The sequence below is a fragment of the Phycodurus eques genome, chromosome 14 (genome assembly GCF_024500275.1).
Source record: "Phycodurus eques isolate BA_2022a chromosome 14, UOR_Pequ_1.1, whole genome shotgun sequence".
NCBI lineage: Eukaryota > Metazoa > Chordata > Actinopteri > Syngnathiformes > Syngnathidae > Phycodurus > Phycodurus eques.
The window spans coordinates 8,696,864-8,768,952 of record NC_084538.1 but is presented as its reverse complement, the minus strand read 5'-3'; the positions used below and the strand labels follow the sequence as shown (position 1 = coordinate 8,768,952).

Below are 72,089 nucleotides of genomic sequence, written 5' to 3'. Positions count from 1 at the left end.
TGACATTCTGACATTCCTTCCACTTCTTTCATTATGGAGTAAAAAAACATTTAAGGACACCAGTTTCTTGATCTTTAAAGTCATTCTGCAACAGATCGCAGGCTGAAGGTGCAAAGTACCTAAAACCCCTTCTCCCAATTTCTGCCCGAGCTTTTGGAACAGAGAGCATTAAAGAGGTCCTGAAAATGCAATAAATTCTGTCCGGCATTTTTTTGGCTGATAAAAACACACAGATATGGTGGAAGCAGACCAAGAATTGCCTTATAAATAAAATGTGTACAAGTGAGTGAGCCTGCGGGTCCCCAACACAGGCCATCCAACCTGAGAGTACAACTCACATCAGTGAGACCTGACTTTACAATTCGTAATGAACCTCAAAGATGAATGGCAGACAGTCTCAACCAGCTGGAGACACTGTGCAGAGGCATATATGTACAACAAATCACCATAATCTAAAACAGGTGAAAACATAAAAAACATTTTTAGCCTCAGTCTTTTCACAAGGCACAGTACATGTATGTGATTTAAATGTAGGGAGTCATCAATCAGTATGCCCAGGTAATTGTAACAGTGTACAACCTCAATCTCCTTTCCATCGAGAGTAGAAAGCACAGGAACATTTTGTCTGGTCTTTGATCTGATGATAAACATAAGCTTGGTCTTAACTGCGTTTAAAACAAGTTTGAGCTCATGCAGTGTATTTTGAATGATCACAAAGGCATTTTGAAAATGTCAGTAGCTTTGTGCAAGAAGTGTAGCACAAAAGTACACAATGGCATCATATGCATAAAGATGGAGTTTTGCCATTTGACACATTTTGACCAAGATTATTCACATAAATTGTAATGGTAAATAAAATGGACCTAACACAGAACCCTGTTGCACACCCTTCTGAACAGATATCTGAGCCATCATATCGAATCCACTGTGAACAATTGCTAAGATAATTACAAAACCACAGCTTCTTCTGAGAGCCCAGAGCTCAGAAGTCTAAGTCAATTCTTCTTCTTCTAAAACATGGTCTACTGTGTCGATTAGTTTTATGGTTGTGTAATGAAGTGTGGCTTTGAAAGAAAATGTAAAATATGTATTGAAGGTATTGTGTATGTATATATAGACTGAGACAATCAAATATTAGGTGCATTACATTTAATTATATAAGCAACATCTCACATACTGACAATTTAACACTGGCAAGGTTCAACTGTTTCCATCCATTAGCTTCACTCCCTCCTGAGCCATGAGGTTTGATGATTTTGTGCTTTTATTATGTGCAAAGGGTTGCCATTTTTCTTTGCGTATCGCTGTGTGATTTGAGGCCATCCATGGGAAGGATGGACCTTTTTTTTTTGCAGTCTTTTGCATTGGTTTTAAAAATATCTTTCACATCGCCACATTCTCAACTGTAATTGCTGGAGCCAAAGCTGTTATTTTTTTTATAGGTCGAAGATGTTGACGACTAAAGCATTATTTTTTATTTTTTTTTACACTGCTCACAACCACACGTGAAAGGCAAACAGGCCCCTTGTGTGGCGTTGCGGTCGGGTGCATTCATAAATGCATCCACTGAGTGTAAAATAGTTGTGGTTATATAAATCACTGGTGGTCTGTATGTTAAGTGGATGCGATCTGTAACCTCACCCGTTATGACGTTTGCCTGGTTATTAACCAGCCATCCATCCATTTTCTGAGCCGCTTATCCTCACAAGGAGCCTATCCCAGCTATCATCGGGCAGGAGGCGGGGTACACCCTGAACTGGTTGCCAGCCAATCGCAGGGCGCATATAAACAAACAACCATTCGCACTCACATTCACACGTACGGGCAATTTAGTGTCGTCAATTAACCTACCACGCATGTCTTTGGAATATGGGAGGAAATCGAAGTGCCCGGAGAAAACCCACGCAGGCACGGGGAGAACATGCAAACTCCACACAGGAGGGCCCGGGGATTGAATCCCGGACCTCAGAACTGTGAGGCATACGCTCTAACCACTCGTTCACCCTGCCGACGGTTATTAACCACATTAAGCTAAACAAGAACATAGTATTTTCACTGTGTGATTATGAACGTCACATTTGTCATTCATATGGTTGTTTTCATGTTACAGTACTGTATAAGTCAGGTCTACTCGTCCAGGTAGTCAAGCACACTGTAAAACCATAATCTCCTTCTTAAAAGAGCAAAATTATATATATAAAAATAAAAATTCAATGGAGCTCCGCTTGAAAGATGTCAGACCTTTGTTTTGTGCTGCACTAAAATTAGCCATTCTGCATTTCTGGGGTGTGGCTTGGATAAAGGTCAGTTGTCATGTACCTGCATAAACAAGTTATACACGGACCTGTTAATTGTAAAAACAATAAAGCATGTAGCAAACATTACCTTTTGTTGAGTACCACTTACAGCGATAAGTTCCTTATTTTATTTTTAGTGGTGTCATTACCATTTTCACCGTATGATTTATCACTGATAGCCTTGTAAAAGTGTAAATAGACAAAAGCTAAAGAAAATACATAACTATCAAAAATATAGAATGAGAGCGAGGGACATCAGCTGTTGGTGAGGTTATGTGAATTGTCTACGCTGGCCTCGACCTGTTTTTAAAAAATTTTTTTATAGACGTTTGGACGTTATTTTCCTTGGAGATGTTTACAGTAGTTATTGGACCACCGAACCTTTTGCGTCCTGAAGGTCTTCTGGAATCTTAAAAAAATATCCACAAGACCAAGTGTGAAGTTGATTGTCTCTATATTGAAGCATCCACAACAGCTCTACATTCGCTATTCTTGGTATAGATGTTCACACACTGCAAAATTTTTAGGTTGCTTTAAAAATATGAGATTGAAATGATGTATGCAACAATATCTTCACCAGCTCACGATGCTGAGATTTAATTTTCATGATGACTAACCGAAGAACAACAACATTCGAGCAACATTCTGATAATCCTAATCATTTAATGACCTTCAAACCTCTGCTTGAGTATGAAATGAATATCCCATCCGTGTGATGTAATTCTGCCCAAAAAGCATCCGATCAGTTTATTTGCTGGTTGATCACCGTTAGAATAACAACGATGAAGCAGAATTGTTTTAAAACTTCTAACACATTGTTGTTGTTTTTTTTAATGATAATTTTTTTTCTTTTTATGGGCGCTTATCAAAATTAGACCCATTCTCCCATCTGGCTGACTGGAAGTTTGCATGCTGTAGTGCACCATCTTTGATCAACTGGCAACTACAGCCAATATTTTTAAAAACTTAAACTCAACAAATATAACTCATAAATGAATGTATAAGCCAAATGTCTCATTTTATACTCTATTGCTTGATCACTTTGCTCTCGTTCATAAGTATTTTCATTCTTTTTCCTCATTGCCTCCATTTACTACTTTGCATATTTCCATTACATCTGAATCTGATATCCAATTGGATTTAGGGTACAGAATAGGTCATCCAAAATTTAAAGAATGGTGCTCAAAGTCTTCATTATGTGTGACATCCAAGGCATGTGTACACTGTGAAAGAAAGATGTGTTGTCGTGCTGCAGAATTCAAATTAAGATCACAGCAGAAAAGCTACATCTTAGTGCAATGGAACCATCAGCAGAACAGCAGGGGTATTGGACCGACATTCACTCTAATTATAAATCAGCCTCTTGCTGCTCAGTCTGCTTAGAGTACGCTCTCGCTCTCGCTCTCTCTCTTTCTCTCTCGCTCTGTCTGTCTCTGTGTCTCTCGCCCATATCTACCCACAGCCAAATACTTTGGTTCATCCAAGGTAAATCTTCACTGGGCAAAAAAAAAATAATTCACCACCATGGGGGATCCAAGATTCCGAAAAGTTCCTTGGAACGTACAGCAGTTCTGTCGAACGAAAGACTCATTATCTACTATTTAATTACACCCTTCAGAAAGCTCTTATTGCTGTTGAATAGTTAATTTTTCCCGATTATACAGTAAATCTAATGCTTATCAGCACCTCAGACAGCAAAACAGAACAAAAGAAGGTACCCAACCTTTTTACAGCACATAAGAAAATGTGAGAGTCTGCACAGCCACTGTATGGTTTGAATTGGTTAATCCTGACCGACTAGTATTTCTTCCACAGGTTCTATAGACAGGAGCTATATAAAGAGTGACATCATAGCAGTGTGACAGTGTGTAACTTGCCAGGGAATTAAAGATAAAGCTACACTGCCAACTATACATTCAGGATACATACAAAGCTGCTTCTGTTGCGATACAATTCATTCCAAGTAGACAGACCACACCGGGAGTGCTTAAGTAGTTTGGGCTGCTGGTGAACTTTCCATAGTCTTGTGAACATTGCCTTTCTTGTTGAATCCAAAATTTAACCAAACTTAGTGCAGCTCTTCGAGATGTGGGTCTCTATTTCGGCCACGAAGGGATCTGTGCACAATAGTGAGCGATTTGGCCAAGATTTACAATTTGACTTGGCAACGGGAGATTAAACAATCATAGATAAAATAAGGGTGAACTCATACACCAAGGGCTTCTTCAGTCCCTTTGGATGGAACTGCTACTCACCAAACATTTTTGAAGAAAACATCCCATGTCATTCTCCTACCAAAGATATATTTTCCTTTTGTCAGACTCTCCATCACATCACTGATGGTGTAGTGCAAGTGCAGTGATCTTCAAAGAAAATTCGGAGGGCTCTGTTTGCTAAGGTTTTCCCAGGGAAAATGTTTCATATTCACATTGTTGTCACACTGTCTTTTTTAAACATTTTATTTATTTATTTATTTATTTATTTTATAAATAACCTGTCTGGTTCAGCTGGATGGACTTGCAGAATGGTGGATCTGTATGCCTTTGTGCTGGAACAGTTTTGCAGGGCAACAGGGGAGTTTGAAATACTCCCTCTGTTTATTTTAAAATTTTTAATTATTCGGATGTTTCTTGAAAATGCAGCCGGAGAGAAAAGGGTTTTTTGGAGGGGTGGGGCCAGACAGAGGGATAGAGTGGACAGGGGGACTAGGTGTGAAATCCACAGCAGAACAATAGTGAGACAGTCTTGATATTTGAACATAAATAACATTACAACAGTTATTTGTAGATTGGGTGGCACCCAGTGAAGTAATAATAATAATGCAATAACTAACCAAGAGAACCAGATGAGAGGACAGAGAAGGACAGGATGTGGGAAAATGAGCAAGGTAGTGTTACTGGCGAGTGAAACGGTAGGATTCTTTTTTAGTGTCTAAACACCTGTAACAACGTGTGAGTTGGTATAACCTGTGGACCGCCCTGGGTCCCTCGGTGTGGGACGTGTCCCGTCCGCCGGGCTGCTCTCGGGTGGACCCCTGGGCCTGATCCCGCCCCTCGATAGATTGGGTGGGGTCCTCAGCCTCCGCGGTGTGGGCACAGTAATTACAGGACGCTTCTGTCAGTCTTTGTGCATGTAAAACGGTATCAATTCACTTGCATGCATCCGCAGACACACACCCCTAGGACTCTTTCAGTGGGTGTGGGGTCACGCACTTACTGCGACAAATAACTCATGAATATGCAAATCGCTTGTGTGTCCCCTCACTTATATACTCTCGTCCAGTAGACTTGAATAATTTACATAATTAATGCCACCACACTTCAGTTGTACAGTCGGGTTCACGACCCTTGTCCTGCATGCTTCTTCTCCTGTCCTTGTCCTGTTCTATCTTGTCCTGTCTTTCCCTCACAGAGTGTAGCACTACCAGCCACATGCAACACTCATATTTAATGTTTCATTGTTGTAGATAATGTAATGATTTACTTCTCTCGTCCTGTTTACAATTAGTGCTTTGTCTTTTGTCTTTTGTCTTTTGTTTCTCTCTCCCTTCGAGAAACTTTGTTCTATTTGACTGATCAAGTCTGATTCTCAATAAACCTCAATTATAATACCACAGCGGAAGCTTAAAAACTCCACTGTGACACAGTAAAACTGTTCCGGCATAAAAGGGATACAGATTTTCCATTCTGCTTAACCTAACAGCCAAACAGGACCAAAAAAAAGGTTGTTATTAGTGATCCTAGCACAAGTAATTAAAGTCTATAGTTTCTGTCTGTTAGTCAATTGGTGTAGGGAGTTGGAGGAAGGATGGGGTTGGCTCGTTATGGTCACGTGATCACAACAAGGTGTACTGGACTACGAAGATAGCGGCCCTTTACTAGAAAACAAGAATTGAACATAGCAAAAATCAAGGAAATGTTGGTTTGCGTTAAATCCTCCTCCGCTGCCTTCTGGGTTGTCCACACCACACCCTGAGGTGAAATGAGTCCAGAGGAGTATGGTGGCTTGGCATTGTGGTGGTTGGGCTTAGAAAGGATTTAAACACTACTACTTAACAGCTCTTAACCTCAATGACCCCCTCTGGAACTAACACAAATCCTGTTGTGCTAGAGAATTACATTAAGCCCTTGATTTGAAACCCAGTCCTGGGAAGCACATGGGCCACAGTAGTTCTGATGGATTTCTTTTTTTTTCCCCCTCAATTTTTTTAATTTTTTTTTTATTTTTTATTTTTTGCATCTGTCAGTCCAACAAGTTAGAAATGAGATTAGCGTCCGATACTAATGTTTGGAATAAAGTGATGGAAATGGACTACATTTTGGATGTCGTCGTGATAATTTAGGCATTTAGACGGCTTTTAAAAGACATTCAACCTAAACTAAACTCTACAGAGGGGGCACGGTGGCGACTGGTTAGAGCGTCGGCCTTACAGTTCTGAGGAGCCGGGTTCAATCCCGACCCTGCCTGTGTGGAGTTTGCATTTTCTCCCTGTGCCTGCGTGGGTTTTCTCCGGGCACTCCGGTTTCCTCCCACATCCCAAAAACATGCATAAATTGGAGACTCTAAATTGCCCGTAGGTGTGACTGTGAGTGCGAATGGTTGTCTGTTTGTATGTGCCCTGCGATTGGATGGCAACCAGTTCAGGGTGTACCCCGCCTCCTGCCCGTTGACAGCTGGGATAGGCTCCAGCACGCCCGCGACCCTAGTGAGGATAAGCGGCTCAGAAAATGGATGGATGGATGGACAAAAGTATAACAAAATCCCCAAACTGCACATAGTTTTTTTAATATTTACTTTTCTTCTACTACTTTTACATCCCAACCTTTCCAGCAGTTTCACTGAACCACTTAAATCATTTTTAATCACAGACAGATGACTTATATATAAATAAACCCATACAAATGGTACCTTCTTTGCCTTGCAATTAACGCATTAATAACAATATATATATTTTTCTAATGTTATGAAAGGTTCTGCAAAATGACAACATAAAAAAGTATAATTAAATTAACCATTACACTTACATCAAATTACTCATTTTAACATGCCCAATAAGGATTAGAAGGAAGAACACCATTCTGAAAATACGACTAGGAGGCAACATCTTTTACGAGTGGAGACACTAACAGAATATTTTAAGAACTTTCAAATGGACAGTTTTATCCAAGCTGGAAACATGCAAACATGTAATCACCTTGTAATAGTCTTCCATGAATGTCTTGTTGATTTTGTTTGGTCTGGAAAAGAAAAAGGTCATCATCCTTGGTGCCAATCAATTTCAAGGGTGCACATTGGATCAGCCCTCATTTGTTGGCGTGACAGGAGACTTCTGGAGAATGGATGTAATTGCGAGACACAATAAATAGATAACTTGAAGCGCAATGAAGAAATGAAAAGCAGCCTCATGCGTTAACAAAACAAAGCAAATCAGAACCACTTGAGCTGAACTGAGGTGAGTCATCATGCTGTCTAGCGTTCTTCCAGTAAAAGTCCCAAGGGTTTCTAGGAAATACTTCCTTTCTTATTGTTGCTGGCTTCAGCAAATCACAAAAACATGCCCCTACTCCCTTTTTCAACAAAACCTCTCTGTTGCTGGGCAATTTTTATATCACAGTAGAAGTGATTAGTCATCAATTATCCTTTCATGTTTAATTTACTGTGAGCCATTCAGGAGCACAGCAATGCGACCTTCAGTGTGAAAGAAGGATGTCCACAAAAAGCCAGTGACAACAAATGCCTCCTTAAACTCTCCTATCAAGTAGGTCAGCTGTTGCAAATGAATTAGCATACTTCTTTATTTCTTCTTCCTCTCATTTGATGTTTGATTTTGTGTGAGAGGCTACCGTAGTTTATCGCTCACAAAACAACACTTCAACTGATTAGACCGAGGGCATGCAGTCAGGCTGATATTCAAAAGAGAGAGGGGGAAGAAAGCTGTTTTAGGTTAGCAACCCCCCAATTTCCATAAAGAGGCTGATACAGTAGGTTATAGAAAGTTTAAGGAAACCCCAGGGATTTCAGAAAGCAAGCAAACAATTAAGGGTGCCCGGTCCTATGCAGAGCACGCATGAGCCCCCTACATACGTCCTGCTTCTCATTACATGCCTCCCATTATGTTCGGGGCCACCTCTCCCCTGGGCCTGTAGCCTTTAGCCATTTAAGTGTCAAGACAATTACCACGGAAGAGCTGCCATGTCTCTGATGAACTCCTTCTCTCAGTGATTTTCTTTGCCTCTGATGTGTTACTCCAGACTGGATCCCCCATCAGCCCTAAAATCTTCCCCTTATGGTTCCTCCATATCCATGGTAAACTGTGAGAACATCCCACCAGTGGTGTAGTATTCAAAATTGGTCTTTGTCTCAATACCAGTATCAGACCACTTTTGTGGGGTCTTGATGTTGGAATCATTCATATTTTAACTAGGTCTTGGCTGGGACTGTGGATTTATTCAAATCTACTGGGTTACCAGTGCTTCACCTACGCATTTGGTTTTGTGAATATAAGGGTGAAGACTGGGACTAATTATCAAAATGTATTATATATCCAAGTCGGGGATAAGATTCTGCCCCAATTGAAGGAGTTCAAGTATTTTGGGGTGTTGTACACTAGTGAGGGAAGAATGGAGTGGGAGATCAACAGGCTGGTGTAGCGTCTGCAGTGATTCGGATCAGTGGTGTACAAAGGTGTGTTGCTGCCCCGGGCACACAAGGCTTTTGTGATGGGGGGGTCGAGCGTTTTGATGGCCACCCAAACCTGTTAGGATGCCTCCCCAGGTGGATGCCCGGGGCCACCGCCCCATCCACCCCCTTGATGTAGCCTCTGTACTGGTCTGTCGTGGTGAAGAATGAGATGACCCAAAAGATGAAGCTCTCAATTTACTGCTCAACATTCACTCCCACCTTCACCTCTGGTCATGAGCTGTGGGTCGTGACTGAAAGAACAAGATCGCGGATAAAAGCGGCTGAAATGAGTTTCCTCTGCACAGTTTCTTGGCTCTCCCCTAGAGAGAAACCGATAACATCTGGGAGGGGCTCAGAGTGGAGCTGCTGCTGCTCCGCATCAAGAGGAGAGAGATGAGATGGCTCATGCATCCGGTAAAATTGCCTCCTGGATGCTTTCGTGGTGAGATGTTCTGGGCACATCCCACCAGGAGGAGGCCCGGGAGACGACATAGGATATACTGGAGAGACTATGTCTCTTGGCTAGCCTGGGAACGTCTCGGTATCCCCCCACAAGAGCTGGACAAAGTGGCTGGGGAGAGAGAAGTCTGGGCTTCCCTGCTTAAACTGCTGCCCCCATAACCCCACCCCGGATACGCAAAAGAAAATGGGTAGATTGATGGTATTATCTCTGTTACCATACAGTAACGATCTCTCAACTACTCCAGCATCTTGTATCAATATTGCTGCTCTCTAATCCCATCGGGAATGTTTAGGTCACCGAATGCTGCATTCTCATATTTCTGAATTGCTAACTAAAACGCCTTTAAGGCTTCTTAAAACAAACTCTTATGTGAGTACTTTGCTAGTGTGGTTTATATGGTCAAGTGCTAATGCTGTCATCTCAAGCCAGGTGTTCACTAAACAATCTGGTACAGTTCTACGCCAACGCTACATAACTCAAGTGTGAACTCCGGAGGGACCAAAGACACAGACTAGGGTTAAAACGATAACAGTAATTCTGAGCATATAAAAGAATTTATCAGTTTGTGACTTTGGTTTAATTTAAATAAACATGGTTGCGTTTGCTCTGCTTGTGTAGTTACTTTGATCAAGTGTCAGTGCTACAAACTTTGGTGCATTCCAAACAAGCAAATGGAGACTGCTTGGAGAGGTTCTCTTAAGTGTGAACACTGCATGGACCAAAGACGTGGGCCAGTATTAAAATGAAAAGTGTCTATTAACAGTCCAGTCAGGTTGTGCCTATTTTCGCACTTGTCAGGTTTGGTTAAAAAAAACTTTGGTGAAATTGCTCTGTTAGTGCTTTTCAGTTGGTCAAGTGTGAACTCCTGGTGTGCTCCAGACAAACAAACAGAGACCCGTTCACGAGATAGTTTCTTTGAACTCTGGTGCAGTGCAGTCCACCTCACTTAAATTGACTGAACAAACTGCTTTCATGTTATTAGCTCAATTAATCCATGCATGCAAATGTATTTATTGCCTCAGTCTTTGTCTTGACTTGGTTTATGTGGTTGTTAGATATATTGTAGAAGTTATCATTTATTTGCTTAGCTTGCATTAGTATTATGGACAATGTTTAGAAAGAAAGATGTCTCGCCTTCAAGAAGATGACTCAGCAGGAATCATCTGAGAGAAGGACGTGGCCGGGACGTGGCAGGTGCCATGTTTTCACCTTGAAACCCTACCCTTAGTGTGTTGTGTCTTGTAGCTTAGTACGTTATGTCTTGTAAACTTAGAAACCTCCCTATTTTCAAATAAATGCAGGAGCGACGGGAGAGATTGTTTAGAGCGTGTTGAGAGGCTGTAACCTGAACAATCTCCCATGCGCCCTCCTCATGAGTAAAATGACCAACGTCTTCATTCCTTTTGTGTTTATTCATTATAATGTTTGGTGAGATAAATCCAACAGTGGTCTTAACTACGACACTGCAGCCCGTCTCAGTGGTTTATCCTGACTGAGAAATAGCAGAACTTGTTTCTGATGGGGTGCAGTTTTTTTTTATGACTGAAATGCACCCTTTTTTTCCTTGTCTGCTGCCTTCCAAAATGAGTGTGGCTCATCCCGAGGCAGTGAGTGTGAGAGCGTGTCCTCATCTGAACTTTGGCTAGAGATGAAACGGCGAATACGCAGCTGCCTCCCCTCTGTATTGTTCTGCTCAGCATTAGCTTGCTTTGCTCCATTGCAGCCCCCTCCCAGTCCCCTGCTTGCTCAGAATGTCAACAAGTTAGGACCGGTGACATTGATCAGTTGGACTCGAAATGTGTGAGCGGAATTCCCTTCCGGAATCCACAGCAGAGACATACAAATATGTGGATGCAGATTCGCAAAGCTGCAAAAAGCTGGTCATTTCCTTGCTAATGAAATCCGCACTGATGATAGCAACGTAGGAGGAAAAAAAGGAGCCTTTGGCTGGGAGAGCATAAGGAGCAAGAAACCCAAAAATACTGCATTGCGTCACAGCGATAAATACCATTGACTCTGGAAGGACGTGGCTACATCACATCTTGACACGAGTACTCCTAAATTCAATCCAAAATAAGGATGTGGGTGATGACACCGATGATCATCCCCCATATAAGCCACAAGCATAATCTAATTACTCGCTTCATCACAGGATGTTGACATGGTGATTTGCTAAATGTTGCCGAATAATTCTTCAAGAGACTGTGGTCCAGATTTTCTTCATGAGTGACATCTGAGGGCATGAATAATGTGTCTCCACCATCGGCCCAATTTCACTCTAAAGATGCATCGACAAATGTATAAAATCAAACAAATGGCAGGGGACAACCACAAGGTCGTCTTATGTGGAATTGTTCTAAAAAAGGGAAATGTTGTTTGGTTGGATGAATGATAGTTGAGGAGAGTTATCCAGCGTGCGATGGCAGGGCAGATACCAGTGAATGGAAATGAATATCACAGGATGAACTTATTGAAGTGATGATGCAGAGAAGGTGATGCATTTTAGCATTCTTTTCAAATTTTACAGTGTAGATGAGGCTGCACAACCGCTAACCAAACAAAGCATGTGAGCTTGTTTGAATATACAGAACTGTTTTTGAATATTAGTTGCCTTCTTCTCTTAACGCCCCTTGTTGAGGCTGCTCGTTCTTTTGGAATAAGTGGTACAAAAAAAGCCAAATAAAAAGCAAAATGTGCTCAGTTTATCCTTTTAATGCTGGCAGAACTGAGGTCTTGTGTGACAAGAGGCATATTTTCCTAAGATTGTTCATCAAATTCTATGACCTCATGGACATTTCATATTTTTTCACTGTTAAAATTCACAAATACAAGCAATTAAATACAAAATAAATACTGTGTTCTCTTTATGCTTCGCCATTGATCAAACCATTTTGCACAATCACTGACTGGTTTAGAATCGCACAACTTCTACTTTGACTTGATGAATGACCTAAAACTTGACTATAAGCACTATACAGTACGTATTAGATGACACAATCTCCCAGTAACAGACAGAACTGTCTGTTACTGGGAGGTTACTGGTTACTGGGGGTACCGTCATTTTGGTGCAGGTCAGTTGCATTATTTTGTTTTTGAAAAAAATATTTTGGACCACAAAAATAAACCAATATCCTGAGTTTCATTCATTAACATGGATTTTTACATCACTTTTTTCAGTTTCAAGTTATTTGAGTGACTATAGCCAACAATTTTCCCATCAGTGTACTATGCGCATGCATACAATGCAACGCAATGTCACATACAATGTCCCATCAAAACTGAGAAAAGGTTGACTGAAAACCAAACTACAACTTCCTGTGTCCTTTGAGTTTCATTTTGAGTCGGCCAAATTGGCTTTTATCACAGATTGTTCATCCGTCAACACCCAAAGCCCAATGTTTGACAGTTTGTTTGCAGTTTAGAACTTCTACTCCTCATGGTTCCTTATAGCTCTCTTTTTTAAAATTTCCTCACAGAAAGCTCCAACACATTGGCTGCTATGTAGGTAGGCGTGAACTCCATTAAAAACAAAAACAACTGTCACCTCCTCCACAATCACGGAAATATAGACCAGCAATTCGAAAGTAGACTTGTGTGCACTTGTTATGCAACCAGACCATCAGCATGCTGTGATCTCCACGAGACGTTTCTGGCTGCAGTGTATGTAGGATGCTGAGGAGATCGACAACTGCTTTTAGCAGAGTGAAATTCAAGCTTGCAGGTATTATCTTTTTTTTTTTTTTTTTTCTTGAAAGACACATCGTGAGACGCATTGGGAGATTTTCCTAACCGAGGTTATTGTTGGCCAATAGGTCATTGTTGGTCTGTTTGTTCCCTCTGCCAAGGGAAATTATCTTACTGAAGTCCAAGCGAAGGAAAGATATGTTGCTTTATCTGTCTGTTTGTTGTTTATCTCGTTTTCTCATTGTCATAAAGCAGCACAGGCACACTTGATAGTCGCCAACTACAGTATGTAGGTTCTCATGACGACTAAATATCTCCCTCAAATGCCTAATGTTCCCATTTAGAAGAAAAATTAATAAAACCCAAAACCATCCAAGTTTATAGATCCTGTTGATAACCAAAACAGCAGCACCTCCAAAGCCCCTAAGGGTCCCTATCACCGTGGAGTGCCTTTGATGTCCTCATCAGAATTACTGTCATCATTAAATTGTAACAGAATAAGGAAACTCTGAGGTAGTGGCAAATAATTTGCACACACTGCATTGATAATGCTCTTAAAATGCATTTCCTTCATTTTATACCTTTTTTTCATTGAAAGTACATGACTTTGGCATACCCCATACACTCCTCTGCTAACTACAATGTGGTTAAATGTGAATTTAAAAAAAAAACAACAACAACAAAGTTTTATGGTCCACAAGTTAGTTGATAGTCATTTTGATCATATATTCTTTATTTTCATGATCTTATGGAACATTTTTCATGTCTTCCTGAAATTGCTGCCCACCCTGTCAATATGGGGTCACTGCCCCTTAACCTTACTACCAGCATTTTGTCTCCCCTCAATAGAGGATAAAACAGTCTAGTTCCACAGTAATTATGTACATTTATGTTTCGTAGTTTTCATCATATGTGTGTCATTGGATGTTGTTAAGCTTAACATATCATTTGATATCAAAACCTTCCAGAATTTGGAAATATATGTGTTTAGTACTCCACAGTCAGCTTGCTTGAATCATGTTGCTAAGTAAAGGTCAATTTCTTCTTTTCCTTTCGGCTTGTCCACGGCGTGTCATCCTTTTCCATGTTAGCCTATCTCCTGCATCTTCCTCTCTAACACCAACTGTCCTCATGTCTTCCCTCACTACAGCCATCAACCTTCTCTTTGATCTTCCTCTAGCTCTCTTGGCAAGAGTGAAGGTCCACTATGTGCTTATTAATTGCTGACATTAGCCAAAAATGTCCACCCTGTCTTTGTCCACTCTGTCAGCAAGCTCACATATTTTGCTGTTTGCCTGTACATTGTCTGCATGCAGTTCATTTATTAAAAAAAAAATGCTTGGGAGTTTGACCAATTTCCATTTCAAACAGGATACGAATTTACTTAATACAATAAATATGAAGTTTAATAGAAAATCTCAAATATTGGGGGTGGGGGGGGGGGGTAAAATGTGGAATTCTCCAAGGCACCTTATTGTGATATTGCCTCATAATCAGTCTCTCAGATGAATTACAGTGTTGTCTTACCGTATATTATAAACGACTTCCCTTCGCACAATTAAAGATGATCTTATGTTTTGGGGAGTCGGAGGTCTTTATTTGTATAATAATAATTTGGTGTTGCACTGGGGGAGTGCAAATTGTGTCCTTATACTTTTCCACCCTTTTTTATCATTCAATGTTCATTGTGTGTTGTACAACCCGTTTTGGACTGTTTTCAGCATTCTGGCCGTGACATTCTTTGGCACATCGGTGCTTGTTGTGTGCGCCTTCAACGGCAGCCTGTTTACAACAGCTTTGTTATTTTCTTCCATATTTTACAGTTTCCACCCTTTTTGCGTCTTGTTGGGCTGTTTTTCACTATTACAGCCTTTTAGTCGTGGTATTTTATTGAGCGCAAAATATCGGCGCTATTGGACTTTCGCCCTTTATCTAGAATGCTACAACTGCGACAAGGTTCGCCCCAACATGGAGCCAGCTGACCTCCATTCGGTGAAGAATGCATCCTGCCAGAGATATGGAGAGGGATCAAAGCTGGCACTAAAATAAAGTGAAGTGAAAGAGAGGACGAAGTGGGACAGGAGAATGGAAACAATTCTTCTTTGTGTCACTTGCAACAGACAACTATCGGCGGTTAGAAACTGCAGCTGTTTGTTTGTATTCAAACCCAGCTTGTAGCAAACGTGCGTAACGTCATGCACGCTGTGATGGTGAGATTACAATTTCACTTTTCCGGCCGTAGACATCTATGCTCCTGGCGCCCTCATATTGGTCGTTGGAGATTTCAATCTTGAGCCTCTCTCTCATCTACTAACTGCTTCGCACATGTGCAACAGTAGGGAATAAAACTCAGCACCTTCTGTATGCTAAATTCCAATTTCAAGGCACCTATTGTGTATTGTAATTAACAATTTTTCTTTATTTATTGTTGTATTCTTATTTTAATTATTGGCTTTTATGTTTTATGTACAGCACTGTTACAGGTGCAGTTGTTGTTAGATTGCTCTAGAAATGACATCCGTCTCTCCACAATGTTGTCTGCATCTTCGTGTTTGGCGCAGCTGTACATGCCTTATTTGATCCACCCAATCTGCATTGGTTCTTGCCACTTTGGAGCGTTGTCCTTTTGTTAGACAAATACACACTAGCTCAATCTGCTGGTTGGATTAGTTGTTTGCTCCTGTAAGCGCTGAACATACATGCTAATTGACCTTCAGCTGAAGTCTTCGCAGTGTGTGTAAGTGCGACATTTTGCTCTAAACACAGGCGGCGTGAGGCCACGCAGCAGACTGCCCGAGAGGACGCAAGAGTTTCCGTGTAGTTGTCTCCAATAGAAGACTTCACACGTTGTGCTCAGCACTGGTTAGTTTCTTGAGACGTTACTTTAAAAGCTTTTTGTCATGCTATTCGCTCTCTAAATTCTTGTGGGGTTTTGTGTGTTGTCAACATTGTTGGCTTCTGTCTTGCCTACAAGCATCTGAACATCAACTTATTTGTTTCCATGCTCTCTCTGCTCTCTTAAAGCCTGCTATTTCAAAGCCCCCACTAAAATACTGTTTATTGCTCTCAAACCTTCATCCAAAACACCTCACCCATAGCCTATTAGCAGCTGACTTTCACTCAACTGTTGCCAAGCCGCTCTAACCATATTGTTCTAATTTGTTTTTGTTTTGAAGGAATTCTTCCCAGTTTGTAAGCAAGCACTTTGAATTATGTTTGTGTTTAAAAGAAATAATGGCGATTGTGGACTCGGTCACATAACTATAAATTTGACATAATTATAAATATTGTCAAAAAACTAAAAAAATAAAATGAAATAGAGAATTTATCTGTGCATGAGCAAGAACGATGGTGACCTTAAAGTATTTTAAAAAAAATACTGCGCTTTTAAATCCAAGTAGCTTTAATTGTCCACTTAGAGTGCTTCCTTATTTTCTTTTCTGGCCACATCTTCCACACCCACACTCGAGGCCACTTTACCAGGGGGTTGATTTTCAGAGGTTTTCTTCCTAGTTGTAAATTAGTTTCTTTTTCTGCCCCTTTTCAAGCTAGGAAGTCTTCCACATCCACACTAGGGCGTTGCCCAGATTCTTTTTTTTTAGGGTGCTGCGAAGGCCCCATTTTTTTGGCCCCCATTTTCAATAAGACACCTGGCCGCATTATTTGTACATGACCAACACTGAAGATAAATGTGATACTTAAGCGATATGTTTTATCATGGCATTATTGAATGAATTTGATGGAAGCAGTAAATGTGTACTGTGACTCGCAAACAATGTGTTTTCATATTGTGCCCTAAAGAAGGTAAATGAGTAGATTCATTTTAAAAACACATATTGGCCCAGAACAGAGCTTAGTTTGCATCGATCCACTACGATACAGTAAATTACAATATAGTATGTGGTGATATAGTATGCTGTTTTTGGCATTTCAGGTCCAGGATACCAACAGTATCATGTCTGATGATTGATGCTGCCCAGTTGACCCAGCATGAAAGGAATTTATCTTGGGGATAATTAACCTTTCTCAGAAACAGTAAGGAATGCAGTAATATTAAACTCACCAAAACTATTACACACGCTAACACAGAACAATGGTGTCCCAAATTCAGCAAAAGTGCTGAAAAGGTGTGCTGACATGGAATGTGCCTATCCTTCGGACATCTGACATCAAATACCTCACTTTGCTGTTCAAATCTTTAAGATTCTTGCTTGACTCTTGTCTTTCTCAACCTAACCAGTCCACGCAGATGGCCACTCCATACTGCCTCTTGGTTCTTCCTGGTAGGGGGGAGAGTTTGTCATTTGCTACTGTGGCTAAATGATTTCAATTCATAGACACAAAATTTCAACTGCTGAGCACATTTGAATACTCGCTACCCAAACAGGCAGCATGTAAACGTGAACACTCAGATTAATTAAGGTGTGGACACGTACCACATGATGTGCACAGGTTCCCTACTTCCCTACACAGTATTACAGTATAATGTTACAGTTAGCACTCTTGCTGTTTCGCTGCATTTCTCCGTAATAGTGCCCTTTTTCTCTCCTGAAACTTCTTTCACTTGAGATTAATTGTACAAACTTGAAGTTTGAAGTCATGGAATTGGAAGTGCTAGTGCAAAAGGCAAACAAACGTATTTCTGAGTTACAGAAAAGAAAATAATCGCTCCGGAATTTTTGGGGAAGTCAGCAACTGCATAAAAGCCATGTTATGTTTGGTTTAACTTGTCTTGAGTGAGTGGATCTGTCTGAAATGTCCAACACGCACTGAAATGCTGAGTTGAAAGGAGTTTTGTCGTAGGCGATATGGCATGACTCCTTGTCACTAGCTCAACGTCAGCAGTCACGATACGTTTTCGGGCATTTCAAGAATGTACACTAGCGGAAAAGTTCTACCAGCTGACTCTCATTTTGCTTGTGTTGCGCTGGCACTGCTTTGCGTGTTTGTTCGCACCCTTATTTCAGACACGCTATCTAAAGATGCAAAATCTGCCACTGCAATTCGTCTTAGCTTTGATAATCACATCGCGCGTGCTAAATTCATCAACTTGAAAAGGGAACTGCCTGACATTTTAGCACAACGCAATTCTGGTTGCACCCATTTAGTAGATCAACTTCGGCATCTGTTTGCATGAGCAATCAAGTTAGCGTCTTGTTTTTTTTTTCCGTGTAAATCAGGCCCTAGGTGAACCAGGACTAAATGGAGTATGTTGCATGGTCGTAAAATATATCATGTATAATTTTCTGTGAGCAAGTGAGCCCTTGTCTGAGACCATTCTAATTCAATAGTGTAAGGAAAAAACGTGGCTAAACCTTTTATAATCTCACGAGAATACAAAAATGAACAAGACCCTATTGAGAAAATAACCGCCTGTTTCCAGTAGCATCTGCATGAACCTACTCGGCCTTTCTCTTTGCCTGACTGAGACGTTTTGGGTTTTGCCTCACCCTCCCGTCCCGTCTCGCTTCCCAAACGCTGCCAGTTGACGTTTGGAGCAGCGCTTCAGCAGTACCCCGCAGAGACAACTCAAGGCAATAAAACACATCCTATTAAACACTGTTGAGTGCACAATGACCTCATGAGGACAGCAGAGCTTTGAGTCCCCTCTTGGGGGATTTAGTTTTTGGTAAACAAGTAAACCTCACATTGATTGACCTTTTATATTCTTTAAAAGACAGACCCCTTCCCAAAAATCTTCACACCAAGTACTTACTGGCTCTTAACCTGAAACCTGGCACTGGTTCAAGTACTCTGTAATTCAAAATGTATGCAGTACGATTAGAATACAGTACGGTAAGACTTTTAACTGTAGTAATTAGAAAAAAAAATCTATGTATATACTGTATATTTGATTATAAAATGGCATTAAAACACCACAATAAGAATCTATATTTGATAAAAAATAAAATGGCATTAATACAGCACAATACGAATATGCAGCTCCTGTCTACAGTTTAAATAATGTTATTGCTGAATTTAAACAAAACAAAGTTTCTCATTTTCAGCACCAGACAAATCAAAACAATTTAAAATCGTAGTCAATTGGTTTGAACTGGACGTGCGTGATAATACATTTTTGTGAGTAATGATTACTAATAAACTGTAAATAATGTAATAAAAACAAAACAAAAAACAAAAAGAAACAGATGTTTTTTAATAAAACCAAGGATGTCCTAAATAAAAAAATCTTTGTACACACTTTATTTCTCACTGTTACTTCCACATATTGTGGCGATATATAGTGAGGCATATAAAAGCAAGACTCGCCCTATATTGTATATTATATTGAAAATGTTCACTTTATTTTAAAATCTATTTAAAACGAAAGTACTAAAATATATATATAAATCAGGTAAACAAAATACATTTTGGAAATGTTGGAACTTGTGGTTGTGTTAGCTTGACTGTTCTGATAAAACTGCATTGATTTTGTTTTTTTAAATGATTGTATTACGTAAAAAAATGACTGAAAGCTAATCAAATAAACACACTACTACTACATAATATAACCGTATAGTACTTCGTTATTATCATTTGCATTTTATAGTTTACACATTTTATTTTTTAAATAAAATGTTTTGATCGATACAGGTCACTGCACAAACAACTAAAATAATTAAAAAACAAAGTCAGCAAATAAAACATGAAAATACTATGAATGTTAAAAACAAAATCTATTATGTGTAAAAGAAAATAATGGAAAAAAACTGAATGAAAAAAAAAATGAAACCGCTTTACTTGATATTTTTATGGCACAGATCTTAGTTTTGTTTGACAACAAAATTATTAACTTGATCCTACATTACATTCGACAATAGTTTATAAAAACTCATGAACTGATGCATGTAGGGGATGAAAAGATAGTTTAGGTCACTGAGTTGTATTATCACATTGACAGTCAACCATCAAAACAATGTCAAACAAAGTGACAGCATCGCTCAAGAGATCAATGAAAAGTAGTGTTAATGGCGACACATTTAGGACAACAGACATAAAGGCAGAAAAGAAAAGGAGTGTGCGTGGATGTGTGTATGCGTGCATGTGTGTGTGTGTGTGTGCGCGCGCTCTCACTCACCCTGTCTTGCCACCATCTGTCCCCAGGACTGGCATCAATGAGTGTACAGACGGGCACACACTAATAAGCTCAAACAGGCCTCAGTGGGAGAAGCCACATGAGGACACCCTCCGACAGGCGCACCATCACCATGACTTGAGGAGTTCGAGTAAGGCCAAAGACTTCTCAAGACACTAACTTGTGTGAGCACTCGCCAGTAACCCTTAGAGACCAGACAATAGCGCTCAGACGCAGACGTTAGTGAGTTCTATCTTTTTCAAATGTGTTCAGACTGCTTGAATATACAATCAGGTAAGGACTGTGGAGAATGCTGACAAATATCATGTTTCCTTAGCGGTGGTCTCTTTAATAGACTGTAACAAAATTAGTCATCCACTTTGAAAAACGCCTCTGTCAAATAGTTGCCACATTTTTCACATCAGCCACAAAAAAATGTTAGAGAAAAAGGGTACTAAGTAATAAGGCGTGTAAACAGTCTCTTGTACCACATTTTGTAAACAGAGAAGACTTTGTTACAGTGAGCCAACATATTTTACAGTGATTAAGATTTTAGTAGACTGTGACATGATCACTCCTCAGTGCTGTATACATCTATGGTTGTGTTCCATGAGCTACGTAACTTATTTGTTACACCCATTCTGCCTTCTTTCTTGCTACTTGTCCATTTTTATACTTAAACTGCAATATACAATATATATTTTTTTAATATTGTTCCAGTAATGGAAGATGACTATTTTCATACAATGTTTTCCTTTCTTCCGTTACGTGGCTATTGTAATGAATTGTGGATGGTTTTCTTCCAATATATCGATTATCGCGCAATCGCTGTGTCGTAATACTATTGTTATCGTCGGCAAAATAGTGCGATGATATCATATTGAGAGTTACTCTGCGATGATACAGTATATTCACTAAGCATGTAAGATAAGGAACAGTTGCATTGTAAGTTTCTTAGGCCATGAAGCATTCGACACATCAAAGGACATTGTATCCGTAAACATCCCAGTTTATTGCAAGACGTTTATTTAGTATTTTGGAGGTACACTACTGTTTGTGCTGCTATTGGCTGAGCTGCTTTTGTTTGTTTGTTTTTTTTATCAGTCAAAGAAATGTCCAACACTACTTTGGGCACGACATGACTACCAAGATGTAATAGATTATTATTATATGTTAGTCCATCTCTCATTGGCAGGCGAGTTCCGGAGATGCAAGCAACCCACAGGCAAACAACAGCACTGCATTCAATTTGAGCACAAATACTCGTGCTGTTTGATTTCGACAGGGTCTCGGAAGGTGTACTGAAAGGTATTTGTCCGCTATTCTTTTCTGTTCAAGGTAGGAGACTTGAAAGAGACAGAGGGAGAATTGAAGCTAGTTATAAATCTGTTTTGTCGGGTAGTCGTTGAGATATTTCATCAGTTGTGGTTTCTGGAACCCTGCCACGTCAATAAGTAAGCAGCCGGAAAAAAAGAAAAAAAGGGTCTGCATTGTCCTCACATGAACCCACGAGGCGCTCGCTGCCAAGAACCCCGGCAAGGTTTATAGGAGGTAAAAGCAAGAAGGTTAGAGAATACGCCTCTCAGTGTTCACAGCCGCGGCAACAAAAGAGTAATTCCTTAAAGCAAATTTGGTCACAGCAGGTGGGAACTTTTTTTTCTGCTGTTTTCTTGTGAGGAGGCAAAGATGGTTTAGATGATACAGATGATGTACCAATGCAGTGGGGGATAATGAAGAGGGAGGGAAAATTGACTAAGAGAGATAGAACAAATACAGTATGTTCAAATGTTCATCAAATAAAAACAACAAATGTGGAAGTCTGAAGGGGGGGAGGGGGGGGGGGTGTGTTGTTCCGGTCAGCTGTCGGAGTCATTACAGTTGTCTTTCCTAGTCTCAGCGAGCTTTCCTCCTTCTGCTATCTTGTCTTCCTTCTGTCTGAATTTTTTTTTTTTACAAAAACTGAATAATATTTCTCTTGGGGGTGTCGTGTTGGTTGTGAAAGCTTCTCGAAGGTGGTTTATATGGCCAAAAGATAGAGTAGTTGTCTAGCAATTAGAAGAATTGTAATCAGCTACTAAAAGAGGAAAACGCTGCGACAGTGATATCAAGCCACTGTTGGACTCCCACTGTCGTCTGAGTCACAGCGCAGACAATTTACATCTTTCTCGCATGTCTGCCTTCCACCCGACAGTCAAATAGGACATGGATTTACTGTAACCGAAGATTACGTCTTAACCAATCTACCATGTGCTGGCTCGACCCGGGATGCTTTTGTTAAATAAGCAGAGTGATTGGCCTTGATCCAGTAATGACTAATGTGTGTGTCCAGATGTGAAGACGAAGACACTGAACAGAGTTCTCGCACAAGACCTGACTCCATGGGGTCATAGTAGGGTATGTTCTCACTGGGTCAACTTCACCAATTAGACAACTAGATTTTTAGTTTGTTTTTATGCAGGATCCCCAAGCTTCTTAAACACAACCCTGTTATATTTGACAAAAGAAGACTGGGTTGTATTTCAGGTTGGGTTAAGGAAATGTAGTGGGAAATTAGCTAGCACGGTTAGGCAAATGATAATATTTTTAGAAAATAAACTCAACATAATTTCCTGTTAGTGTGAAAAGAGTATTGGACAGCAGTTTTCATCAACACAGTCAAAGCACAATTGTTGCAACCTACAGTTATATCTTTAGGTTGCACAATGTGAAGAATTCTCCTGGAAAAACTTGCTTAAAACTCTTTGAAGCTTGACTCGTCATCATACATGGTCATCGTATCACGCCAGCCGTCAGTACACCTCACAAGATCTCCTTTCAGACAGAATTAAAGGATTAACTGCATGCATGCTTTTAAAAAAAAAAAAAATTCCTATACTTTCTGTCAGGAAAAAGATGATAAAAGAAATATCTACATATAAGTTATGGTGAAGTAAGCAGACTTTCTTAGCAGACTCTGTTCAAGCACTTTTGTCCAGTATTAGAAAGTGTTTCAGTGTCATGATCATATGAGATGATTCGTCTTTAATCATGCGGATGACGGAGGACAAGTGTTGCTTGTTGCTTCTGTCAAACCTCCTGTTTTTGTTCCATTGCGGTTGACTTGATAGTCCTGACCCTCGGGCGGTATTGAGCAACGTCTTATAAAAAAGCATTGTTTATTTGGTTAAGATCTTCTGAATGCTGTTGAGTATTTGACTCCATCTGTTTGTGGTTTTTGATGAGAAGGAGCACTGACTAATGATGTAGACTGCGAAGGTGGTTTCTAGCTAGCTGGTCGCTTGCTCGTTAGCTGCCATATGCTTGTCATGTTATTAAAAGCGTTTAAATTCCTTTTGTGGTTGATTTTCTTGTGTGCGTGATGGTTAATCTTAAAAAATTTGATATGTGGCGTGCATCAGCGTCGGGACATTTTTCACACTGCCTCATTCGTCATTAAAAATGTATTAATTCCGAATGTAAGTAAGCTCAATAGGAATTTTATTTATTTGTTTTTTTTAATTCAACCTAATTGAAGTTCAGCGATAAGCAGGGGTAAGTGTCTTTGTTAGGGGGCCTTGTTGATGACTTATAGAGTCAGATTTTCACCGTTGAGGAGATTTTGTAGGAATATTTGCCAGCAACGACATTATCTGCTCACCTCAACCCCCAAGAGTTGTTCAAGTCCTGAGAGTTCAGATGGCAGATTGCAGCCTATCATACACTGCAGTCTGCGCTTTTCCTTGGCAATGGGCACCATGTACCAGATGGTAAGGAGGTGAAGATGGACTCATGTACCCTCATTGTTACAGGAAGGTACCCCAGGATGCAGTCGTCTGTTGAGCTTTTGTGCCGATGATTCCCAAGAACTAGTGTTGTGACTTTGTGGGTGGCTGGAACTGGAGTTCTCGAAAAGACCACATGACCATGGTCCTCAACCAAACCTGGGCATATTCATAGACAGAGACTGAAATTTTATCCAGTATAGAAAGCAAAACAAACGCATACATAATCAATAAACATTTTGACCATTTTCAAATTTCATCAATGAGGATTCTCTCCTGAGTACATAGATTATTTATCAACCTTGGATGACATTTATACACCCCCAAACAATGCACACAAATAATATGAAATGAACAAACACAAGCCGTAACCCAGTTTGGCAAAGATAGGCCCATCCAAGGCGCCCTCTTGAGGTTTAAAATAAAACTACAGAAATATATAGTCATTAGATATCGTGAGTCAGGCTTTGACAGGACAAGACTTTATCTTCTGGGAAATATAGCTTCCCATGTTGTTTTGGCCATTAAATCATCCTATTAGACAATAACTCGTGTCTAAAAGTCAGCTGATTGCTACTGTCATCTTTTCTTGACACTTCCCTAAGGGAATAACAGTGTGAACTTCTGCCATGTGTGCTAAATCTCTTTCCTTGTATTTGTTGATGTTGGAAACGTCATCAAATATTAATACTGGAACATTAATGTCCTTGTGGTTTTTCTGATCCCCCCCCCATGTAGTCTTAATTTGTAATGACGTATCTGACCGTAATGAGTGTTCAGTCGCCCATCATTTAACCTCAAGTGTGCTATGATACTCTCAATGATACTCCCGTCTGTTTTGCGCATCAAGACAGCATGTTACAGGTCTTCCGTCAGTCATTGTTGACTATGGATTCTCGTCTCTTGGTTGCTGTGCTGGACATCGTCGTCGGTGGGCGAACAGTTTTCCTTGTGCCAGCGGTCAGCATGAGATGTCATATGTGAAGGCGATTTTGTCGCAGACAGCATGGTTCTTCTTTTTGTATGATCGAGGAAAGTGCTCAGTTAGAAACTCTGCATACTTGTCAGTGGTCATTTTCACACCTTCGGGGTACAACCAGCTCTTTCTTCATGAGTCTGACCCAAAGCATGAATCTGCCACTTTGTTGCTGATGTTGCACCCTTGTTGGGACATGGTGGCCACCCACCAACTATCCAGTACTCCATCTGTCTGGACCATCCAGGCACTCATCAGCGAGCAATCTCCTGCTGCAAGGAATCCATACGGGCATAAAAGGAGAGAAGCTCGTGCCCTGGCCCCAATCCTCCCCAGACCTCAACCCTGTTGAGAACCTTTGAAGCATCCTCTAACAAAAGCTCTGTGAGGGTGGATGGCAGTTCACATCCAAACAGTAGCTCTGGGAGGCTATGCTGACATCCTCCAAAGGCCTCCGAATGCTTCAAAGTAAAGTAATGACTATTTTCAGCTCTTTACAACCTAAAAAAATTCTTGGAACAGTGCATTTTTAGTTATCATTGGGAGTTTGTTCAAAAACGTTCCAGTTGTGCTCTAACAGTTGATAACTTGAAAATGATGCTGACTCTCATTTGCATTGAATATTTTCGAAAAGACATTTTAAAGAAATCATTGGCATAATAGTTTGAAATACAGTGTACAGTTTTATAATAATTTCCATAGGCTGAAGCTTTCTGACCTCCTGTCCCTGATCTCCCTTTGATCCGGTTCCTCAGCAGCGAAAAGGAGCAAGAATAATTTAACTGGGGAAAAATGTTAATAAACTCCTCATTTCATTGTGTCTGATGATGTAATGTTTTTATTGGAGTAATTTCCTGAGTGCGAGTCTGTCTGACTTTCTGTTCCTGCAAGGCGTCCTCAGCTGTTAGTTTGTCATTCTAACAAGTTTATATGTGGCGCAATCCAGGAATAAGAACCCAAGCCATTCTCTTGATCTACGTTCATTCTTGCGTATGTAAGATAGTTATAATTCTATTTCAGTTGTGAAGTTTTATAACCAATCATTCATTATTTTAGTGGTTCATTTTGTTCACGAGTTCCATCGCGTGTGGGTCTGATTATTAGTTTCATCTGCCCTCTTAAACCACACCCTCTTATTCCGTTACTAGCAAATCAGTGTCTAGTCCGGATGATTAGTTTAGTCTATTTAGCTCTTCAGCTCCATTTTTGTGTGCTTATTAGTTGCGTAATGGCAAATTATTATTTATTTATTTTTATTTTTTAAACAGAAGTTGTTCTGTTTTTGTGCCTTAAATGTGGCACCAAACAATATTAATAATAAGTATTGTGTTATTTATTATTAGTACATGTTTTCTTTCTCCTATTTCTTTTGGTCATACAAATATCAAATGACTCCTGATGTTTACTTTAAGCTCTTTAAACATGCACAACAGCATCAGACGTTTTTCGAGGAAATGTTTTTTGCCTTCCTGCGCGTGTGGGTGTCTGCGTGTGTATGTGTGTACGTGTGTGTGCTGACTATTTCTTTGAAATGCTAATGTTCCTTTAGTTGACATTCACAAGAAACACACAGGCTCAGGATATGAAAGAATTTGGAGTCCCAAATCATGTATGGTTGTGAGGGGGTTAAAAAAAACAACAACAACATGCAGCTCAAGATTTGTTTCAACTGAAATTTTCTACCCATCAATAAACAATTGACAATGACGGCAATATTCGCAAAGTACAGCGGAAGGTTAAATTCCTGTTGTACATTTCATAAAATCATTCAAACTCTCGTGCATGACATTGCGCAGAGTCAACTCTGGGCATGTGTTTTGCTTTTTCTTTGGCTTTTTTGCAACACATATTCCAAAAAGAAGGAGCAACCTCAACAAGGACTCTTAAGAGAAGTCGGACATGAGATGAATATAAACAGGAGGTTATGTGAAGTCAGCAGACATTCAAAGAAACACAACTCAAGCGTCGTCATTGTTAAGTGGACTGTTTTGATTGTTTTAGTGAAGCCACAAAAGCGTGTCCTCGGTTTAGGACGGTCCTGCCCGTATGAGGTTTTCGAGGGTGTGAGTGTCACGCAATGAACTAGTTTGCGCAACGGCGTAAGAATGTGTCATCACACGACACAAGAACGCACGCTCAGTTACCGCCGTACTTACTGTTTTTCATTTGATTGTTTTATATTTATGGGTTCGAATTGTTTTTCATCCAAATATTTACTGTAACCAAGATGTTACATATATGTTAGGGTAAGGGTCACTATTACTATAAAGTACTTTTGGCGTCCTCATCAGAATCGTCCATCCATTTTCCGTACTGCCTATCCTCACTCGGGTCGCGGGCGTGCTGGAGCCTATCCCAGCTATCTTCGGGCAAGAACCACTCATCATGAAAATGTAGCAGAATAATGAAAGCATTATACGTGGCCAAATATTTGCGCACATTCCAGTAAAATACTACGTCTCTTAAAATGAGTTTCTTTCATTTCATGCTATTTTTCTAAGTGAAGGACATAGTAATGTGCTCATCAAATGCTAACATTAGCCAAAAATGTCCACCCTGTCTGCAAGTTTGTATTGTCTTCTTGCTGTTATTTGTTTTTGTTTTGTTTTGTTTTTAATTGCGGGAGCTTAACCATCTTAGGTTTCTAACTAACATTATAATATCTACGTAATACAATAAATCTGTAGTGGATTGCAACATCATAACTTTGTTTGTGGAAATGGGCACATCTTGAAGGCACCTTATGCTGATATTGACTCGTAAATTAGTGATAATCTACGGTCGCGTTCCAAGGAACGGAACGCCATCGTAAACCAACGGCCCCCTGTACTATCAGTGATTTACTTCTTTTTACATTTGTTTGACATTTGGGATTTATGAAGTTGAGTGTAAATTGTGTTCACATTTTGCCTTTCCTATTGAAGTCAAGATGAAGGAATGTATAATATATTAACAGTGGTGGTTACATGGTGGACGAGTGGCTAGCACATGTGTCTCACAGTTCTAAAGTTTGGGGTTCGAATCTCATCTGCAGCCCTTTTTGTGTGGCATTTGCATGGTGGGTATTCTCTGGGTTCTCCTGCTTCCTCTCACATTCCAAAAAGAGGCAGGTTTATTGAGGACTCCAAATTGTCTGTTGGTCTGAATGGAAGCGTGACGGGTTGTTTGTATATGTGCCATAAGACATTTTTCTTTAGACTGTACGAATAAAATGTCGAAAATCAATTCACGGTGACACTTTTTAAAAATGATTCCAAAGCATTATGTGAACTGCATTACTTTCAGTAGTTTGTATTTGGGTTTTATTTTTACCTTCTGCAGGCTAATGAAATGTTTTATCAACCATCAAGACAGCTGTGGGTTTATATTACATCATATTTCATATTTATAAATGTGGCAAATGTATGTAAGGGGGATAGCATGGTGTACTAACACATCTGCCTCACAGTTCTAACGTTCCGGCTTCGAATCTGGAGTTTGCATGTTCTCCCCTTGCTTGTGTGGGTTTTCTCTGGGTACTACTGAGCCTTCCTCCCACGTTCCAAATTCATATAGGTTATTATTATTGAAGACTCTTAGTTGTGAGTGTGAATGGATGTTTGTCAAAACGTGCCCTGCGACTGACTGGCGACCAGTCCAGAGTGTATCCCGCCTCCTGGGAATAAGTCTGCTACGGTCGGCTCCAGCTCACTCGCAGGATACGCATACCTTATTTCTTTAAGGTATTTCTTGAACCTATACTGCATGACAATGTCGAAACAATTTCCATTGTGACCCATTTTTACAGTTTGTATAGCAATATTTAAATTGCTTTATACCTTTTGTAGGCCGGTAAGATTTTTCTTCCCTCATCCCATGAGACTGAGACTGAGACGGAGTTGCCCGAAAGTTTTGCCTTAATAGTCCACTCACATGACAACTTCATTGGTACGACTAAATCCATTCAAAAGTAAATCCAAGGTCCATTTTTGACCTTCACTATAGAAAAAAACATAAAAAATGCATACTGTTAATGAGTATATACAGGTGATGCTGTATCAAAACGAGTTGTCTTCCCCCCAAATTTAGGATTACAACATGTTTGTTGTATGATTCAAATTCATTCCTCTTTTGCTGTGGCTCAACATTTAAATAATATTTTAGTTTTCCAAAAAGTGTTGTGCTTTTTTTTCCAGAAATGTTGGAATGAACCCATGTTCAAATGTACAAAACAGTTAAATGTATCTTGCCGAGCTGGGAGCTCAGCACCCCGAAATCTCTGAGCCTAGAATCGGCACTGGAGTCAGGGCTTACTTCTTTATAAATGAGGTATGATCTCTCTCGGGATCAATGATGTGCAACTAACCTTACCCAACTTATCGTGTCGCAACAGATGAAATGTTGCCTTTGAGGTTGATGTCACACATAATGCACGACTGGAGCATTTCCTTGACTTTCACTTTGACGGCTCTCAGCATTTGACGGTTCCCTGGCAGCTGCTCAAAGCAGCGGAGTTGACAGAAGGTAATCCCCGCCATGTGAGGCCTCGGCCCCGCTGTGCAGGAGGCGGGGTGTGCATCATTGAGACCTGTGGCTGCTATAAAAAGAGGGGAAGTTGCAAGTCACCCAACTTGAAGTCGGGCGGCACGCATTTTTAGGTGGGGTGGGGGGGTGGGGTTGTGCATGGGAAGGGGTGGGGGCGCACGATGAACACCGCGAAGGCCGTCAAGAACGCGCTGGTGTGCCTGGTGCTGCTGCCCCGCTTCCTGCTGGCCGCCGTCATGTTCTGGCTCCTGGACTTTCTGTGCATCCGGAGGAGGTTTTTCCTCCGGATGAAGGAGCGGGAGGAGAGCGACGCCATGGACCCTCCTCTCTGCATCTCCGACTCCAACCGCTTCTTCACTCTGGACTCCCTCAAGGCGGTGTGGCACGGACACAAGTTGGACCTCCTCAAGGCGGCGCGCGTCGGCCGCGGCGCGCCCAACACGGAGGTGGTGCGGCTGGAGGACGAGCGGCGCGGGCGCATCCTGGACTTCGTCCGAGACAGGAGACCGCTCATCCTCAACTTCGGCAGCTGCACTTGACCCCCCTTCATGGCGCGCCTCAAGGCGTTCCAGAGGCTGGTGCTGGACCACGCCGACATCGCCGACTCGGTGCTGGTGTACATCGAGGAGGCGCACCCCTCGGACGGCTGGGTGAGCACCGACGCGCCCTACCAGATCCCCAAGCACCGCTGCCTGGAGGACCGGCTCCACGCGGCGCAGCTCATGCGCTCCGAGGCGCCCGGGTGCCCGGTGGTGGTCGACGGCATGGAGAACCCCTGCAACGCCGCCTACGGCGCCTACTTCGACAGACTTTACATCCTGCAGGAGGGCAAGATAGTTTACCAGGGGGGGAGGGGACCCGAGGGCTACCGGATGTCGGAGCTCAGAGACTGGCTGGAGCGGTACCGGGAGAGGCTGGTGCAAGGCAACAGTCTGGTCATTCACGTGTAGACGCATGTAGAGCTGCTAGGAAACAACTGAAATGCTGCATATATTGGGTATAATAACTCCTCTTCAATCTGACTAGTATTTTGTGTGTGTGTGTGAGCCTCCCTCCGCACCATTTTGGGGTGAATTTACCTGCACACACAAAAAAAAGAAAAGGTTAGTTTGTCTTTATAATGTAATGTAATGTAATGTAATGTGGGCAAGTGCGCATCACTGCGCTCCTCGGTATTGTTGTGAAGTTCGGTTCTGAAACGGTGTACGTCCGGAGAACCGCTACTGATGTATGAGATCCTAAGGAGCGTCGATTGCTGCTCCCTTGTCCATATCGCTTTTATATATATATATATATATATATATATATATATATATACATTATAGACTGTGTGCGTGCGCGTGCGTGTGTGCTTTTATGCGTATATTTTTTCATACAATAAAATGTCTTCATCTACCTCTACACTGTTGCTCGTGCTGACAAGCTGCTGTTTCTAATCATTACCTTGCCACTTTGCTCTTATAAAACAATGTTTTGGGGGGGATTTTCTTTCATTTTTGTTTTTTTTGTTTTTGTGGTCCTCACAATAAGAAAACAAAAGGACGAATCCTCAATTTCCTCCACAATAAGGCAAAACAGGGCTCTGCATGCATTCCTGTGGAAATGCCCTTTATGTGGTGCGCTTATTGAGGCTGTTTGAGAATGTGGAGTTTTTTTTCCCCTTAATAATATGTTATTGTCATTTTTGGGAGGATGATGAATCGCACTTGCATATTTTTAAATGTGTCCCCTAGCAAATATGTCTGCAATCTGGGTGACATGCTGTTACAATTGATCCATATAATATTGAAAGAACTAAAAATGTATTGATTCATACATATTTTAAATGTATATATCAATAATTAAAATGTTATGAAAAAAATACGTTTTGTATTAAATATTTTGCATAAATATAGTTTGAAAAATATATTTTTTGAAAACAAATACATGTGAAATCATGTTTTTAAATAAAGCCTTAAAGTGACTACTGCTGCTACTTCGTTAATACATATTTTTAAATAAATATACTGAAATAAATATTTTCAAGGTAGACATGTTTTTGGATACATTTTTCAAAAGAAACATTTTGGCAAATACATATTTTGAACAAATGTTCTCATGTTTTTGCATGTTTTAAAATCAATATTTTTCAAAGTGAATATTTTTAAATAAGTTCTATTTGTTGAACGAATCAATATTCAGAAATGTAAAATATCAACATAACAAACAGCCTACAAAAGTTGAATAAATATAAAAACAAAATAGATAAATAGTCTGGCAAAATACTTTTTAAATGTTTTTTTAAACACAAATTTTTAAAGAAATTATTTACAAATTGTTGCACTACAATTTTAATTGACAGTTGCGTAGAAGTGCACTGCATCACCGTGAGATGTGTTCCTAATATTTTGGGCCTCTCTGAATAATAAAGTTTTTGAAAAATCTCTAAATAAACTGCCCAGAATACTAGAAACAGCATGAGACAGTGGCCTTCTATACCCCTGCAAACCACGACAATAAACACAAGAATAAGATCCTCAAAACTGAGCATTGTTATCTTTGTAATAGTTTCTCCTTTGTATTGTGCTGGAGTACCTAATGAAGACTCCGGCGAGTGTATAGCTGCAGAAAAGAAGCCGCATTCGCCAGCGCCACCTCCTCCTAAGCCTTATTTACCGCTTACAAATAAATGAGGATAATCGCACATGACCCTATTATTGTGAGTGATATATTGCCACACGTTTTGGAGGCTTAGTGCACCGATTCCCCCCCCCCCCCCCCCCCCTCCGCCACTAGCAACAGCAACTCCCTCCTCAGCAAAAAGCAGATGAAATGTTAATTAGCATGCTGCACAAAGTGTCTGTCTTGAGTTTTACACACAGTCTCAAGTTGGTTGAGGCTTGACATGTATGAAGCCTCTGAGGTTTGTTAACATCTGCTTTGGCATTGTAGTCCCTCCACATGTCTACATATATGAGAGAGAGGAGGGTTTATTTAGACTAACTAATGAAAAGTTGGGCAGTAAATTCAACCATTAACCACAAAACAATCCAGTCTTTTTCATTCCCCGCAAACCCATAAAGGGACCCCCACCAAATAAATGAATACATAAACCGGAATACAGTCAGTCAATAAGTGCAGACCTCCGCCAAGTGTTAGCTAAAGTAAAAAAAAGAAAGTCCAGAAAACCGTATATAGCTTTGTGTCACTTTATGTACTCGGCGGTGTGTTTTGCGACAAGAACAAGGCAGACGACAACCGATGGCCTTTATTGTGAAGCACAGGTGGCAAAAGTACTCATACTCTGTAATCAAGTAGAAATACAAATACTTGCGTTAAAATACTCTGGTAAAAGTAGTGATTCAACTTCTGTACTTTGGTCAAAGTGAAAAAAAGTATGGACTCTGAAACGACTTGCAAAGTGCAAAGTAAAAGTAATTTTTGATCGTCTGTTATACAATACCCGTTTTGATAACTTTGCACAACGGGGGGAAAAAATCTCTACAAACAAAATAGTTTCCTTCTTCTATTAACTAATAAAGTCACAGTACATGTTACCTTGTTCTTTTGACACAAGAGCTAGCGAGCATTGGCCCGACTTTTATGTTAGCAAAATATGTTCCCATGGCTTTGCTAATGTTGTGAATTGGGTAACAAAAAATGTTAAATTAGCAAATGATATCTGATGATATAAACCTTTCTTCTACTCAGTTTTTTTTTCAGATTAGAAGCTTGTAGTTTTCACATTAACACGAGACAGAACGCATTCGCTACAAATCATTCTTGTCGCAGCAACATCAAATAATTCTTTGAATTGGAATGTCTAGCTTCTCCAAATCTGTTGTCGTCAATAATGCTCCCTGGTTCACATTCTTCATTGTTGCTGTTGTTCCTGTTTTTTTTCCACCTTGTAAGAACCCAAGATCTCAATCAATCAAGATCTCAAACATTATTGGCTTTAACTCGCTCTATCTTTTTTTTTAAATATATATACATTGTTTCTCAACAGTTGTCCCCCTGCGACCGCCATTTTCCTATTGTCGCCAAGTCACGAACCCCTTTCCTAGAAGATAAGAGCAAGAAAGAAAATGCACTGTTAAAAAATAGCCTTTGAAAATATACAGTATCGATGTCATACTTACAAAACATACTGATGTGTTCTATGTGCTTTTCAGAGCATCTTATTAAGAAACTGTGGATAAACATGACAATTGAATGTACATTATTGCAGTAAATCTCCGTATATAAAACACCTGATGAATATAAAGGAATCCAAAGAAAAACAGTAAGTACTTCACAAATTGAGTGTGTTCGTGTGCCAAGAGACCGCATATTCTTATGCTACGACACAAACTAGCCTCGACACAACATACAGTTCTGTATGTCAAAGGACCCCCAGTGATGTTTTTACAAGCAGATCTGCGACCCACCCATTATGGGTCCGTGACCCACTTCTGGGTCCCGTTGAGAATCACTGGTTTAGTCATCTATGGAGGTTAAAAAACAAACAAACAAAAAAACAGGACTATTTTGACAAAGAAAGGAGTAGAAGTACAGTTTTGTTTTTGAATGTTGGGAGTGAAAGTAAAAGAAAATCCCCCCAAAAATAACAACTCAAGTAAAGTACAGATACTTAAAAATCAACTTGATCACGGTAACAGAGTATTTATATTTTGTTACTTGACAACATTGTTGTGAAGCTACCGACATGCACAGAGCTTGACATTAACAGCCACCAAATGCAGGTGAACTTCAGCAGAGGCGGGAAGCACCGCCAATCCCACTAGTCACTTTGACGGGTTGTAATTTAGATCGGGAAAAAGTTATTTATAGTTTTGCTTAATCCTGCTAGCTAGCCAACTAACTACCTAGATAGCTAGATACGTGTAACGTCCTAGCTAATTACTACCTAATTTGCCAACTACTACTACTTCTTCTTCTTCTTCTTGTTCTTCTGTCGCTGATCCCCACTAGGGTTGCGGGCGTGCCGGAGCCTATCCCAGCTATCTTCGGGCGAGAAGCGTGACACACTGAACTGGTCGCCAGCCAATCACAGAGCACATATAAACAAACAATCACTCGCACTCACATTCACACCTACGGGCAATTTAGAGTCTTCAATTAACCTACCTTGCATGTTTTTGGGATGTGGGAGGAAACCGGAGTGCCCGGAGAAAACCCACGCAGGCACGGGGAGAACATGCAAACTCCACACAGGCGGGGGAGGGGTTCAAATCCCGGTCCCCGGAACTGTGAGCCAGATGTGCTAACCAGTCGCCCACCGTGCCACCAAATGAACACAAGATTACAAAATAATTTACTGTTTTCCTAACAAAATGAACAAAACTCACTAGCTAGGAAAACAAATTCCTTAACGATTAGTACTACATTTTGCCAACTTACGAGCTACCGAACTTCATAACTGAACACAAATGTTTTGCTAAATTACTTTTTTTCAATGGTCGGCCTAAAGAAATGACTCCCTCGCTATCAAAGTAACTTTTTGCTAATGTGCTACCTGACTCGCTGACAAGGTAACTAAATGACTCAAAATGAATAGAATCGCTCTAATACAATGTCCTGTGTCACAACTTGGTTGCAGGAGTGCTGTCTACAGCTAAACGTTTCTAAAACTGTAGGCATGCATTTCACTAAAACAAATAGAGCATCACCTGACCCCGACATACTTGTTAATGGAGAAAAAATGCAAATTGTCAGCCAATCCAAATATCTTGGGTTAATAATAGATTCACAGCTTTCCTTTAAAGCCCATATTGACAAATTGTGTAAAAATATCAAATTAAACCTCGCAAATTTTCGTGCAATTCGAAATGAAATGTCAACTGAAGCCGCAAAAACGTACTTATATTCAATGATTCTTAGTCACTTTAACTATTGCATAACCAGTTGGTCCCAGGCTGGTCAGAATGCAAAAAAACCATTGGAACTTTTGTACAAACAAGTAATTAAAGTGATGGATAAAAAACCAAGGCACTATCATCACTGTGCAATTTTTAAAAAAAATACAGTCTTTTAAACTGGGACAGTCTTCACATATTTGCAGATTTAAATTTGATTTATCAAGTACTGCATGATTTGGCTCCAGCTCCTCTGGCTGAGTTCATCAGCCAAAGAAAGTCTTCACTCTGAGCGTGTCACTCGAGGCTCTGTCAGAGGTGACTGTCTCATTCCTCTGCGCAGGAGCACTTTCAGTAAGTCAGCCTGGTCAGTGGAACTCAGTACCTGAGGAGGTTAAACTGCTTACAACATACAAGGCCTTCACAAAAAAACTGAAAATGTGGTTAGTTAACACCTATAGCTGCCAACACTAAAAGACAAGTATGTTATGATGGTTTTTTTTTTTTTTTTTTTTTGTTATGATCAAATGATTTGTGGTTTTATTCTCTCTTAATAGTATAGTAAGTCTTTATGTATCCTGTATTATATTGTCTTGTAGATGTATTTTACTGCTTTTTTACATCATGGCCAGGGGACTACAGATGAAAACTAGCCTTCTGGCTAATTCTGGCTTTTTTAACCATGTGTATTTCATGTGTTTTATGAAATTGCATTGTCCCCTTTCTAATAAATGGATTAAAAAAAATAATAATAAATAAATAAGCAAACTTCCCCTCTGCCTGACGTGTTACGTAGCTACCTAACATTAAAAACGTGGGCGAAAACATTATGGCTTGTGTTTAGATGCTTAATCCTTGGTAATGAAGTCAATGTTTCAGTTTGTTTTTGATGCTGTCGGAGTGTTGAGGACCGTGTCCTGACTTCACTGCTCATCTGGAAGTCATTTGAGGTGCACGGAGCAGACAGCTGAATGTGGGGTGCCAACCTAAGATGAAGAATACAGTAACTTGATCTAATGTGTGCGCCCCTCAAAGCGCTCTGGATTCTTTCCATATGTACGTTGGGCCCACGCATGTTACGCCTCATCCGTCATGCCAAAGGGTCAAGGGTTAATGTGTGCCGGTCTGTTTTTCTTTTATAGCTCGGCGAGGAGCTGAGCCATTTGAAGGAGAGGGGCCCTCTCTAGCCTCCAGGGGTCATAAGTAGACACATGAAAATGTGTGCTGGGCCCCAGCACACAAAAGCTCTCTGTGTACATGTTAACAGTTAAACACATTCCTAATACTCCTTACTTACATTATATGGAAAACAGCCTCAATCAGACATGTTATAACGTCACTTTCTGATCTTGGTTACAACAGAATGAACGCGTATTCATTCATAGCTAGTTCAATGTTTATAGTAGTAAAGCGTACGTACAATGCTAATCCACTAACCTTAACCTCTAACCCTAAAACCTAACTACCCTAACTCCTAACTAACCTTGTCTCTCATAAGCATCTGTTTTTTTCTGCTCCTGAGTAAATAACAGCACAGCCATATGGTAACCTGACCAGCCAACCCCTTAACACTTCATGTAACTCTAAACCCAACCCAAAACCTAAAACTAAACTTAACCCTCACCCCTAACATTAAATCTAAAGGCCGCTGCACACCGAGCGACACCGCCAAATGTGACTTAACTGCTGCACGGGTGTGCGGGATTCTTCGACTAGTTTTCATGAGTGGCCGACCGTCGCCAAGTAGTTAGGGTTGCAGATGAACGCTATTGTAAAGCATGAGCTTTCACAGCAAAAATATACATTTCCGGGTACGAAGTGAGATCCGGCCGGCCACTGCAAAGCTGCACAAATACAGTATCTACAGTATACAATGTTCCCTCGTTTTTTTGCGGTTAATGGGGACCAGAACCTCCCGCGAAAGGTGAAAAACCGTGAAGTGGGATTTGATTTCATATTAGTGCCCAAACTCTTTTCCCTGCAATCAGCAATCCACAATGCCAATGCCGCTTCCACTTTGCATATCTGTTGTTGACCAATACTGGCCACTCATGCCAGAGTAGCATCTGCTCCATTTGCACACTGATTGAGGAGTATCTGCAACATTTGCACAATCAACATTGTCCCAGATTATCGCGCTACTCGCTTGAAGTCTCGGCGGTCGTTGCACCACAATGGTGGTTGCACCGGACTATTGCAATATCAGTCATTCGAACTGCTCTAAGTGCTGGAGGACTCTGCATCTTTTTGCAATTGTCAAAAATAAATAAATTGTACCAGCATTACCAGATAACTAGCAACCCTTTATTGCTCAGTGACTGTTTTTCTTAATGTCTTTATGTCTCCAAAGTGCTCTCTGTCAATTGACTGTCTGTTGTCGTACTAGAGCGGCTCCAATTACCGGAGAAAAATTCCTTGTGTGTTTTTGGGACATACTTGGCAAATAAAGATGTTTCTGATTTTCTCTTATTACGCGGAGTTACCACACGTTTCGCTTCCTTATTGAAGGTTATTGAAGCAGTTTTGTGGATGTTTGCTTCCTCTTTCTTGAGAAACCGCACTGTAGATTCATTCACGCTGTAATGTCGTGCCACAGATGCTTAACTTCTGCCCTCTTTGATCATATCTAAAAGTTTCACTTTTTCGCTGATGGTCATCATCTTCTTCTTCTTCCTCCTCTTGGGCGCTCCAGAGGAAGTTTTCGCAGGGGCACAGCGCTTCGGCGGCATTGTAAGGGCTTAACTAATCATAAAACGTTATTGTTTAAACCAAAAAAGTTATCACGAACACAGCACTAAGATACAGTATGCGAGACAGTCAACAGCGTGGACGAGACTGGCGAGACACAACAAGGGAAGATGCTGGGTGAGGCTGCGATGATGCGCAGCCAATATGGCAGCCGATATGGCTGCATTTTTCCATTTATTTATTTCTTTTATGAATATTTCTGAAAAAAAATATTTCTGAAAAGCTTTACAATAGCGTTCATCTGCAACCCTAACTACGTAAAGCGCGAAGTGCCAAGGGAACACTGTATATTTGTGTTTTACAATAACACTTACCGGTAACTATATTTATAATTTCATATGCACCTGTGGCTCAAAAGCAAAGTGTGGAGAGTCTCTGTCACTGAAATGCACAAGTGGAGCCAATGAATGGGTCTATAATTGCCAGCAGTGTCTCATAAAGTGCATCCTCGCTACATTGCGCTTTACTTATTGGGGATTCGGTACGTTGCGGATTTTTTTCGTATTAATATTGTACATAATTAACTAAAACAGTTTAAAAAATAATAATAAATAACAAAAGAATTTCATTCTAACATGCTGTATATTACAAGGAATAAAAAGTGTATAGTGCTACTCTGGATTTGCTTAAGAGTTTAAAAGGTGTTTTAGAGCATATAAATTGTTTATAAGCGTATGGTAGAGGTTAATAGGAGTCTGGAGAGGTTCATATAGCTACAGCGGCCAAGAAAATCAGCTTTTTTTTGGTTTGTTTGTATTTTTGTGTGGTCCAATTAAAAAAACATGTGGCGCCTCAAAATGTTTTTCCCAATAAGAGAACCAGAGTTATTCTACTCACCATCTTGATAAACATAGCACTGTGGGAAAGAAGAAAAACTGGCATCGCTGCACTTTAAAGTTTTATGCAATGACGGTTTTGATGTGTTCATACAGTACTGTACTGTCTTCGCTTTACGCACGGCTCTGACTATGAATGGCTGACATCTTGTGGCCATAGTGGAAATTACACAATAAGGTTGTTGACCGTCATTGATTGAAAAAATGCTCTTAATGCAAGACGAAGACCACAGTATACTTGTTTCACGTCCTTTTTTCTCAAGCTATGGTACCAACATTTTCTACCCAAACATAAAGCTTCCATGTTCTTTCCAGCCTGTAAACCAAGGTTAAAGAGGATTAAAGAATTCTTGGCACACATTTATTTCACTCGGAACAATTTCTTTATCACGGCTGCTGTGACAGTTTCTCCACTAGAGGGCGACAGTGACTGAGATTTGACTTTGCTATTTGCTGCCTATTAATTTTTAGCCATGCATGCGGAGGGGAGTACTGAATTATGTAAATATTGTGTCACTGTTTTGTGCATCAGTTGTCTTGCATTTGGTTTGACATCTGATCTAGTCGCTCGGCTGAATGGGATTTGTAGACATAATCTTGTCTAAAAGCTCGAAAAGCTCCAAGCTAAAGTGACAAGATCAGGTAACAAGGTGATTAGTGGAGTAAAAGCCTGAGGTCAAGATTGAAATCACATCAACTCTGGTGCATACTTTCTTCTTCTTCTTCTTCCTTAAATGCATTTTAGTAAATACAATGTACAGCCAGTAAAAACATTGGTGGACAAAAAGAACAACAGCAGATATAGGTTTTAGGCTGGTAAGAGCCTCATAGTTGCAGTAAAAGCATAACATTGAACGGACCCTTTTAAAGTGGACTGTGGATATTTTACGCATTTTAAACAATACAAAAGTTCTAAGCATGGCTAAATGTGTAATGAATCTGAATATTATATATTTTTTAAACTACTTGGCTCCAAAGAAAACTACGCACCTCTTCATTTAAATATTTATTTCAAAGATATATTTCAGTAATTTCAAATGAAAGATCATTTTTTTAAATGCAGAAAATTGTGCACCTATTTATGATTTTGTTTTAATTTTATATTCGTTTTCTTTGAATTTCTGAGTGTGTCATTCTCATTTAATTGTTATTGTTTTTGCACAAGCGGCACAGTGGACGACTGGTTAGAGCGTCAGCCTCACAGTTCTGAGGACCCGGGTTCAATCCCCGGCCCCGCCTGTGTGGAGTTTGCATGTTCTCCCCGTGCCTGCGTGGGTTTTCTCCGGGCACTCCGGTTTCCTCCCACATCCCAAAAACATGCATTAATTGGAGACTCTAAATTACCCCTAGGCACGACTGTGAGTGCGAATGGTTGTTTGTTCCTATGTGCCCTGCGATTGGGTGGCAACCAGTTCAGGGTGTACCCCGCCTCCTGCCCGATGACAGCTGGGATAGGCTCCAGCACGCCCGCGACCCGAGTGAGGAGAAGCGGCTCAGAAAATGGATGGATGGATGGATGTTTCTGCACAGACTTCATCCCAATTTCATTTAAATTCTTTATTCATTTGCACATTGCACACATCTTAATTATTGATTACTTATGCACTTTACTCAACACTATATTTCTTTACTTGATGCTGTGGAAATTCTAATATATTGTGACTTCAATAAAGAATGGGGAGAAATGTTCTAAAAACAGGAAAACATAAATCTGCCTGTGTATACAACCGCAAACAAATCCACTTGTCACCAGCTAATAAATCTGACTATTTTTCCATGCACTATTGCTCCACACGTGTGACTCTATCACAAAATGACGCACATCATCATTACATTTACAAGTCATGAATCATTTCCCCCCTTGCATCAGGAGGAGTGGGTAGCTACCTGGAGAAAGACATTTAACAGCTTTGATCCAACCTTCATTTTGGAGCTCAGCAGAGCTGGCACTAAGTAGGAAGTAAAGTTGGACAGAAACCTCACATGTGCTCCAGACTGATTAATTACGGAAGGCCAGGATGGTTTGGATAAAAAGTATATGGATGTTGAAATTTTCATCCATATTTGAAGGGAACAATCAGGGAAAAAAAACTAAGTTGCAGTCAGTCAGCGGTACTTGACACCTCCAGCCACATTGAATAAGAACTCTTTATCCATGCCAATGAGCCTTTATATTTCTAATAAGCACCTGCTTTGTTTGAAATTGAATACATGTGCAGCAGGAGTCACCAAGCTTTTTGAAATTGAGCTACCTCTTGGGTCCTGATTAATGCAAAGGGATAAAAGCTTAATACACACCTGAAATAACACATTTCTTTCAAATGACCTCTAATTATACTGCATTAATATTAATATTTAATGATAGATTAATGAATCTTTCTCACAATAATTATCAACGACAATTTTACAATGTAGGAAATGGATATCTATATGCAACACTTAAATTCTACAAATCTCTGGAAGTGGTTACTTTATCATATGATCACTTCGACATTTCCTTGATGTACAGTCAGTGTTAGCCATGCGGTCATTGCACAATCTAATGCGAGCCAATACAAGATGGCAAAAAATAACATAACTTTAAAAACAACGTTAACCCCCGTGTCGTACTGCAGGTCAGATTGGCCTGTTCTAAAGTAAGTTTCAAAATCTGAATGAATAAAAATATGCCAGTTTAAAAGAATCTGAAACCTCTGCAACTGGCCTTATTTGGTGATTTTATTTCCCTCTTTTAATTACATATAAGTATAAATCAAGTTTAAATCATTTTAATTACAATTTTTTTTAATGCAGAGCATCAAATGTACCTGTTTCAAAGTTTAAAAATCAAAGATTTCATATTTTAAAAAAATCTGTAATTATATCCATCCATCCATTTTCGTCATTAGTGGGGACCTGGAGCTTATCCCAGCTGATTTCAGGCAAGCGGAGCGGTGCACCCCGTACTGGTAACGATAATTTAGTCTTCAATGAACCTTATACAGTAGCGACAGTCCCAAACTGAGCATTAATATTACCCAGGTTTGAGAGGTCTTGTTTTGATTTGTTGGTTTGTTCACGCAAAAATGACGCAACCCATTTCCACCAAATTGTTCCGAGGAGCAGAGCAGCACACGTGCTGAGCAAGAACTCGTGAGATTTTTGTGTCAATTCCGCTAAAATGCCTGATGGGGAAATTGATTTTCGCTTTTGGTTGTTACAGTCCACTTGCACTGGAGCAAAGCAGATCCAGAAGTGGGAGCTGAAGTGAAAAAGCATGTTTGTTTTCCCATACCGCTCGTGTATTGAATCTCATTAGATTGTGCAGGTGTACCTAACATTTTGGCAACTGTTTTTGCATTAATAAACATAGAAAATGCACAATGTTTCGTATGGTCCTAAAATGTTTGCATATATTAAACTAATGACTTAAAGAACTGGCACACAACACCTTGCGATTTGGTATTTAACATGTTTCATAATGTCACACGTTACAGCAAAGGTTCTCAAACTGGGGTTCCCTGACTCCCAGGGCTCCATGAGATGTAACTTGGAGGTCCACAAAATGATTTGAAAGAAATTAATGTCGCATCTTAGCTTTGGGCCATTTAAAAGCACTGATATGTTTGTAAACTAACAGATAAATCTGGCATCCCTGCATGCGTGCAGCATTTCTAGCGCTCTCGTGCTCTTTTCATGTAGAGTTGTACAGGTGAGGCAAGGTGTGCTCACCAAAATAACTGCAGCTTGGAAGCACATACCTTGAATCAAAAGTTTCCAACGTGGATGAATCACTTTTGCAAAATATAAAAGGGCAGCATGTCTTTGCAATGTTCAGCGCATTTGACTCAGAGATTGCACAGCTCCGTTTTTGTCATACGAAAAACAAAGTGAAAATTAGTCCGCTTGGGTTTGCTTCTTATTGGGAATTGAACTTCTGAGTCGCTTTATTAAGTAATACAAATAAAAAGTCCCTAAAAAGATTGGAAAAGTCGCTAAATATATTGACCAAAGCGCTAAGTTTGCAACACTGACTGTGCATTAGTAAATAAATCCTCTTTGTTAACAGCGCTGTTCACAACCCTGTTGTTAGTGACAGTAATGCACATCAGCTAGCGACGATGGACAAATATTGCAATTAATTCAACAGAATTTGGTTCCTTTCTTTTAAACAGGTCATGCCAGTTGAAACGTTCGAAATAGAAATGATTCCCAAGGCATTTTTGGGGGACACGTGGTAGTTATGTTTAATTGGCATTGGGATGATGAAGGGGTCCTTGGAAACGTTTCCCCTCAAAGGGTTTGAGAACCCCTGCCTTAAAGTACTTACAATCAGTGCCATGTTTGTGCTCGACTGTACATTCAAATATATTGTATCAACAAGGTTCACTTCTGATTTACATTCACGGTATCGCCTTCCGGAGGTCAGATGGAGGTGTAGTGCCTCCCAAAGCTGTTCAGTCTGATCTTCTCCGGCAGGATGATGTTCACCGAGTGTTCCGTCTCCTCGTGGCTCGCTCCGCCCGCCTCCTTCAGCAGGTGCTCGCGTTGCTGCCGCACGAGCTTGCTGTACTTGGCGTTGGCCAGCCACGTCTCGCAGCGGCCGAACAGCACGATGCCCGTGGTGGCCAGGATGACTAGGCAGGTGAGCAGGGCCAGCATGGCAAAACACACCAGCTGAGCGTGACTGGACAGCACACCGGGGGAACGGTGCACCGTCTCCTTCAGCGTGATCTTGAGCAGATCCCTCTCGGGTGGTTGGAGAAGCTTGTGGAAGGCGTGGGCAGGGAGCGAGTAGTGCTGCGGAGTCAGCGCAAACACCCCGTGGTCCAGGGGTTTGCTGGCAGCTTGCTTCGGCTTGGCTTTTGGCCGCCGCTGCGCGGAACACACCCGGCCCGAGAACCATTTTGGGCAAACGCAGCGAAAGGTTCCGTCAGGTTGGCTGACACACATGGCTCCGTTGGCGCAGGGCGTGGCGGAGCACGGAGAGAGGCCAGTGTCATTACAATTCAAACCGGTGAAGCCTTGAAGGCATGAGCACATGAAGGTCGCCCCGTGGTTGGTGCAGTTGCCGCCGTTTAGACACGGGTTGGATTGACAGACGTCAGCAGCGATCTCACAGAAGTTTCCAGAAAATCCAGGCAGGCATAAACAGGAAGAGTGGGCTTCCAAGGCGTCACTCATTTCTGTGCAAGTACCTCCATTCTGGCAAGGGGAGCTGATAGACAGAACAGAAAAGATCATGCTGACAGGTTCATTAAGGCGGTCACTGACAGTGTAATGGTTCACGCTTATGAATTCCATGCAGGCAGCGTGGGTTCAGTTCCCATTTGGTGACGGTGTGAATGTAACGGAGAATGGTGGTCTTTATGTGCCCTGTAATTGGTTTGCGACCAGTCCAAGGTGTAGTCTGCCTCTCGCTCTATGTCAGCTGGGATAGGCTCCAGCTCCCTGCAACCCCGAAATACCCTAGAAAATGGATGGATGACCACTCATGAGTGGTTTTATCCCTAAAACAGCTTTCATTTAGTTCAGATTTTTCAGTTCTCTCAGGGTCATGTCCGAGGGCCTTTTTGTCTTCCTTTTTATTTCCATTAAGATCAAGATCACATAATATTTCACCTGTGTTTTTAACAGTGGCTTATTGCAATTTGTGTTCTTTCATGGTTCATTGTCATAAATGTAAACAAGAACCCTATTTATTTTAAATATCTGAGACAATATCTGAGGTAGTGGTAGCTGTTTGTGTTTGTGTCACCTTGCTACGTGTTTTGGTTCTCAGTCGTCTTGAGAGCTGAGATGAGAGATGGATCAAATTCCAAAAAATGAAAGTTAATGATGTGTGAGGTTCACCAGGGTATTTTCCTGGGGCCCTTTTGCTTTTTTTTTTGTTTATTTCATTTGATATAAAGAGGATGCAGTTGGAATTTTCACAAACTTTCATGGATTGTTGTCCTGTATCTAAGCAAAAATGTTTGATTTTGAATATCTAATACCAAATATGGCGGCGTGGTGGACGACTGGTTAGCACATCTGCCTCACAGTTCTGAGGACCGGGGTTCAAATCCCAGCCTCGCCTTTGTGGAGTTTGCATGTTCTCCCCGTGCCTGTGTGGATTATCTCTGGGTACTCCGGTTTCCTCCCACATCCCAAAAACATACGTGGTAGGTTAATTGAAGACTCTAAATTGCCCGTAGGTGTGAATGTGTGCGTATGGTTGATTGTGAGTGCGATTGGCTGGCGACCAGTCCAGGGTGGACCCCACCTCTCCCCTGAAGATAGCTGGGAGAGGCTCCGGCATGCCTGCGACCCTTGTGAGGATAAAGCGGTACGAAAATGGACGGATGGATGGATAATACCAAATATCTGAAAAGGTGCCAAAGGACTGTCTCCTTGTGACCTGTTTCAGTTGTCAGTCATCCTGAGGGCTGAGATGAGAGCTGGATTTAACTTTTGAAAAAAAGTTAATAATAATTTATGATAAATAAAGCCTGTGTGGAGTTTGTCTGTTCTCCCCGTGCCTGCGTTGGTTATCACCGGGTACTCTGGTTTCCTCCCACATCCCAAAAACATGCATGATAGGTTAATTGAAGAGTCTAAATTGCCCATTGGTGTGAATATGAGTGCGAATGTTTGTTTGTTTATACAGTATGTGCCCTGCGATTGGCTGTCAACCAGTTCAGGGTGTACCCCGCCTCTCGCCCAAAGATAGCTGGGATAGGCTCCAGCAGACCCGCGACACTAGTGAGTGGTATGGAAAATGGATGGATGGATGGATGGACTCAAAGTAGTATAGTTAACAGTGGCCCAAGTCTGACAACTCTTCATTTATCTTCCTGAAAATGGGTTTTAAAATCACGAGAAAGTTAATGAAGCTCCTCAGGGTAGTGTTCTGGGGTCCCTTATTCTTTTTATTTTATTTTTTTATAATTTCACCCACAAGAATGTACTTTATATTTATTAATAGATTGACACCAACTACAAGTTCCTTGTTGGTTTTAACATTCTTGGAGAATAAAGATTTAGGTTGATAGATTAGATGATGGATAAATGGAGCAAAAGAAAGAAAGAAAGAAAAGAAAAAAGAAAGAAAGAAAAAGAACCCTACTGATTTTGCCCTGAGGTTGTGGAGGCCAGAGATCCATGTCACCTCTCTACCTGTCTCATTTCTCATCCGATCCTCTTCACACTTGCTTTGTGTCACAGCGAGAGAGCTTTGTTCATTTTGTCAGATCAGTAGGTTCAATCTGTGCCTTGTCAGTCTGTCTACAATAGTTGAATCGTTGAAAACAGTGATTCTACATCGACTGCGTTTTTTTTTTTGCTGCTGAAAAGTCGACTGGAATGCCTTGTATCTTTGATTCATTTCATACTGACAGATTAACGTCCCTGTCGTTTTTACTAGGGGGCTTATCAAACCTGGCTCTTTGGTCAAAGGCCTTAAATAGAGGGCTGATTCATGAGGTCCCTCTGGGCGCTGTCCTGGGGCCTTTTCAATTTCACAATGCAATCTATCTCACTTAAAATAATATGTCGGCTGGATGTATGTGCAGAAAAACCCACAGAGATTAGTTTCACAGCAACTAATTTACCTGGAGACAGACTACATTATCTGAAATAAAATCATAGGAAATTACATATTCCCGACTCTGGAGGAATTATTGTGCAGGCACACTTACAAGATGTTTAATGTTGAATCAATGAGTCACTTCCCCTGAAACACATTTAAGTGCACTGGGTGCATTGCTACGAGCGTGTGACTGTAATACTGCAGCTTCCCAACATGGCGATTGTTATCTCCTCCGTGTGTTGTATTTATTGACTGTGGAATAAGCTGTTTTGACGAAGACAAAATGTTCTGAAATGCAAGCGAAGGTCACATCATATAATTTTTAGTTGTATAAGAGTCAATCTATACAGGCACTGTCAATTCTTTGACATAAAAATAAAGGATATTGGATTTTTTTAGGCTCTCGGTTCTGTCTCACAGAAAGGGTGCCAGATACATCAGCTTGACGCTTCCCTCCACACTCTCATTTATTTGTCAAGCTTTCTGGAGACAAATCATGGGCGTACTTAGAACTTTTCCTAAATATACTCTCAGCAGGCTTAATCATTATGTATGTATTTTATTATTGCTCTAATATTGTCTTTAAACTCATAGAAAGCGAGAAAATTTAATTTTGGACCACAAAATATTGACGAAGAATATTGTGTCATTTTAACACAAATTAATAGAGTTCCCAGGGTTTTTTTTTTTTGCTTTCTGTGACAGAGTCAAAATACCCCAAGGATCAATCATTAAAGCACTTCAAGCTGAAAGTCATCACAGCAGTGACCCTCCCTAAGCAGCTCTGTTCCAAGCAGCTGGCAGGGCTGTTCTGTCTCATGGGGATGAGCGACTGCTCCCCTCCTCCCGCCTCTACTGTGGGGTGTTCCCAATACAATTTCCGTCGATGGGCAGCACGAGAAAATTAATTGGTTGTGAAATTTCACACTTGATGGGCGGGGCGGGACTTAAGCGACCCAACTGTTTGTATACAAGCAATTCAAAAGCCAAGTTTCCATAACATGCTCCATTTAAAGCGCAGATTGTATGATTCTTTTGTGTCTTGATGGGCTATGGTTGCCTTCAAGGGATGAAAGACATTTGGCAAAGCACTCTGTTCTAAAAGTCAAACTTGAGTTCTCTAGGTCTATCATCTCTCGTTGAATGACATTCAAAGCTGATACAGTTCTTGCTTGGATATAGATAGATAGATATAATAACGTTTTTTTTTTTTAAACTGCAAATGATCCCTTTAAAGGCTGTTACTGGTTTTATTATGACAGGTTTGTACTTTCTCTTTTTTGTTCAATTTCTGTATTTCAGAGTTCCTAATGGAATAGTTAACCTCTGGTGACACTTAAGAATGTTAAAATGTTACTTATTGCCTGTACAGTTAATTAAGGTTCTTATGATGGCAACAGTTTGTGGTTCGGAATTGGAGGTACTCATTGGGTATTGATTATTGCTTGACAACCAAACTGAAATACATGTTGGTACCCATCAGTGAGACAGATGTTCCTCCTCAGCTGACAGGTCGGTCCAGTGAAACCTTGGGGACAGACGCACAGGTACCCCCCTTCTCCGGTCTCTATGCAGGTGGCATTCCCAGAACAAGGCCGCGATGAGCACAGGCGAGTATCTGTGGTCACACACACACACACACACACACAAAGCATTCTGTTTTTAGCTGTGACGTCTTACTTCCTTTCTTTTACTCCTCTTTCTCCCCCGCTCTCTTCCCACGTGCTTGGCAACGTCTCTCTTCGTGTCCTTTATTTCCACTCCACCACTGCAGCATTGTCAGTTATAACTCCCAAATCATATACTGTATGAAGGGGAAAATGTTCTCAATTACCTTGTTTAATGACAAGGGTCACCTTTAGCAACCTTCATCAGGTCTTTCCCCCCCGATCTAAAAATAAATCCCAGTGTATTTCGCTTGTCCCCTGGGGCTCAGTGACTCACCCCAGGCATGTCTGCTGCTGCGTGTGTGGTACTTGATGGCGGCTCACCTTGGTCACAGAGGCTGCCCACCCAGCCCTGTTGACAGACACACTGCCACGCTTTTTCGCAGGAGCCGTGCAGGCAGCCCGGGAAGGGGATGCAGCGTTCGCAATGGTCTCCCTGCCAGCCTGGTTTGCACCTGAGGAAAAAAAGGGAACAATCCTATTAATACACCATCCACAATGCTCTTGTCCCCATAATGTCAGCGTGCTGAGATGAGGCTTTGACTATGGCCAGAAAATCAATTGTTTGATCAAACAAAAGGCTGATTTGCCTGTTGATGAATCAGAAATAATACAGCAGAGCACCTGTGAAGTATAAAAAACACAGGATATGAGATTTGTCTTATCACAAGCATCACTACCTGCACTTTCCAGTCTTCCCACAAAATCCATTCTCTGTGTTGCAGCTGCATCCCCAACCTCATGAGAGGAAAAGAGAGATGAATTGTTTTAGTAAAACACATTAAGAATAAAAAAGCTGCTGGAGTTGGCAATGTGATTTATATATAATCGGATTACCTCCGGCAATGCCTGTTACGGCTACAAACAAGAACACGGCCGTGAGATGCATTGTGATAGTCATTCTGGAGTAAATTCCTGCAAATAAAAAAATAAAAACACACAAATAGTTTCCAAATGCAAAATGCGCCACTGATGTTAAAAGTTGACAAATAGAGACATCCAATAAGTTCATCTAACAGTGAAGGCGCGCATTTTTCATGGTATCATTTTGGATCAGAGTGGCGCACCTGAATGTGTCTGCATGCACAAAGCACGCACATGCATTGTAGACAAAGCGATAAGCCACTTCCTTCCTAAATCTTTACTTAACCATAAGAATCCTTAGAATTATCTATACAGAAATGATTTTACCTATGTAGCACCGGCATGCAGTCTCCGGGTGATGCGACTCATATTTGAGGGATGCGTCGGGGCTGTGAGAGCCACGAGCCGGGGCGCACCGATGGAAGTGATAACAAGGCTGCTCTAGATGGAGAGGTAGGTTTGGCGGGGGGGGGAGGACCCACAGGTTCTGATGGGGCTGCTGCATCGAGTAGGATCCCGCTGCAACAAGCTCCTCCTACCTCATAAAAGAGAGTGTGTGCGTAAAAGCACATGACCCTCTCACACGCCCCAACGCCCCACCTCTTCCTAAGGGCTGAGGGATTGTGCAGTCAAAGACCCCACTGTGATACCTGAGACTGTGCAGTAATGATTTTATGTGCAAATAAATCAATTAAAAAACAAAAAACAGCATTAGGAATACAAGACTACTGTCTCTCTTAACTGCCTGGTGTGGTGTTTAATTAAAATTGATAAATTACACCAACAAGGCAACATCATTTAAAATGTATGACTGACACAATTTTAGCAATTTAGTAGAACACAGAAACATATTCTTGATCATGTCCCTTGTTGGTCACTTGTTGCTCTATGCTGACTTCATAGAGCTCAATTATCAATTGCTTATTACTTATTAATTACTGTAATTATGAATTAATTACTCTTCACAACTTTGCAGATGCAAAGATGACCTTGATTGGCCTATTCTTTCCTCCCCCACCCCGCCCTGAACACGGCGCATATTTTGCGTGACTCGTAAATATGCACAGTAAAGTGTTGATGTGTCGCTTACGTATTACGTTGAATTAAAAATTATTGTAGAAATAATGTTATTTATCTGCATTATAACATAATGTTATTTTCTTTGTATGCCCAAATGCTGTTGACAAAATGACTGAGTACTATACAAAGGCGGTCGGGGCCTACGTAGTAACTATGAGCCAGTATGATTAATGAAGTCATTTTGGGGCGTGAGAACAACTTTCGCGTCACTCTTAATGTTTTGAGGAGCGAGGAGCTAGGAACGATGCAATTAAGAGAGTTGCGATGAGCCCAGAGAGTGCACAGAAACTGGAACTCCACACTCCAGGAATATCCATTCAGAGGTAGCTTGACGCGCTACCTGAAGGACGAGAGTGGAAGAGCATCGTACTATGATAAGTTGTCATGTCTCTCTAAACAAACAAACAAAATGGAATGAAAGGACCAATACACACAACACAGGTGAAAACATTTTAAAATTATTGTAAATGATGAAGAAACTTTGCAAAACTCAGAGCATAAGGTAAATTAATTCTGTTATTTACCTAAATCATCAAAAAGAGACAAGTGATCAACCTTTCCTTATTGTATAGTGAAATGCAATAGCTTGCACATACAGCGGTCGTCTGCCATACATAATAATGGCTGTCTCTATTTTTAGTCCACCTATTACTGTCCACAGTCTTACCCTTAGGGCTACCAAGGACGACGGTATTTTTCCTCCAATGAATGCTATGTTAATTATGATGCCGCAGATCATGTAGTCATCCTTGAGCAGAGGAATGAATACTCATCAGCACAAACATTAAGATTAGTCCAGATTTTCAGGCGTTTTTCTTTTCTTCCCTGTTATGTAGACGAGTGAGTGTTTTCTAAATGAATCTTCCTGCATTGAGCTTCCACTAGGTGTGTGGGCCTTACCGTCTAGACTGACACAGCGCCCACAGGGACTCTCATATGAATGCAAATAGCAGCAAATCAATATTTTTTCCCCTTTCAAATTGCTTGTAAAGGGAAACTGAAAAAATCCCTCAGATCAATCTGCTTTTCCCTTTTCAGAAGCCACAAGGTCTACCATACATGAATGCATCAAAAACAGATAACCTGAGATTTGATGCATTCCCTCACTTGAATTTGTTTTCCGGTTGATTGCCTATCCTCCTGGGACAGTTAGCCGAGAGTTACATTGCAATCGTTGCCTGCAAGAGGTGCCCGGCAGATTACAGTCTCCCTTTTCTCAGGCTCCTATATGTGCTTTATTAGCGTGAAGGAGTCATCCATTGATTTATTTTCTCCCCAGCCCGACTCTAATCCGGCATTTATCTCATTAGGGGCCGAGCAGTGACCTGCGAGGTCCCTGTTGAATTTATGCAACCCCAATTCCAATGAAGTTGGGACGTTGTGTTAAACATAAATAAAAACAGAATACAATGATTTGCAAATCATGTTCAACCTATATTTAATTGAATACACTACAAAGACAAGATATTTAATGTTCAAACTGATAAACTTCATTGTTTTTAGCAATAATCACTAACCTAGAATTCTATGGCTGCAACACGTTTCAAAAAAGCTGGGACAGGTGGCAAAAAAGTTGAGCAATGCTCATCAAACACCTGTTTGGGACATTCCACAGATGAACAGGCTAATTGGGAGAGAGGTTGGGTATAAAAGGAGCTTCCCTGAATTGCTCAGTCATTCACAAGCAAAGATGGGGCGAGGTTCACCGCTTTGTGAACAAGTGCGTGAGAAAATAGTGGAACACACTTTAAGGACAATGTTCCTCAACGTACAATTGCAAGGAATTTAGGGATTTTATCATCTATGGTCCATTATATCATCAAAAGGTTCAGAGAATCTGGAGAAATCGCTGTATGTAAGCGGCAAGGCCGAAAATCAACATTGAATGCCCGTGACGCCCGATCCCTCAGGCGGCACTGCATCAAAAACCGACATCAATGTGGAAAGGATATCACCACATGGGCTCAGGAACACTTCAGAAAACCAATGTCAGTAAATACAGTTCGGCGCTACATCCGTAAGTGCAACTTGAAACTCTACTATGCAAAGCAAAAGCCATCTATCGACAACACCCAGCTTCTCTGGGAAAAGCGTGGGGGGAAAAAAAAAAAGTTTAGTCAGCCCTAAAATTTGCAAGGGCCCGATTAGCTAGACAAAAATCTATAAATTTTTAAAATTTACATTAATTGTATGTATATTTAAGCTAGTCAAAAAGTTAATATATCTGCTCCATGCTGCTCTGTTACTGACATTATGGATCCGTATCGCAGCCTCGTGTAGGTCAGGATGGGCAGATGGTCTCTGTGGAAAAAATGGTCAAGACAAAAACACTAATTCGGGCCAAAATCAATGGGGCTGTTGCAATGATACAATGTATGAACATTTACTTAGAACTGAGAACATTTGACCTCAGCTATTCTCTATTATATAGTCAAAATCAATAAAGATCTTGCTCAGAATAACCCTTGCAAGACCTGCAATCACAATTCAGCTCCGATTTAAATACAGTGGTCAAATATTGTGTGGTGAATCTTGAATGAAATAAACAAAAGAAATAGGGCCCAATGACACTACCCTGAGGGACACCACACATAATTAATGTTTTGTTCTTTTGTTAAATCTTGCTCTCATCCAGCTCTGAAAAAGATTGACTGAGAACTAAGACAGGCAAAAGCCTCTGCTATAGGCTGCCGTGTGTCAAATATTCAAACTCAACAGTGTTCTTGTTCACACCAGTCACAACAAATAAAACTCACCAGAGAATATCTTCTGTAGTCTTAATCTTAAATGAAATAAAGAAGAAAGACAGTAAAGGGGCCCCACAATTCTACCCTGAGGGACCTCATAAATTATTTACCATTATTTTTATTCAAGTCCATCTCTCAAGAAGAGAGACTGAGAGTTCAGATAGGTAGGGAGGCACTAAGGACGTTGTGACCCCTGCCATATAGCCTTTTTTGTGTAAGATATTTAAAATTAACAAGATTCATGGCCCCGCCTGTGTGCAGTTTGCATGTTCTTCCCGTGCCTGGGTGGGTTTTCTCCGGGCACTCTGGTTTCCTCCCACATCCCAAAAAACATGCGTGCTAGGTTGATTGAAGACTCTCAATTGCCCGTAGGTGTGAATGTGAGTGCGAATGGTTGTTTGTTTCTATGAGCCCTGCGATTGGCTGGCCCGCCTCCCGCCCGAAGATAGCTGGGATAGGCTCCAGCAGCCCGCGGCCATAGTGAGGACAAGTGGTAAAGAAAATTGATGGATGGAAGATTCATGGCAAGCTCAGATAGAAATGTTTTTTGTAAAAAAAATTTTAAAAAAAAGTCGTTTTTTTTTTTATTACAAAATGGCTCCTGTTTAGTGACAGTAGCTGCCATGTTAGTCAGAAGACTGTCTACTGCATTCTGTGTTGTGTCTGCTCTATAAAACTTCCCCTCTTTCTCGCCAGGAATAAATGGCAAAGGCAACTCTTGATGATTTTTAGCAACATAGTAATGTGGAGACTATTTCCAAAACACTATTTATTTGTTCAATCTACCAGTAGTTGGAATATTTATATTTATATATTTCGGCTTTGAAAGGATGAAACGATTCTCACTTCTAATCGTCATAAAGATTAGCTGTGCGCTGAGAAGATATCAAATAAAATAAATTACATGCTGTAGAGACAGACTCAGATGTGATTAGAAGCGTAGATTTTAAAACACAGTAAACATTTTGAGTGAGTCAGAAATATCATTGAAATTCTCCGCACATGGACGGGTAAAGGGAGAAGCTCTATCAGCATGCTGAGATATGATTAAACAAATCCCCAGCCTGTCAACAAATACAGCCGGGGCGGCCACACTGCACATCATTTCATTCCAACGTGGGCACCCGCTCGGTTTGCAAAATGAACTTGAGTGATACCATCTCGTACGTGCACAAAAATAGCAGGGAATTGGTGCAGTGACTACATAAATTAAAAACTACTACTACTATATATATGTACATACACATAAAATGATACTATGAGCATTCTTATGTTTGTAAGTCTGTTCTTTTTCATATGGCTCTTGTATTGGCTCTCATTAGATTGTAAATACATGAATTTGGTGGCGGCCTGCCTCCGGTGGGATTAGGTGGCTGATTTAATTGCCAGATGGGTGAAAGGTGAGCGATTAAAGTGCGCCGTCACCTACTCATTTCCGCAGTGTGAGTCCCATTAGGACACTTGAGCAGCTGATAACGAGTGGGCGATACGGTCGGCCAGCGCGTCTCGCCCAATGAGGCCACAGGGCCGCCTGACAAACTGCTACATCACTCAGGAGCGTGCAGAACAGTGTCACTTTTGTGATTCTCGGTATGCTGCCCATAGGAAAGATAACACTGTTTGCTGTCCAAGACTAACCACTCAAATCGACAACACAGCACATTATTTAGTACATTGTTCCCCCACTATATCGTGTTTCACATACATTATATGGAGGAAATCTGCAGTTTATAGTGTTTTTTTTTTTTTTTTTTTTAAACATTTTTGGCTAATTATTTTGGCGGTGGGGTTGGGCGGTGGGTCAAAATTCATTTATTTCTTGAGCTCCAACTTGCCCTCTAAATCCTGATTTGTTCTTTGTGTTGACAGTAATGACTGACATTTGAATCAGAATGGAGTTACTCCTTGTAATTCCAAAATAAAGAGATGGTCACAAAAACAGCAAATAGGTGAGTTTTTCAGCGGAAAATGGAGTATAGGTTCCTCCCCAATATCTGTGAATTTCTGAATGCCAAATCGCAAATATTTGAGGGTTCCCTATTTTGTTGCTTTCAACTTGACTGTCCTTTTCTGGAAGTTTCCATCATCCAAAAACATGTGTAAGTTATTATACGTGACAAAAAAAAAGGCGATTAAAAAACCCGACATTTCTTTCAGGCCTCCTCACGTGAGCACATCTTGCACCGCTGTTACATTATCGTTGCGCAAAGCAGAACAATTTTGCAATTCATCAAAAAGCTGCTCCTCTCTCGTCCCTGTCAATTCTCTGAGGACACACTACGTATACGCTTTTTACAACAACACACCACCGTGGTGTCCATTGAGCTCCCCTTGGGATTCACATTTTCCAATCATCCTGAATTCATGGCTACTTTGACACTAGTTTAAAAAAAAAAAAAAAGGGGAAAATAAAAATGGATAAACACTTGGATATGAAAATACATGTTTTTAATATTTTTTTAAAATCCAAATGACATAGGGAACCGAGGAGGAAAATGATAATTTCTTGTATGAAATAAGTAAACAAATACAAAATACAATCATGTACATGTAAATAAGGCCACAAGATTAAATCATTCACTTATTTCTCTGTATTTTCTAAATAAAAGTTAATTCTGACGTTTTGAACGCATTTGAAATATTTTTACTACCTTTTTAAAATTACAATGAATTAGACTAAATAAACTAAATTGCAGCTATTTTGTATGAATTAAAAACTTACATTTGTTTTGATTCAATTATTTTTCAAAATAAAAGATAAGCCCGACAGGACGCATGTTACATCTTTTGACTAGCTTAAATATACATACAATTAATGTAAATTTTAAAGATTAAAAGGATTTTATTATCCATACATATTTTGTATTCAAAGTAAAAGACCCTGGGTGCATGTTAAAATTAGTTTTTTAATTAATCAAATTAAAACTAATATAAGCATTAAAAAAATCAATAAACAAAATTGGATGCATATTAAACATTTGAATGTCCTTTTTGACCAGTTTTTTATGAAGTGAATTTAAATTCAATTTACAAGTTTTTTTTTTCTGTAATTAAAAGACATTAGATGGACATTTATTTGAATGTAAATTTTGACTGGTATTTGACTGTTTCCTAGCTCACTCTGTTCGATTTGAGCATTTGGGCATTCTGGTTGTTTTATGAGGGAGAAAAACAGACATTAAAAAGAAATTAAAGCAGTTTTGACATTCCTGCTTGCGACTGATTGGTGACCAGTTCAAGGTGTAGCCCACCTCTTGCTCAAAGGCAGCTAGGATAGGCTCCAGCTCACCCGCTACCCTAATGAGGACAAGCGTGCTACAAAATGGATAGATGGATGTTAACCACAGAAAGGATTCTAGTGTGTGTGTTTCAGTCTTTTTTCAAATAACTGCCAAAAACCATCAGTCCATTGCATAGCATTTAAGGCTACATCAAATCCAAAGGCCCAGATGTTAGAAGCCCCAACTTGCGTCACGTGCAGGAAACAGAATGACTCCGTGCGCCATTCACCATCTGCACTGATGGGATCCGTTGTGTTGTGAAATGTTACCGAAATTTAATTAGCTGAGGTCGGGGAGCCGTCCTCTCCATGGCAACGGCGGTCTTGTGCTCATCAGGATGGAGACGCTGACAGCAGATGGATGAGACGGATAGGTACTCGTGAAACACTACTAGAGGAAAAAAAAAAAGTGGACTTGGGTTGGGATCAATTGAGAGGCTATAGTCAAAGTGGAGAAATGGTGCCAACCCATGCCACCTTCGCTTTCACGTTACCAGGGAAAGGCAGAGAAGATACAGTATAGGCAGTTTAGGCAGGATACAATGTCACTTTTAGATTATCTAGCAGTGAAAATGACACACTGAGTCATGAAAGTATAAATTGACTGCATGACTTAGTCACAGCACACACTGATGTCATGTTTGTCATTTTACGGCTCGATGGGTTCAAGTTAAAGACAAGAAAAAGAGAACCTGGATGAGCAAACCGACCCGACTGACCGACCTATCTACGTGATCCAACCATCCAGTCATCCATCCATCCAATTAAAAATTGGTAGATAGATACATCCGGAATTATTATAAGTGGGTTTAAAATTAAATAACTAAATGTAATGATTGTGACTGGTGAGGTTCCTCTGCGTCGTGTTCCGTGGGCGTCTTTTTTTTTTATTACTTATCTTGAGTTTTGTGTGCGCTAGCTAAAGCTTTAATGATGATTCCTGGGTTTAAAAATAACTATGCAATAAATGATGAGATTCTTCAGGCTAGTGTTCTGGGACCCCTTTTCTTTTAAGTTTTCTTTAGTTTTGTGTTTGTATGACAAACAAATGACAAAAGACTATCATGTAAAGTATTTGCCGTTTTCATCGTTGTTGTTTTTACATTATTCATATCCCTGATCATATTAGACAATGTTGAGAAAATGCACTATTCTAATGGATCTTTTAACTAAAGTATGCATCTGTTGAGAAATAAATATGAATTATAAAATATATTTTGGACATTGTTCAAAGCGATTAAAAACACACCTTTTGGGGTCAATTCCAGCTAAAAGATAACATATTTAACAAATGAAAATTTACTTTAACCCCAAATTTGGCTGCAAAGAATTATTATTTTTTCTTGAAATGGTATACTATTGTCTATTGATGACTTAATATCCATCCCTCCATTATCTGAGCGGCTTATCCTCACAAGCGTCACGGGAGCGCTGGAGCCCATCGGACAGGAAGCTGGGTACACCTTGAATTGGTTGCCAGCCAATCGCAGGGCGCATACAAACAAACAACCGTTCGAACTCACAGTCATGCCGACGGGCAATTTAGAGTCTCCAATTCATGCATGTTTTTGGGATGTGGGAGGAAACCGGAGTGCCCGGAGAAAACCCACGCAGGCACGGGGAGAACATGCAAACTCCACACAGGCGGGGCCGGGGATTGAACCCCGGTCCTCAGAACTGTGAGGCAGACGCTCTAACCGGTCGGCCACTGTGACTTAATATATGTGATTAATATTCAACATTGTACTTTAATATTGTTTTTAATGGGTGAAAGTTTACCAAAATGATAGCTCGCAATGTTAAGTAGATGTAAGATCAGAAACAATGCAATGTTCCACACAGAACAGTTTGTTCTTGAGCATACTCCAATCCATTGACTAACAGCAGTCCATTACTTGGAAACATTTTTCACATGCATTCCTTTTGGTGTTGCGATTCATTTCGGTAACTCCCTTTTGAACAAGTTTCTGTGTTGACAGACAGTGGGAGAATAAGGCAAGTGCATTAGCATTCACATTCACAATTCATTTCCTATGCTGGGTTGTAGCCTTGGTGCGTGTAGTTGGCATGGCAACATCACCCCAAAGGAAGAGGGTCTAAAGCCTTGTGCAGACCCATCGAAGAACCCGAGACAGATTGTTGGTGAAGGGGGTTGTGTTGTTGAGGCACGGGGGGGGCTTGTGTGGTTTGTGATTGCCAAGCAGTGCAGTAAACAAACACCACAACTGACACACCAGAAAGTGTTTTTGTGGGTGGATCCCTTTCAAGCCATATAAACACTATCTTTTTTAGTATTGTTAACACTGCAAGATATATTTTACAGTTGTTTTTCAACATTTGCCCCATATATTCCCAGTAGAAAATGCTGGGTTGTTTAGTTTTAGCGCAGATTTACTCGAGCACCTTTCTTCCCTTTGAGATGTGATGACACCTCGGAATTAAATAGTATTTTACCTCTGCAAGGCACCTCCTCTTCATTCAGTGCAATACAAACAAGCCTACCGGGAGACCAGAGTGGGAGGAAAACAGATTTACAGTATATTGACAATACTGAACTTGCCTCCTATGGCACATAATGACACTTTGGCACTCAAACACGCTGATACCAGTAAGTTTATATAATAGTTTTACATACATATATACACACATACACATAATATATATATCTATATATATATATATATATATATATATATAGATATATATATACGTAAAATAAGTTTAAATATTTGGCCAAGTGGCACACACCAGAAGTAGTTGCATTGAATTAATGATACACGAACTGTTAAATTCCTTACATACTATTTAATTATGCTATTACGACATATTTTTTGGGTGTTTCAAATAGAGCACATTTTTCATGCATTTGTCAGCAAATACCAAAGAATAATGTGCAAATGTGTGAATTTTCAAGAAGGCGGGGGGACACCGTAAGGTCGCATATCAGCAGCCAATCAACCTTGCAGCGTGCCGTTAGCCGTAATAGCTTTAGCTACACTGCTCGGGTTTTCTGCAAGGATCAATAAGAGCTTTCAGTCTCAGCACGTTCTTGCTTTTTTATTTTCAGAATACTTAGTCCAGACTTGAAGTAAATCAATGAATAAATGCAGGGAGGGAGGAAAATGTGTCCAATGCTGGGCACAATTGTGCGGGTAGAAGCGTGATGTTGTGCGCTGCAGTCGGTCTTGCGCTGCCTTTTCACGCCAATTGGTTGTCATTTTAGTGTTGCTCATCAATGCTGCTCTAGCCTTTTACAGCCAGAACGTGAGTATTTTTTACAATGCTGAGCACCCATTAATAAGACGTTCTCATTTGCCTGTGTTGCTTTTACACCCCCAATGACGATCCATCCATCCATTTTCTGTAGCGCTTATCCTCCCCAATGACTTTATAAACTTAAATTAAAGCTGCAAAAGCAGTGAGAAATCTCTTCAGGGTGGGATCATCAATTTGCAGACTGGATGACGCTACTCTTAGGTGTAATAATAAGGAACAAAATGTTTCATGAGTGACGATGTCTAAGTATGTAGGCTGTCATTTTAGAAATAGACTCCGTGAGGTGTAGACCGTTGGCTTACAGCTGGCTTGACAAGCTTTAAAAGCAGTTGTTATGGCATTGTCTGGTCCTCTCTCAAGCTTTGCAGAACAGCTCGAATCTGATATTTGCGAGTTGTCAACAAACGTCTCTTTGTTTCACCAACCTCGTATAAGTACAAGTCTTCCTTCAGCATCACCGTGTCATTGTCTTCTACACCGAGGAAGGAGCTCACCCTCATGAACCACATTGGCTTCAGGGGCTGATCTTGGTGGGCGCTGGCCAATTTTCCAGGATTCTAACCAAATGTCAATTTTCATCAGAATGAAGATGCCTGCAAACTTTGGTGAGATTATGAGTTTGGGAACCACTCAAAATGGTGCATGCTGGGGCCCTCATGGCGGCCTCTATTAAGATTCTTTTAGTCTCAATACATTTTCTCTATAGTCGGTCATGTCGCAAACTATCAATACACGTCTACATTAACAGTTTGCTTGAGTGCATTTGATTGTAATGCATTATTGACTGCCCCCTTACTATTATTCATTATTGATTATCTTCTGCCGAGATGAAAGGCGACGCAGGAGTGAAGCGGAGACGGCTCTTCCTCCGCGCGACTAATTGAATCGCACCTCTTCACGCAAACCCGTGCCAAAGTGACGGCACCCGTCTGTGGCCCGACACGCGCCGCAGTGGCTGCCTATAAATTATTCACGTCACAGTCACAGGCTCCAGAAAAAAAGAGCCGGAGAAGATTCAGCCTCTCATGTTTGGCAGCTGTGGATAAAAGACTCTTTTGGAAATATACTTTTTTTGCCTCCAGTGGCTCTCTCTTTTTAGGGTCTCTTGCGTCAAATGTGCTTTTTTTCTATAAAATGTGAATTTAATGTTTTCCAATCCTTGTCTACATATGTGTATGTAAGTGATATTCGACACCAAAGATTTTCTTTCGATCCACTATTGACTAAAACTGAAGTTGGTATTGGCGATATCGATCCGATACTGTGACTTTGTGCAAATCCCCCTCATGTGTCATGTAAATCTAAAAAAAAAAAAAAAAAGTAGTGTATTTCAAATCATAGTTTCATAAAGAATACAAGACATCGGAGTCATTTATTTATCTATTATATATATATATATATATATATATATATATATATATATATATATATATATAGAATTATACATTACCAACACCAACAAAATCTTCACTTAACAGTAAAAGAAAATTAGACTGATTGTAAATAATGATGATGTATTTTATAGATCTTTCAAAAAAAATGTTCATGTAACCGTGGCTGTTATTCGCAATTGCTCATAAAAGAAACACTAAATATGAATGATACATTTTATACAAAGCTTTCCATTGTGACAGCAAATCTGTTGATTTAAAGGGGCTACAGCCCAATTTAAAAGATTTACACAGCGTTCGCCTGCATCAAGGTCACCGCCGCGACCTCCGCAACAATTTCCATCCCTTGCGTTCCCGACACGCTGGCAGCAGATAATGAAAGTGTCAGTGCTCCTCCGACTGTAACCAACATGATGAGCAAATTTTCCCGTCGTCGGATCCCATATCCCATGATGCAACAGCGTGAACGAAGCTCTGTGCTTTATGTTGCTTAACCGCAGTTGAGGAAATGTCAATTTGGGGAACCATGCACTCACACGAAATGTTTAAAACAGAGACCCGAACAATCATATTCCGCTTTCTGATTTGAGAGCAGATTTATTCCAGCTGTGATCAATGTGTAAGTTGCCAATGAGAGCAAAGTGAAAGAAACAGGCTCCATAATATAACAATATGAATCGTAGCAGTCAGTCATTCAGTCTGACCTCAGCTTTTGTCAATCGCCCCCGCCGCCGTCGCTCATTTAATTTGACTGAAAAAAAATGCGTTTTAACCGCACAGAAAGCCGTCACGGGGCGGAAGAAACGGGACTTAATGGATCAGGACAGGATGAAAACGGATGCACAGTGGCACAAGAGGACGCAACCTCTTACAGAAGAGGGAGAGTGAGCCACAGAAGAGGAAGAGGACACTAAGTGGGTGCAATTAAAGCAAAATATTGGGTACATCTGCACAATCTAATGAGAGCCAATACAAGAGCGGCATCAAAAATTATACATTCACCAACATCACTCGATATGCATGATGTTAGGCAACCAGGCTTCCTCCAATTGTGTATGGTACTGTATAAGTCACATTGGGTACACCTGCACAATCTAATGAGATCTAGTACATTGTGTTAATTATTGTGGTTGGAGTTTGCAGTGGCATACAACTCCACTGCATCATACTAAGCGGTGATAATATTTATAGTTTTTATAGTTTTTGCTTGGAAGATATTTTGATACGAATAACAGGAAATGTTACCAATATTATGATAATAATGTGATTAAAATCATAATATTAGTCAAGAAATTAAATTTAGAAATGATTGAAAATTTTAAGTTAAGTTCAAAAAGTCTTCAGTTTATTTTTAAATGTTTGCTTATTTTATATTGGGTTCATCTGAAAAATATTTGTTTAGATAACTAAAAGAAATCAATAATACTGCTAATAATACCAATAGTAGAACTACTACTAATAATAATAACAATAATAATGACTATTATTATTTGTGGTGGTAGTAGTAGTCGTTAGAGTACTAGTGGTAGTGTATTATACTGTATTTGATTGTTTATTTTGATATAGATTTTATTTTTGTTATTTTATTGTTATATTTTTTTCATGTTTTAAAAATAGTGTATTAATAAATTACAGCAGTATATTAATAAATTACAGATCTAAATTACAGATGATACAAATGTCAGTTTAAAAAACGATTACACTTCATTAATTAATCAATTCACTAATTATGCTAGTTTGTCTGCTGTGAAATAATAAAATTACAATTGCTTAATTGATCAACTATTTAAATTTTTTGTCACTTTAAAAAAGGAATGCCTTATAAATGAATTAAATGCAGTATTTTTGGTCAGGCTTTTTTTTTTAAATAATGAAAATGTATGACTTGTAACGTGACAGACTGACATTTTGGTTAAAAAGAAAAAAGAAAAGAAAATCTTTCATAGATTTATTCATTCTTTTTTTAAACACCAGAGATCACAGTGCCCAAACATGATGAATAAAGCACAAAATAAAATCCCCACTTCTGTATGATTGCAATATATAAACAGTATATTCTTGTCACACCTGCAGGCAAAGATTAGATGTCTAATGTCATGTCACTTGTTTTTCACCTACATCTCTTTCCATACAAGTTAACTCCCTTCAGATTCTCTCTCAATTGAGTTGGAGTGTCAAAGTCGTGCCCGTTATTATAGATAGTTCACCTGTCTGCTGATAAAGGAATACATTCACAGTCCCCCACATCGTGTTGCTCTCAGCGAGGGGTCGAAACGTTCTAAATAAATAATAAGACCACACGCTGAACGCATATGTAGGGTTTTAGTAAATGAACAACACAAAGGTTAATGAAGACATTCATTCATTAAGGATTTACTTGATGTGAGCTGCAAACAATCGCGGCATGGAAGCGGGAAGCAAGCGAGGATCCCCCACTGGCCTCAAATGAGATCGTCCATCTTGTAATTCCACATGACAGAACTGTCAGACAATTCCAGAGAGAGAGACAGAGTGAGACGCCACTGTAGAGCATGGTTAAGATCTTTCCACATATTCTTTCTCCAGGCTAGAATAAATGATGATTTTAAAACTACAGTATGTGAATAAATATTTGATTATATTTAAAACGTGATTATTCCCCCCCTCCATATCGATGATAAACTGTCAATCCACATTGAAAGGCATTTGCAGGCTGTCGAGGTAGTGCCAAAGCAACCGGTGCTGATAAAAACCTTAACCATGAGGCCATTTTAGCCAATTAGAAGTAAGAAGAAAGTCCTGTCTGGAAAAGGCAAAAAAAACAGCAGTGGTGAATTTAGGGAAAGTGGAAAAGAAAATGTGGACCGGGCAACTTGACAGTCAAAGCAGATAGTAGATCTACTGTATGTACAGTATTTGCCAGCATTGCTGTCTTTACCCTCGTAGGTAGGTAGGTAGGTAGGTAGGTAGGTAGGTAGGTAGATAGATAGATAGAGGAAAAAATAGGCCCCTAGAACACTACCCTGAGGAACCTCACCATTCACAATCATTAGTATGTGTAGTTAATTAAATTTAAACCCTGTTAACTCAGATATGGTAGATAAATAGTTAGAGATAGTTGCCGCTTAAAAGAAGCTAATGTTGTTAGGTAATGGTTATCTGTGTAGCCAACAAAACTGCTTCACACTCAAGCTACAACAGGGACAGTTACAGAATTAGAAAATGTGTTTGAGGTTTATTCTTCTATTTATGGACCAGTGTCAATGTAATTGCTCTGGCGAGATGACCTGTTTTCTTCTTGTGAGTGTTTTTTGGTCACAGTATATGTCGGAAAAACAACACTTCAACTCCCCCGTGATTTACACACGACTAAGTGCAGTGTTCGGGCAGCCTCTCTGTAGTTTGTTTGCCCTCACCACCACCTTTTTCTAATAGAACGTCTGTTCACACTCACTGTCCCAGAATGACACCACAGTCCCCCCCCCCCCACGTTCCTACTTCCTTTTTGGCGCAACGAAAACAAGTTGATGTTTATCATTGGCGACGTCATCAAGGCCAGAATGGACAAAAACCTCATCTGACCAGTGTGAACGGTTGTTTGTTTATGTGCCTTGCGATTGGCTGGCGACCAGTTCAGGGTGTACCCCGCCTCTCGCCAGAGTCAGCTGGGATAGGCTTTATTTATTTATTTATTTATTATTTTAAGTTACCAGTTTTAATGTTTTTTTACAATATCCTTACTTACTGTAATGCCCTCACATGTGGATAAGGAGAGCCAGAGTCACTGAAACCATAATAAGCACGTTCTAGCAGTAGCTGTTGTCGACCACATCTCACACCCACAATAATCTGTTGGTTTACTGTAGTCTCAAAATATTGACTTTTTAGAAATTATGACATTCATAGCATTATAACCCTATCCACACAGCATTATGATTCCTTTCTAGTAAAATTGCAACCTGATCCTCATAACAGTATATTTAAATCTTTAAAAAAAAATCTGGAACTTTTTTTCATTCAACTCCAGCTTCGTCTTTGTCGACATTTCCATCCATCCATTTTTTATAACAAGCTCGTTTGTAGTCGGTGATTTCTATGATTTCATGCTATTACTATAAATGCCATCTCTCAGCAGTCTTTTACAGACACGGTGGCTGCTCTGGACAGACGCCACCTTCGTGTCAGCAGACAATTCTCAAGCTTTAGTCTCACACCACTGACCCCCCGGAAGACCCCCCGAAGGATGACGGCTGGGGGGATTTTGTGGCATGTGTGTCCATCAGTCCAGATCTTTGGAGCAAAAAAACAAAAAAAACTTTTTTTTCCCTCATGAGCGTTTTTTTTTTTTTAACTGCTTCATTGTAGTCAGTAGTTTATAAGATAAGACGTATAAATTTGATGGAGGAGTGTATTGCATATATAGAAGCATCCATTATTTATGGAAGCACCTACAAGGAAACGCTAAATTAGGCTCATGTTTCCTCCCCTCGAGCTGTCCAAATGTGACATATGATTTTTATAAAAGGCCCGCCGCAATAATTATACAAACCTTACCTGCTCCATTTGCTTTGGAGCACTTTTGCACTTCTTTAACAACAGCAGATTAGATTCACTTAATATGAATATTTTATTTTTTTTGTAGGTGAACAGAACAATATGTGCAGCGTAAATAAAAATGGCTTTCAATAAATCACTGAGATGATTTGATTTAATTACACACCCTACTCCAGTGAAATATCTCTCGGAGCCAATTTTAACACAGGAAAGTGTTTTTTGTTTTTTTGTTTGTTTGTTTCCCTCACTGACCACTGGCAAATGATTCAACCAATTATTCTCGGCTAATTTAAAATGTTCATAATTACACCACTGAAGCTTTAATGAGCTTTGATTGTCTGTTGCTGTAAGGTGAGGGCAACCATTCAGAAACCGAGCACGCTTAGTCTAATAGGATTAGGCTCTTAAATTTGTCAATGTAAAGGCAAATCGGACATAAATTAAAAAAAAAAAATCAATAATAAATTAATAAGTGTTGGTGTGTGTGTGGGGGGGGGGGGGGAGGGGATGGTAAACTTACTGCAACAGACACAATATTAGGTACAGTACCTCATTTACAAATATAATTATGCAAAGTTTTCATTGAGCAGTTTTTTTTTAAATAATCATTAATTTTAAATTAACAAGAATTGTTGTGATTTTGTTACAAGGAAAAACGACAAAACAATTGCAAGAATAAAATTGTAATTTAAAAAATACTGTCTAAAATTGTGATTTCATGAGAATAAATTGTGAGCATGAAATAATATTTTACAAAAATAATAATAAGAATAAAGATGAACATGTATGGCCATAAAACTATAATTTTATGAAAATAAAGTTTAAAAATACTGAAATAAAGTAATAATTAGATCAGAAAAAAGTATATAAGAATAAAATGTTAACTTTCCAAGAAATGAAGTTGAAATCTCATGAGACCAATGTAAAACATTTGCAAGAATAAATTCTTAATAAGAGGAAAGTAAAGTCAAGGAAAACGTTAAAATAATATTTTTAAGCATGATTTATGTGAGAAAAAAGTAACATTATTTTTTTAAATAAAGCCAAAATAATCATAATATTTCAAGAAAAAGTTGACTATATTTAGCAGTAAAGTCATACTTTTACAAGCAAAGAGTTGTGGTTTTAAGATAATTAAGCTATAATACTAAGAGAAAAACTAAAGTAAAAGTATTGCAAAGAAGGCAGTTATACAAAAAAAAGTGTCACTTTACAAAAGTAAATATTATGAGAATAATCTTTTATGCTGATGTAGGAATTGCGTTCTTCAAATTACAACTTTATTCTTACTTCTCTCAAATACACACATTTTTTCTTCTCATACCATTACATTTTTATCCTCATAATTGTATCCATTTTTCGTCATTTATTTTGAGATCTTGTATCCAAATACAGCTCTAGAATATTTGCATCCGACTCTTGTACTGGATTTATTAGTTGTGTTGGGAGTAGAGCCAGTATCCATTTGAAAAAGTCTTCCTGTCTAGTTCACAAAGCTAATATGCAGTCGGACTCTTTCTGCTGCTTATGCTTAGTCAATATCGTTTGCATTTTACCATCCTTATTCCAGGGATGTTCTCATAATCGTCGCGATTACACGATTTGAACTTCCATGCAAATAGACTGGCTATGTCTTCTTGTCCTGAATGAATATAATTGGTCCCTCAGCGCTCGCCCCTCGATATGCCGTCGCCATGGCAACAGAGGCTCAAACCTCCGATTTGACTTGAGCAAACACGCATTAATTAAATAAGAGCCTGTCTGCCCTCTTCATCAAACCGGTGAGTCCAAGACAAAAATCATTTTCTGCTGCTTTCTTTTATGGTCTATAAAAACAAACAGGCGGCGTTTAACCACGTGGAGAAAAAAAACAAAAACACAACGTGGATGTGTTACATGTGGTCACCAATGCTTAGACTAAGTCTTTGGAAAACTGCGAAGCCAAAGGGCAAAAAGAAAATGAAATAAATTGTGGTTTCCATTGCAAACACTGCAACGAGAACAAACCCGCTTACAAAGCTCCTGAAACGTAGAAGTTTTAATTCGAAAATAAGAATACGAATCATGCCTGAGCAATTCCAGAGGATGATGATGTTTTTTTATGTGTCACATTTGATTTCACACACCATCCACCCATCCATTTTCTACAGCAGTGGTTCTCAAAGTGTGGTACGAGTACCACCAGTGGTACACAGACTCTTTCTCGTGGTGCGCGAAATAACCACTGATCATTATGGGGAATGTGAGGGTACTCACCAACGGACGAACGAGCAGCTGTTAGTAGCAGTTGTTTGTTTACATTTTACCATTAGCTGCAGCAAACGTGAGCGACGTCATGCCCGTTGTGATCAAATTACGATTTCAGCAACCCGGCGCACTCATACTGGTCTGTGGAGACTTCAATCATGCTCCTCTCTCTCATCTACAAACAAATTCACACAACGAGAGAGAATGAAACTGTGAAGCTCCTGTATGCCAATGAGAAGGGAGCACACGGCTCCTCTTCTGGAGCTCCCTCCTTTGGGGAATCTGACCACAACTTCAAACACCTTGACACCACCAACAGGCCGCTGGTGGAACAGCAGGCGGCCAACAGAAAGACTGTCAGTTTGGTCTGAATATACAGTGGAGGCGCTGCAAGAGTGTTTCGATGTCACTGATTGGTTTAATGTTTTTAACATTTTATTATTATTCAAAATTAATATTGTCTTTATTGTTGTTGTTGTTTTGTGCATAGTATGTTTAATGTTCGGGTTTTTTTATGTACAGCGCTTTGTTTTTCAAAGTGCTCTATAAATAAATTTTAGTTTATATGAAAATATTGCTTTGGCACGTAACAAAAATGGGACGACTCCTGTGTGAAAGTGAAAGGTGGAATGCCGTCACAGGTTTAACACCTGACACTCACTTTGCCCTGTAGTGTTGAAAGCAACTGTTACTTTCATCTACCGCATCAGACGCTGACATCATCTCATGATCCGATTGTGGAACGCTCCACGGTTGCAGCAATACTCTACCATTGCTTGTTTCTGCGGGGGGGGGGGGGGCATAGCACAGTAATTATCAAGGAGGAGACCTGTGAAGGTTCCAGCCATCCATCTTCTATAGTCCTTATCCTCAGTTGGGTTGCGTGTGAGCTGCAGCCTATCTCAGCTGACCTTGGACGACAGGTGAAGTACACCTGGACTGGTCGCCAGTCAATTACTGGGCACGTATAGACAAACCAGCATTGACACTCGTGACTAATATAGAGTTTTCGATTAACCTTTATTACATTGCTCCAAGAAAAAGAAAAAAAAGCTGATACATTTTGCTACAGCCTCAACGTTAATTTTAGTTGGTTTCGCAAAAGAACAAATATTTAGTGGTAAACTTCCATTTGTAAATTGTCAGAACTTGGGTGTGATTACAAGAAGGCTGATCCTTTATTGTGCAGATGAAGTCCTTCTGTTTTTTGAAAGTTGTCTCCGAAATGAGCGTCGGCGGATGCGGCTTGTGCGGACTACGAAAACATCCTTAATCTCAGCACTCCCGCGAGCGTTCAGGCCTGAACGCGGTGGCGACGGTGCGGAAAGCAACAATCTGTGTGCTTTTGATTCTGCTCACAGTGTCATCTTCATCACTATCTCTGACACTCGTTCCCTCTTGTGTGATCTCCTAATTGATATTCATGAATCCTGCTCAGACCTCTAAATCAAGCATCGCCAGCAGCGCAAAACAAGGGCTAAACACTGGCGGCAGACATTTTTTTCTTCTTCTAATTATCCGCTTCGTTGTCCTCTGTTCGTATACTTGTATCACTGATGGGCAAAACACAAACCCAAATCAATATCTTCTTATCAAAAGACTACATTTAGTCCTAAAAACAGATGTTGAGTGTATTGTGTTGTATGAAAAATGTCGGCAATCGGCCCAAATTGAAGCATTTTTCCTTTCTTCCAATTAAAGTGATTGATTATTCCATTTTCTTGCTGCACATGTGTAGACTTCATTCAGGACGAGGGTAATAAAACAAAGTTACAAACTTGTCGCTGCGTTGTGAAGAAAATGAAGCAGCGTTATCCCAGTGGAGTGGAGAAGAGGAGAAGCCGAGTCATCGAATGTGTGCAACCGACAGCGGCAAGAGCCAGGCGCTCTTGCCCGTTGCAGTCGCACTGCTGTCAGTGTCAGCTGAAATGGACGCAGTGAAGATAACGGTGTAAAGTGACACGAGTGATGGGTTTTATCACGAAGATGTGAGTATAACACTTGTCATCACAGTAAACTATATTAAATGTTGGTTAATGCTCTCATCAGTTACAACAGAAGTGTTGAGATGATTCACTTGTTAGATAATAATCCTCAAGAAGGATTTTAAGGAGAAAACAGGTCCGTGGATGATGCAGTCAACATGGCACTGCACTTCATCCTAGAACACCTCGACAATGCAGGGACCTACTCGAGGATCCTGTTCGTGGACTTTAGCTCAGCGTTCAACACCATCATCCCTGAACTCCTTTCCTCCGAGCTTCTCCAATTCAGCGTCTCGCCTGCCATCTGCCAGTGGATTTACAGCTTCCTGACGGGCAGCGCACAGCAGGTGAGGCTGGGGGAGGCCACCTCATCCACACGCAGCATCAGCACAGGGGCACCCCAAGGTTGTGTTCTCTCTACGCTGCTCTTCTCTCTCTACACGAACGACTGCACCTCGACGCACCCGGCTATCAAACTCCTGAAGTTTGCAGGTGACACCACTGTCATCGGCCTCATCAAGGACGGTCACGAGTCTGCATATCGACAGGAAGTGGCGCGGCTTGAGCTGTGGTGCGGCCGACACAACCTGGAGCTGAACACGCTCAAGACTGTAGAGATGATTGTGGACTTCAGGAGGCTTCCTCCGCCACAGCTGCCCCTCACGCTGTCCAGCTGCCTTGTGTCAACCGTCGAGAACTTCAGGTTCCTGGGAATTACAGTCTCTCAGGACCTAAAGTGGGCGATCAACATCCGTCCTGAAAAAGGCCCAGCAGAGGATGTACTTCCTGCGGCTTCTGAGGAAACTCACCCTGCCACGGGAGCTGCTGAGGCAGTTCTACAAAGCAGTCATCGAATCAGTCCTGTGTTCTTCCATCACAGTCTGGTTTGGTGCTGCTACAAACTCCGACTGCAACGGATAATCAAAACTGCTGAAAAGACTGTCGGTGCCCCCCTACCCACCCTTGAGGACTTGCACGCTGCCAGAACTAAGACAAGAGCGTGCAAAATCCTCTCGGACCCTCCACATCCCGGTCACCGGCTCTTCTGGCTCCTTCCCTCAGGTAGGCGCTACTGATCAATACAAACTAGAAGTAGCAGACATTCCAACAGCTTCTTCCCTCTTACAACTTCTTAAACAGCTAACCTACAATTCCATTGCAATATGCTGCCAATTCTTTTGTCTTGAGTTTGTTGTCACATTTCTGTCGGGCCAATTATATATTACTTGTGCTCTCACTGTAGTAGTCTCGCCATGCTCAAAACACACCGGTTCGAAGTGATCGGCACAGAGTTTGGAATGCTTGCTAGTCACCCATAGCTGAGCACGTTTCTTCCCTTGTCGAGTGACTTCCACTATCCACTGGTCACGTATTCCTTCTTCACTTGGAAAGCCAAAAAAAAAAAAAAAAAAAAAAAAAAAAAAAAAAAAAAAAAACTCTTGCTGCTGCCTGATCCATTTGTACAACCAAATGCCACACAATAAACCGTGACATCGTTAAACCATACGACAAATATACGAGGACGAGAACGACAGCATGGAACAATAACACACAACGCCGAATAAACAGGATGTTCGGCTCGTGCGACGTCACAGCGGCGGAAAGAGGCGAAGACCGGAAGGCGCGGGATGCAAAAAGCAGAAGGCGCATTCTGCATCAAATTTATCGATTTAACTGCTGTATATCTGACATGTAATCACTTTGAAATGGCAGATGTGGTTTGTAAAGGGGTTCTAGATTTGTCAAGAAAAACTTATAAAATCTTTGTTCTCTGACCTTTAAGTCTTTGCAGCACGTGCATAATGATATATGTTGTTATACCAGAACTTACCTGTGAGAGGCAGCATGGTGCCACATGGCATTCATACTGACAGAAAATAAAAAGTAGTAAAATGATGATGAAACTGTTAGCTTAGCTGGTAACTACATTGCCAGTTCAAATTCTTGTCATTTTTATTGTGGTGAATCACTTGTGAGAGATGTTATACAAACACTAAACATAGGCTGTTGTTCCTCTATTTGTGTCCGGTAAGAGTCGCTTCCTCATTGGCTATATAATTCCCTTTCATGTCACAATTAGTCTGTGGCTCGGCCTAACTCATTGTGGACCATACACATGAGGATTTGCCATTGTAAATATTGAACAGGTTTAACACTTACGATTGTCCCACGCTTTACCAGACAAGCTAACGGTCCTAGCTTCTTCTCTGGGTGCATCTCCCTGAAATGCAACGTTCCTCGCTCCTCCATACATTAAATTTGATACGGAAGTTGTTGTCACGCCGCCATATTAAACGGCCATCGAGGAGCGACCATCGAGGAACCTCCATATTTAGGAGTCACTACGAAAATGCGCCGTTCGGGCTGGCGGGGCTGTGGGGGTGATTGACCAATCACGATCGTCTTGGCTTTTGCAACGTTTTAAAGTGTAACAGAGTTGATTATATTTGATTTTAATGTCATCCCACTCAAAATAGAAAGCATTAAGTGGACATTTGTAGTGGTAGTAATAATTCAGCCATGCATACGGTTCATTTGTGGCACGTGCCAATGACGTGACGTCATATTTAGTAGACGTCGCCATGAAA

At 40.4% G+C, this 72,089-nt stretch overlaps 2 protein-coding genes across 3 annotated transcripts; one reads left to right on the top strand and one right to left on the bottom strand.

Moving 5' to 3' along the window:
- Nucleotides 1–29,622: 29,622 nt before the first annotated feature.
- On the top strand, nt 29,623–30,862 carry dio3a (iodothyronine deiodinase 3a). The gene has a single exon (XM_061696365.1). The coding sequence runs from the start codon at nt 29,623–29,625 to the stop codon at nt 30,409–30,411; it is 789 nt and encodes a 262-aa protein (XP_061552349.1). The 3' UTR covers nt 30,412–30,862.
- Nucleotides 30,863–40,527: 9,665 nt separating this feature from the next.
- LOC133413186 (protein delta homolog 1) lies at nt 40,528–71,824 on the bottom strand. Of its 2 annotated transcripts, none has more exons than XM_061697226.1 (6): nt 71,662–71,824; nt 48,936–49,013; nt 48,779–48,836; nt 48,423–48,553; nt 47,908–48,049; nt 40,528–44,079 (listed from the first exon to the last, which is right to left on the bottom strand). In XM_061697226.1, exons 1-6 carry the CDS (start codon nt 71,753–71,755, stop codon nt 43,287–43,289), a joined length of 1,296 nt encoding a protein of 431 aa, XP_061553210.1. In that variant the 5' UTR covers nt 71,756–71,824; the 3' UTR covers nt 40,528–43,286. The 2 variants fall into 2 exon arrangements, with proteins under 2 accessions (XP_061553210.1, XP_061553209.1); XM_061697225.1 differs by lacking the exon at nt 71,662–71,824 and adding an exon at nt 49,290–49,496.
- Nucleotides 71,825–72,089: the final 265 nt, after the last annotated feature.

Excerpts from the sequence above, each read along its gene's own strand:
- LOC133413186 (XM_061697225.1), bottom strand. The coding sequence starts at position 49,467 with ATGCAGCAGCCCCATCAGAACCTGTGGGTCCTCCCCCCCCCGCCAAAC. Across the intron at positions 49,014-49,289 it reads TGCATGCCGGTGCTACATAG|GAATTTACTCCAGAATGACT; the intron begins GTAAAATCATTT and ends TTTTATTTGCAG. Across the intron at positions 44,080-47,907 it reads AACATCTGTCTCACTGATGG|CTCCCCTTGCCAGAATGGAG; the intron begins GTACCAACATGT and ends TCTGTCTATCAG.